Source organism: Tachysurus vachellii, chromosome 4 (genome assembly GCF_030014155.1).
Source record: "Tachysurus vachellii isolate PV-2020 chromosome 4, HZAU_Pvac_v1, whole genome shotgun sequence".
Classification (NCBI taxonomy): Eukaryota; Metazoa; Chordata; class Actinopteri; order Siluriformes; family Bagridae; genus Tachysurus; species Tachysurus vachellii.
The window spans coordinates 12,304,005-12,376,093 of NC_083463.1; the positions used below are offsets into that span (position 1 = coordinate 12,304,005).

The following is a 72,089-nucleotide window of genomic DNA, read 5'->3' on the forward strand; positions in this document are numbered from 1 at the left end:
CTGGAAAATTCTGAACCCATGCCCAAACACACAGGAAGTCATTTGATCTATTTCTGGTCTCAGGAGGGACAGAGGGGTGGAGGTGAGTCTTCTTGAGTGGCATATCCTGTGCTTTTCTACTCTTTTATTGTGTACAGAGTGACAGCTGGTATGATACTAATGCATCCAAATGCCCAACACACACATAGTGCCCCTACATCCATTAAGCTGCCAGCACTGGGACAGTCGTATGGACTGCCTGAGAGATGAGAAACAGACAGTTTAACAGGTTTTATTATCTGCAGACTTTTTGTATTTTCCTGTTGTCAATTTACTTGTTCTTCTTTAAGATGGCATTGGTACATATGGTATTTGGAGCTATTCTCTCTCTCTCTCTCTCTCTCTCTCTCTCTCTCTCTCTCTCTCTCTCTAAACTAACCTTAATTCCAATTCCAAGTTCTCAGTTATGACTAATTTGATACATGTGCATTGTTACAAAATGTCACAAAAATGCATTAGTGGCTTTTAGAGTAAACCAGAGGAAATGAGTCATGTCTCAGCTTTCTTTGACTTGAGGCAAGTTTGTACTAAGAAAGAAGAGTAACACACACAGCGTATTTAAATAAGCTGTACGGCGGATTAAAAAATTCCACCCCCCTGTGTGTATATTATTATATATTTTTTTAAAATAATCTAATAATAATAATTTGTCTTAAAGTTGATATTTCACATTACAGGTGTAAAACGATCTCACGTGATTGATCTTGCTTATTTTGTTGTAATTCATTTAATTTAATGTACAATAGCAATGCTAATGGTGGTGGATGGATTTACAGCGACTCAGTGCCTGTATAACTCAGGATGTATAACTCAGCTACAGAGTGATCAGTTTGTTCTGCTGGGTATTATATACACTTGACCTTGATGCCTTCCTGATTCTACAGTAGCTATACTTTGCTTTTCTAACAGTATAGAGTGAGGAATGTGTGCCAATTCAGCCATTTATATATGTCTCTGTATTTTGGAATTCATTGTTTTGAGATGAAATAACAGCGTCCTTGTCCTGTCGGCAGCCATCTTTGATTTGCCTCATTCCACAGCCTTCTGTTTTCAGCAATGTGAGGAAAAAAGAAACCTGACAGGGACATAAATTCTTTCTGAGCAGGATCTCTGACTCTCTCTCTCTCTCTCTCTCTCTCTCTCTCTCTCTCTCAGTCACACACAAACACACTGTTTCATTCATTCCCTTTCTATCTATCACACATAATTTTCCAGTCTGTCTTTTTCTCAAATATCTAAAATATCCTTTCATTCTCTCTCTCGTGCTTCTCCCGCTTTCTCTCTTGCTCTCTCAAAGTATGAAAGTATATAAAAAGTAAAAAGGTTCAAATCCCCTGTAAAGATGTTACTTTGTCGTTTATTAATGTTTATCATTATAATTTTCATTCTGTGGATGTAAATGTCTATGTATTGTCTGTCTGTCTGTCTGTCTGCTGATTGGAGTGTTGAATGTATTTTATTAACAATCATTAAGTTCAAATCATTTGAAGAGATTCTCACTTTTATTTGAACAGTGGTGTGTGTCATAGTTTTATCCCTTAGCCAAACAATCTGATAGACAATGTTAGCTCTCCAGAGTAAATATAAACTAATATTACTCTTTACCATTCAACCATTGCTGATATAAACATACACACTGCCTCTCTCTCTCTCACACACACACATACTCACACACAAACTCATTTGGTCTCATACTTTCTTTTTTCCACTCAGCTTTTTCCAAATGTGGACAGCAAAAGCATTAATCACAGCCACAGTTCCAGACCAACAAGTAAACGCTTTCCAGCTACCGGACAGGCCCCAGTGCCCTCTGCTCCGTCCTTAATGAAAGCTTTATCTTGTTTAACAAGCATAGAAAAAAACCTTCTCCTCAGATCAATCAGCCTCCCTTTCCTCTCTGAAAGCTCCCATAGCTCACAATGCTCAAAGGAAACATTCTGTAGTACTGTTGGGAAAAGTAGTCCTCATTCTCAATCAGCCCCCGTATCCCCTTCCTAAAAAGGTCCGTGCTGAATTCTGGCCTTGTCCTACTGACTCTGTGGTCAACAGCCGGGGTTAGAGGCCATTTTCCCATGCTATCCGAAAAAAGTCAGCATGAAAGAGACACACCGCATCGAGAGAAGAAAGGACATCAGAATTGGCCCTGTTGTCAGCAAGCACCAGCCTGATCCCAATTTGCCTTTCTCCGACTGATCCGTCAGCGAGCTCTGATCAAAAAGGGATCCTGAATCTCCCGGCATTCCTTCAATCCAGGAGATGAGTGTCCCTTGCTGTCCCTTTGCCACCACTTCCTGTCAGCCTGATTTGAAACAAAGACCCACTCATTCCTGCTCCTTCCTTAGAACCTGTGCTAAAATGCAACACAGATGAGCTTATCTTCTCGCTTGTAATTCATTTTGACATATTTAAGAAAGTATAAATGAGCTTAATTAGTTTGGACCGAAGGAGGACTTTGTCATAGTGCAATTACTGTCCCTTTGAAATGATGTCACTGGACCAAAAAAAATATTTCTATCTTTTGTGATAAACAGAATATGTTTATTGAGATTGAGATCAAAATGAGAATCAGATTTAAAAACGGTTTAAACTCTGATTAGCAAAATGTTCATGTAAGCAAAATCTAGCACAAGACTCTATATCGTAAACACTACATGTGAGGGCAGTGAAGGATGAGCCAGCAGGAGAAAGAGTTACCATAAAGATGCTGTCATTTGTAGAAGAATGTATGTACTGTACTGTAAGTGTGTTGGTGTAGTCTAAACCAAGTCATTTCTCTGGGCTCTACATACATAAAAACATGTGGTTCAGCACTAAGCATGAAAACAATCGCCTGCATTCATGAGTGTTTCTCCATTTATTTCTTCTGGCAGGCTGTTTACTGATGTTTTACGGAAAGTGGGGTTTTCAAAGGGAAAACGAGCAATCATCATGTTAATGAGTTTTCAATATGGGGTGAAATACTGTATATTTTAATAGAGCAGATGTGTCTGTGTCCTACAATTAGAGGCATATTTACAGCAGAGATCTGGGGTTTGAATCTCCTAGAAATATTTTACAAGAAGTTCAAAATGCTTGTTTGTGGGAGGTTAAGTTAACACACATGCAAAGCAACTGGTTGCACGTGTGCAGAAAACGTGTCAGTTTTGGACAGTAATTGAGCTATAATGATAAAGACATTGTTATGATTCCATATTTGTCTGCACCAAATGGTAAATAAACATATACCATACTTTGTTTTATCACACTTTATTGGCCACCAGCTGCTTTGGTGAGAAACAGAATTAACCAATCGGAAACCTGCATTTTCTCCATTTCTTAACGCTAAAGGTCAGAACTTTGAGCTCACTGATAATGAGGTATCAGATAATAGAGCTTTTTATAGATAATAGAGTTCAACAGAGCTGGATTTCAGAAAGGAAATGCAAGTTTCCTTAATAACAAAAATCGAATTTTAAACTTTTTTAAGTTTCTGGCAACGTTATTCTCGATAATAGATCGTAGATTATACTTTAAATGATGAAATGTTTATTTATTTCCTCACTGAAACCCCCTTATAACATCCATAACATTCATTCAACTTTATTTTTACAGCATGGACATTGTCAAAAAAGCAGAGATACAGAAATTGATTTACTTAATTAGCTGATAATTATGAAATGATTAAATATGAACATTATTACATGATTAATATTAAGATTATAACATATTAAATAATACAACAATGATATATAAGTGATAAATGAATGCTGAAGTATTATGTGCTTTGAAATCATATGGTTTGACACATATGGATAAAATAAAGACCCAAGCAGGGACTGAGGGAGTGGAGACAATATCTGCACTGTATAGATTTGCTTGCATTACTTATTTAAAGTTTTTGGTTATGCGCATTTATGTATGTTATGCAGTTCCATCCTGAATTAGATCAGTTCCTGCTGTCTGGCACAGAGCATTATGGGTAGTAAGGCTTTCAGGGGCAACTGCAGACATAAAGGCAACATACTGTATACCCAGCCTGATCTTATCAGCAACACACTAAAGGTCTATATTAATGTCATATGTCCTGTACCTCATATTCCTTATTTTTTTTCCAAACTTTTGTGCTACTCACCCTAGTTCAACCACACATTATATTCCTATCTGACCATTGTTGTGTACCACAAATTTGGTCATAGTTTCCTGTACTAGATTCCATCTGTTCCTGGGTCCTTATTTGTTAATAGCTTCCTGTCCTTGTGAACACAATCCCTCTTGTGATTGGTTGGAATCTCTTTTCACCAATACCAGTCCAGTCTATTAAGAAACCTCTGTTTCCTTTGTGCTTTTATTCACCATAATCTTTTATTTTCATTAATCTCTTCATTTTCTCCTCTTTGCTGTGGCAACCAGTTTCACTGTCTCCTGCCCTGTTCCATCTGCTGGGTTTTTCAGGTCAGGTTCAAGCCATGACCTGGTTCTTATCTCTGTTCCTGGGCTGGTCTCTGTGTCTGTACTCTGAACTGTCACAGCTTCTTGTTTCATCTCTGATTACAGCCTGAGTTCTGTCTCTGTCTCTGTCCCACTCCCAACCTACCTCTGTCTAGAGAAAACAAAATGTTTACAAACAGTTTATATCCCTGATTCAGTCTGGATTTAGGCTTCAGGCTTTTCTGAGGCATGGGTTCATATCCCCTACTGTGATGGTGTTTTTGTGTAGTTCTGGCTCAGTGGTAAAGTCTTTGGGTTTCTGATGAGAAGTTTGGGGGTTTGAGTATCAGTCCTGCAAACTGCCACTGTTGGGCCCTTGAGCAAGGCCCTTAACCCCTCATTGCTCTTAGGATACTGTATCATGGCTGATGCTGGTCTCTGACCTCAATTTACCAACAAGCTGGGATGTGAAAGTATTTTAGTGCTGTAGCATATATTTGACAAATAAATGCTTCTTTTTATTTTGGGCCATGCTTAAAGAGAACCCTGTCACAGGTCTCCCTTTCTGAAGTGCAGTACTCACAAGAGTGGCCCGGACGTCCTGTTCTGCCTCCTAGTCACCTACTGGGAGTTGTTCGGCAAGGGTAGACTAGAGGAATTAAGGGCTTGACCTCCATGGCTTACCATATTTCGTATTCCAGTTTGACCTTTGCCAGTTCTATGGAAATTTCTTCACTGGTTGCATTTTATATGTGATATGCTCTAGTAATGAATGGATGGTATTTTCTGAGGGATGTACAATGATGATTTCCTGTGTGCTTTCTACATTTAGTGAATGAAAACCTAAATATATACAGTATGTTTCTCTAAAACTCTGAGAGGCTCTGTGTATCAGTCACTCTGTACCGCCAGCTATCAACCCTGCAGCAGAACCTAAAGTGCAGGAAGAGCAGTAATTCACATGGATCTATTCATCCCTTACAATGACAAGGTGGAATTTACTTATTTCTCATGTGATGTTTGGTGCTCACAATCAAACGGTTCCCCTCAATTCAGTTCCTTAGGGAAATTGCTATGAATGCTGATGGCTTTGTGGAACTCTTGCGTAATCAAGATAACGTTATATCAATGTTTGCATTATGTGCTGTACTTAGAGTACAGTGAAACTCAATTATATTAAATATGCAGACTGAAATCAGCACACATATGGAAAGACTAATATATGTAGTCTAAAAGGCAAAATATAGGGTCTGTTGAATAATCCAGATTACAAAGGACAGGCTTTCACTGCACTAATGCAACAGATAAGATCTCCATTTCCTGCAATCAGAGGCTCTTACTCTGCATAAGCCATTATAAAATGGTACTTACAGTCCTATTTTCACTCTCTTATCCTATTAGATATACAAGTCCTATTTATTTCCATTACCTCATTGTGCACCGGAAAAAGCCCTCATAGAAATTGGACCAAGCCATTTTGAACAGAAAAGATGATGAGCGATATTAAGTTTGAACTCACTGAGCATAATTGAAATGTAACAATCACAATTTGTCATTATGACATAAGATTAGGTGAAGCACCTCAATTAGATGTTCTCTGCATTTCAGTTCTTTCTGTTTTGCTCATTGTGTCTCATTTCAGACTGGAAACACTACAAAGCAAAGAGGAGGCAATACTTCCTGTAGATTTCCTGTATCTGGCTAAATAGTTTACAGGCACCAAATTGTTTGTCCAATGGATGCATGTGTACCTGTTCGTATGCATTCAAACTGTGAAGGTGTCTCACAAAACCCTGATGTCATGGAACTATAAAGCCACATATATCACTTAAAATATCAGTGTATGAAAATCAATGGATCTACATTTAAAAGTGATCAGATGATAAGGCTGATATCACTCCTTGATATTACATTTGCAAATACTTAGTACTGTAATTGCAAAAAGACATTTTAAACTTAGGAAAAGTGTTTGTCACAAGAAACTATGTTCATATCCAAGTTAAATAACTAAAAACATAATAACACCTGCACAAGATATACAGCAACTAGAACACACAGTTGGTCCTGTCCTAGCCAGCGCTAACTACACTTTACCTTGAAATATATAATCAATACAAATGGTATTATTCATGCATTAATGTGTGAATCCATTTAATATCTCCTGCTTGAAACACCCTTTTCCATTAGCCATTCATTAATATGAATGAACACATTCACCACTATGAACTCTTTTTAATATTCCACAAGTCAAATGGCTAAACCATATGTCATTAATGACTGAATGATTAAATCATTTCATAAATCATATGAATTTTCTGAAAATTATGAGAAAAAAAGGTTCTGTCATTATTTTTTTTTTCCAAGTTTAAGTTTTTGATATTGGCAATGCTTTGAATGTTGCTTTTTTAAGTTTAATTATAGAATGAAATTTCACTTTATTTCGATATTGTCACTTTACATCCATACAGTTCCATGTATTTCCTTAATCATTATTTTTAACAGTTGTGCTCAAAAGTTCTCATACTCTAAAAGAAATTGTGAACGGCTACATTTATTTGGAAAATATGATGGATAATGCAAAATATTTTTTTCTTATTCAAGGATAGTGATCACGTGAATTCATTAATTATCACATAGTTGTTTGACTCCTTTGTAAAACCTAATGATAACTGAAATCACCTCAACAACCCTGATCAAATGTTTAAATATCCTTAAATGTTTGGCCACATTATAAATAAACAGGTTGAGACACAGTGGTTTAAATGGTTATTAAAGGGAAGTTTCCACACCTGCGACTCGTTGTAAATAGTTCAAACTTTGATAAAGAGGTGGAAAATAAGGAGGTTCTGTTCATACTAAGTCACGGTCAGGTAGACCAAGAAAGATTTCACCCTCTACTGCCAGAAGAATTGTCCATGATGCAAAGAAAAACCCACAAACATCTTCAAGAGAAATATAGGCTGCTCTGGAAAAAAAGTGGTGATCTGCATGGTCGAGTTGCCAGGAGAAAGCCTTTACTGCGCCCATGCCACAAAACAACAGCACCTAGACAAGCCTCATAGGTTCTGGAGCAGAGTCATTTGGAGTGATGAGATCAAAATTAAACTTTATAGTCACAACCATTAACACTATGTTTGGAGAGGAGTCAACAAGGCCTACGGTGAAAAGTACACCATCCTCACTGTAAAGCATGTTGGTGGATCTGTGTGAGCTCCAGTGGCACAGGGAAGTTAGTAATAATTGATGGCAAGATGAATGCAGCATGTTATCAGAAAATACTGGCAGACAATTTGCATTCTACACCATGAAAGCTGCACATGAGACGCACTTGGATGCTCCAGCATGACAATGATCCAAAGCACAAGGCAAGGTTGGCATTTTGTGACCCTCCAATGGCTACAGCAGAAAAAGGTAAAGGTTCTGGAGGCCATCATAGTCTCCTGACCTCAATATCATTGAGCCACTTTGGGGAGATCTCAAACATGCAGTTTGTGCAAGACAACCAAAAAATTGAGAGGAACTGGAGGCATTTTGCAAAGAAGAATGGATACTACCTGAGAGACTTGAGGACCTCATGCACAATTATTACAAAAGACTGCATGTCATCACTGATGCTAAAGGGGATAATGCACTATATTAAGAACTAAAGGTATGCAAACTTTTGAACAGGGATTATTTCATTGTAAATCATTCTGTTATGCCTTACATATTAACTTGAGTCCTATAAAAATAAAATAAATTTGTTCTCACTCATGTTTTCTTTAAAAAATGGTATGTATCTCACAAATTCTCCCAAGATATGCAAACTGTTTAGTATTACAACTGTATATTATACTTATCTTAAAAGTTAATTTAATATTTGAATCTATTTTTTATAACAATAGATTTTTTTAATATAACAAGAACAGCCATAAAAAAAATTATGCAAAAATACAGTATATAAAAAAACTCACTCTCTCACTCATTTTCTACCGCTTATCCGAACTACCTCGGGTCACGGGGAGCCTGTGCCTATCTCAGGCGTCATTGGGCATCAAGGCAGGATACACCCTGGACGGAGTGCCAACCCATCACAGGGCACACACACACACTCTCATTCACTCACACAATCACACACTACGGACAATTTTCCAGAGATGCCAATCAACCTACCATGCATGTCTTTGGACCGGGGGAGGAAACCGGAGTACCCGGAGGAAACCCCCGAGGCACGGGGAGAACATGCAAACTCCACACACACAAGGCGGAGGCTGGAATCGAACCCCCAACCCTGGAGGTGTGAGGTGAACGTGCTAACCACTAAGCCACCGTGCCCCCCTTATATAAAAAACTGAATGTCCTTAATATTCTCATTCCAACATTTTGTGTACTTGCCAACTTTATAATTATATACTTAAACTAAGCCTGTTACTTTCAACTCTTTATCTCAATTCGGCCATTATCTCCAAAAAATAAACCTCTGATTTTAAGCATGTTTCATTAATTCATTAATAAATGTTTCATTTTTTAGGAGTAACAAGGGCTAAACTGCATTACAGATGTGGTATCATCCTTAAATCTAATGCAATCTGTTCATTTATTTATTAAAGTGACTCTGATATGTCTTATAAATAAATCAGTGGCTGATGCATGGATGTCCAGTTTTTTTTTAATATCACAGGTTAAGTCAGTGGTGCTTTACAGAAGAAATAGGATGGCTGATTGAAAGATTTGGGGTGTCTGGCCATGAGTGGCAGAGCTGCACAAAATCAAGATCCAAAAAGGTCTGTAGACTCCCCTGATCATCCGAATGACCGTGAAGAGCACCCATATCCATTCATGTTTAGTATTATGTCAGAAAAGCAAAATTCATCTGAGTAAAAATGGCTCAGTGTTTGTATTCTACTTGATTCTAATTATTTTTTTTAATAAAATATATTATATATTACATCAGGTTGCAAGCCCAGAATACACCACTTCAATTTACCCAACAGATTTTATAATAATTTCTTGACATGAGACTAGCAGTGTATCTGCATTTCATGGATTTAAGTTGCTCTTGTTCAAATCTGACTGTAGATCTGCTTTTAATATACATAAGGTTCATATTATTAGAGATTTATGCCATTCTACGTTACAGCAATTGCCATACGCTGCCATTTGTAAATGCTGCTTATGAGTTCAAACTTGTTTACCATCAAGCCATTGACGCTTTCCATATCTGATAGCAGTCTGACTGTCAGTAATTAACTGCACATTAATCAGAGAGTGCATCATCTGCAGGCAAATTAAAAATGCAAATGAAATATGAAGCAAATATCAAAACATGTTAGACTGGCGATGACAAATGATCTGCAACTTTCCCCTCCATTATTTCTCCTCCTTTACATGTTTTAAATAAGCATTGTCTTGCTAACTCACCTAGAGTAATTTGTTAACCTGACAACTCCCATATATCTTGCAAACATTTACCTGAGTGCGCTGTGGATCAAGTCTGCATCTTTTTTCCCTCTTTTTTTGTTTACAATCTGTCTTTGTGGGTAATTTAAATATACCCATGGATTTGACTTAGCAAATCAGAGCAAGCACATTCATCATATGTGTGACCCATACATACACACATTTAGCTCTTCTATTGTGCAGTGCTAATGCATCAGTCTATATTGATTATATCTGCAATTGCTCTTCTCTTGTTGATTCCAGCTTGCCCAGCCTGGCAGAACAGAGGCCCCTCTTTGAATTGGCCTTCAAATGTTTTTCCCCCCTCTCTTTTTTTTTACTTAATGGCATTGAAAATTTGAGCTTCTCTTTACTAAAGCTTTAAAATTGTACTTGAGTGTTAATCAAATAGTTTGTATAAAAATGGTTTATGAAAATTAGCCATACACAAAATATTACACATATATTTCACTTGGTTAAATGTAATGAATAAATCCTGTCATTTTTGCTTTCAGAAATTTGCTCCATAAGGCTACCGGATTTCTATAAATGGCAAAAAATGGAAGGCTAACCAAATATTTATCTCAGATCCAGATACACTGGAAATCTGCCTTAAATCATCAACATGATTTAGGACACAGTATTCAGTTGTATTTGTATAGCACTTTTTACTATAGACTATAGACAATATATATTGTCACAAATCAGCTTTAGAGAAATATACAGAAATGCACATTCAAAATATAAATTAGAAATTTGAAATTGATCTATAATGAGTTACCAGAGGTGATTCTGGCAAGGGAAAACTCCGTAAGACGATATAATGAATAAACCTGAAGGATACAGAATCAAAAGGGAATCTCATTTGGGTGACACCAGGTAGTTGGATTATGAATAATTTCCCTTGTGTAACTGTCTGGTGCAATTGTGGAAGAAGGAAATTCTACTTTTAACATGAAGTCCATCTTGTACCTGTCCAAAGTCCAAAGTCCAAAGCCATCGTCAAGTTTTTTAGCGAGCATCTTTAAGTGATGAGAACTCCAATGAGAAGTAGGACCATGCACTGAGCTTCATTCCAACACTTTGTTTGCTGTCTGTGTGGAGTTTCTCTCCATGCATGTTCTCCCCATGTTCTTGTGGATTTTTGCTTTGTTCTCTGCTTTCCATCCACCACTAAACATGCTGCAAGGTGTATTCTCACTCACTCACTCATTTTCTACCGCTTATCCGAACTACCTCGGGACATGGGGAGCCTGATCTCAGGCGTCATCGGGCATCAAGGCAGGATACACCCTGGACGGAGTGCCAACCCATCGCAGGCCACACACACACTCTCATTCACTCACGCACTCACACACTACGGACAATTTTCCAGAGATGCCAATCAACCTACCATGCATGTCTTTGGGGAGGAAACCGGAGGAGGAAACCGGAAACCGGGGGAGGAAACCGGAGTACCCGGAGGAAACCCCCGAGGCACGGGGAGAACATGCAAACTCCACACACACAAGGCGGAGGTGGGAATCGAACCCCCAACCCTGGAGGTGTGAGGCGAATGTGCTAACCACTAAGCCACCGTGCCCCCCAAGGTGTATTGATGACTCTAAATTACCCATTGTGAATGAGTCTGATCATTTGTGTTTGAGAGACTAATGTTTTGTTCAGGGTGTATCCCAACTCTCAATGTTACTAGGACAGGCACTAAAACAACCATACACCATCTTGGACCAGGATAAAATATTTACTGAAGATTGATTAAATTCTATAAGGGCATGTAACGCCCACTAAGGCATGCTTGTGGCTTCAAGCATTTTAAAGAACATTGCTATAGCATCCATATGATATATGACTAGACAAAGAGTGTTATGTAATGTCACATAAAGGAAATTGGGATGAATAAATCATGTGAGTGTTAAGTAGAAAGGAACTGAAATATAAGTAGTTGCAAATAGCAACACACCTTGTGCAAACCACTTGCACATGGCTAAGTGTAGTCTCGTTGCTTGACAGATGTGCATACGGGTCTCATTTTTCATCCGGTGGAAGATTAGTTATTACTGTAGGTTGAATGCTGAGGGTTATGTGAGCAAAGAGCTCAAAATTCAGGTTGCGGCTATGCTGTTGGTGGGCCGTGCCAGCCAGTGGTGCCTTACGGAAATAAATAGGATAACTGATTGAAAGATTGGGGCGTCTGGCCATGAGTGGCAAAGCTGCCCCAAAGTCAGGCATGCAAAAAGGTTTTCAGACTCCCCTGATCATCCAAAATGACCATGAAGAGCACCCATATCCATTCAAGCCTAGAGAGAGAGAACACTTATCTCTGGGCAATTACCCTCCCACATGCACACAATGAATAAAATGAAAGATAGCCCAACGATCCGAGGTCTGGAAAATTGTAGATAAGAGTCAGGGGATCAGATAGTACTAGCACAGATAGATCAATTGGCAAATAAGTAAGATATATTAGATGTGTAATATCCAACTAAGTTTGAGGCTATATAAAATGAACAACCTTTCCTCTCCCTCTATAAAGTCTGTGTATAATTATGCTCTAGAACCACCACGGGAACCATCAGCACCATTCCTTAGTGTTTTATACACGTGATCAGGACAGCAGAAACTATTCTCCCTCTTCAGCCTTTTCATTACTGTTACTTTACCATCTCGTCTGCGGTTTCTAATGGCCAGTTGTGGAATTCAGCGGAACTTAACTCTCTATTACTGAGCGTTGTTACTGACTGTAGGTCTCACATAAAAACAGTGGAAGTAGCTGGGCTCAAATAAGAAACTGGTGTGACCTGAGTGTTCAGTTTCAGGAAGGGCTTAATTAGAATCATGGGAAAATTCCCCCAAGAGATGAAAAGAGGCTCAATTGTTTCTCCCGTCTGTTGTGGTGTTGCTTTTGTTATGTTCATATTGTTTTGTCTCATTATTTCCAGAGCCAGTCTAAACGGTGATAATGGTAGTGGGTGTCCACTGAGAGGAATAGCAGTTCAGTTCAAAATATCACCCGCTCAGCTTGAAAAGGGCAACAAAAACACATCCAATTGATTGACTCTAGGTTTTTAACTTTTTTGAAGAAAGAGATGAGCTGGATATTATATGCGAAAGAGCTCCTGGGAAAAGACTGATACTCGTTTGATGCAGTATTGTTGTCTATGCAGCATGTGTAGAACTGCTAGAAAAATGGTGTTTGTCTCAGTCAATGATCTCTGGATCCTTATTCAAATCATTAGTGAGGCATTTAGATGAACCATGATTAGATCATGATTAGACCAAAGCCCAATGTATATATTTACTCCCACAGCATGACATTAAAGCTCAATATTATTTGTTTGGCCATTCAATCTTCTTCCTTTTCTACTTGACCTTTAGACTTCAAATTAGTTATATTTGATTCTTGTAATTAGTTTTGGAAGTTTGTGTCTATCGATGAAGCAATATTAAATATACTATAATAAACAATAAAAATTAAATCTGTTTTTTTGTTTCCAAGCCCAATCTGTCAAATGTAATTTATTACTTTATACTGATGATATATTGCAATCTCTAAATAGAATATATCATAATATATTTTCAATATATTTCATTTCTCTATGGTTGCCTAGGCAGCTGCTGTGGCATATATGAGATGGCGGCTCCTCCGTCTGCAGCAGAAGGGGGGCTTTCTCCATGGGAAGTTCCTGCAAACAGAGCGCACCCACTTTTTAAACCCCATTTATCTTGTTAATGTGCCCCACTGATTACCTGATTGCACTGGATGACTGTGGAGAAATCTGATTGCGTGAAATTATACAGAGCAGAAACTTTTGATTGGGAGGAATGGCTCTGGGATGCTCATTGCCACCGTTTGACGGGGGCCCCATAAAATTTGGCCTCATTGATTCCAAATCAGCAAAGTGCCACGTGTAATTGTAATCAGAGCCAGTGTTCAGTGTTGCTGAGCAGCTCTATTTTAAAACCTAACTTCCTTGCTGTGCAAACTTTTGAGCTTTAAAGGCATAGCAGTTGCATTACACTTCCTGTTAATTGCATGTCTCTGGATGAGCTGAGGTCTGAGGTGAGATCTTCACTTTTGCTTCATGTGAGAAGATGAAGAACTAAAAGCAGCTGCCTGCACAATGCCCTCTCATTAGTAGTCAATCAGACATACACTTGAAGCGCAATTACCAATGGCCTAATCAGAGCAGTGCACTGGTCAAGTGCTTTTAATGGAGATTCATTTGCAATTTTTTTTACAAATAAACTTCAATATATTTTAATAAATTAGTCACAAATCTTTCAGTGTTATTGAGTCTAATGTCTATGACCAAATTTAGTTTGTATAATGCATTACATCATCAGACTTTTAAAGCATGATTCCTAATGCTAGCAGCTTTGTAAAACACGTAACAGTAATGTTTAGGAGTATATATACAGTACACAGGTATTTGATAGTTCATGCAAAAATTATGGAAATCAGTAACTGTGGTACAAACTTTACATTTCACATTCATTTTTAACCCAGATAAACCCTTATAATACTAAGTTGGTTTAATTCTTTTTTAAGAGTCTCTTTATTGGACATATTTGAGAATCATAATCCAAATCTGTGAGCAGATGGAAATCCATTATGAAGGTTCATGCAGTAGTGACCATGAACGCTGAAAACGCTGAAGATGTAGAAGAGCTAAGAAAGTAGAACTAACAGTTCTAAATATCAAATATTTTAAGTATAAAACATGAATGACTTTGCAAACTAAGAATACTAACAGAATGTAAAATACATAACAGACCATGTACATACAAATCCCGAGAAACAGACAGTTCCACAAATTCCTCTTTATGAGATATCCATGGTTCTTTCTAAAATATAGCATTTCTGTATTCTTCACTTGCATGGTCCTTTCTATTGGACAATAAGGGAAACTAGAACTGTTTAGGCCCGAGGAAGAGGAGCTTTGCTATTCTTGGGCAAGAATGGTGGCCATTGATTTTCATGTGTTAATTCATTTAAATAAACATAATCATCAGCGGAGCACACAAAATCCTTTACAGCGTGCAGTGTAGCAGTGACGATTGTGTGCTTGGAGCTCTGTCATGTGTCCCTTTGCAATCTATAGCAGCCAGGCATCCTACTCACTTCATTAATTACCTTTCTATTGATCATACACTGTGCGCTTTTGTTTTTCAGCTCACTGCATTCAGTGACTTTCTCTTGCTGTAGTAATTCCACTACAGGGAATGCATTATTCCAGTGGACATGTTTATTTGCAAAAGGCTGATCTGACTGACATCTCATCATGTTTAACCCATTTAACATTTAAAGTTTACAAGCAGTAAATGCACCAGTGATGATGAGCTTTTTGTACTGAAATTCTGTCCCAAGGATAGAAATCGAGTGTTTTATATGTATATATTCTACACATAACATTCTGGGTCCAGTTGTACCTTCATTTCTTTTGATTACAAAACACAAATATGCCTTATCTCTGACCTGTGAAATTCTAATTAAGGAATAAAACACGATGAGATATGTGGTTATACAGTAAGTAAATAACAAATAACAGCAAAGCTGGAATGGTGCGATGCCAAATGAGGTAAATATGTGAAGCCTCACACAAAGCAGTGTTTGATTACATCCCCCAACATGTGTGTGTGTGTGTATATATATATATATATATATATATATATATATATATATATATATATATATATATATATATATATATAAACATAATATATATATTTAAACTTTATATATAGATCTCTAGATGCCTCAGGATCCTCATGTGGTTGGCCTCATCTCAGTATTGCAGACTCTCCTGTATTGGAAAACTCACTGACCGTTACAAAGCACTGACAGTGGTGACTCCTTCCATTAATGTTAAATTACATTTGTGTAAATAATATTTATTTTTGGTTTAATGTTATTGGCATGGTGTGATGTACAATGAGGTAAATATGTGAAGCCTCACACAAAGCAGTGGTGTATAGAGCATTAATATAAACTTAGTCAGAGCTGCTATAAAAATTAATCAACACCTTTTGAACATTTGCATTTGAGAAATGTACAATATTTCAGTATTATTTATTTTTTACTGGACAAAACTACAAATAAACAAGTAAATAATATTTATTCTTCAAAAACAATCTTACTTGAATTGAACTATTTGAAAGTGCTATTCTCAGGTCACTTCTCCCCTGTGTCCATATGATGGTGTGTATTAGGATGTCAAAGGCAACAACAGGATCCTAGCGGTATATGAAACCAGGATTTTCTTTATGAGGAAACCTTCAGTCCAACTGAACTGCTGAACTTTCAGCCACCTGCGACAACTTCTAATAAAACCATCATGGATGAGGGAAACTTTGGCAGGGGAAGGAAAAGGAGGAGGGGGAGAAAAAGTTAACACAGATGTCCAAATAAGAGTGTGAATGATTCATTCTGCCGAGATTAGCGTCCGTCTCCAGAGGCAACTTTCCCAAGACTCTGGAACTCAGAGTCTTTCATTTCGGCGCGCGGGATTGTCATCAGAAATTGATTTTCTCTCTGAAAGACAAATTGAATCACATATGAAATACAACAGGACGGACAAGAAAGCGTCTGTCTTAGCATTCTTTCCGCCCTCTCCATCCCTCATTCCCATTACTGCTAGCCTCCCCGTGCCTCTCTCGTGTTAGTTTCCATGCATCCCCCTCTCGTCTCTTGTATCTGAGTGATCTGAAGTGTTCAAACTCAAATTAAGATCTGTGGCAAGATACACGCTTAAGACCGGTTCCCATAGCTACCTCTCTCACTGTGTTGTGATTGCATTATAATCCGTCAGTAATCAAATCTAAATGAAACAGGGATGATAAGGCAGCTATTTTCTCTCTCTGTGTGTGTGTCTGTGTGTGTGTGTGAAAGAGAGAGGTAGAGAGAGAGAGAATACACTTGTGTGTGTATGTGTGTGATGCCATTTTCACTCTTCCCTGATTTTTTATTACCTTCCAATCAGCTCAGGCTCCCAGCAGTCTTTTTCATTACTTTGAGCCATTGTTTTGGACAAACACAGTTGTAATGAGCTGTAAGAAGAGGAGATTAGCCTGGTCAAATGACACGGTCTGATTGAAAAGATTTCAAACACACACACACACACACACACACACACACACACACACACACACACACAGTGCAGTGCTGCGCAGTATGACTAGACCCAGCTTCATCCTCCTCCTCAGCACCTCTCCAATCTTCTAGCTCATTAAACATTTAATGTTTGCTGGAAATTACAGGGCTATAAACCAGGAGAAACCTGATAAATAAATATTTGGATGACCTTTATTTAATAGTGTTTGGCACACTGTAATTTGCTTTTGTCAAAGTTTAAATAAGGTAAAAAAAAAAAAACTCTTCTTGTCCTTTTGTTACCTGATACCTGATTGCAAATAACCATCGTAGCTTGAAACGAGTTCATATTCAGTGTTAAGTGTCCATCGAGAATAGAATAGGGCAGGATTAGATGGCACTTTATATCATGGCTGTGAGGTGTTTGCCATCTTCGTGGGCTTTGTGGCCTGTTAGGAGGATCAGGTTTATATGCTCATCCTTGGCCTTGATTGAGTTGCTGTGTAACTAAAGCCTGTTAGCGCTCAGACCACATTGTTTATCATGAACTCACTTATCCAAACAGGTCAGGTCATTAGTCTCAAACTTTTTCCTCTCAGAGTGATATCAAATTCTGAAATATTAAAACTGCTGTTTGTTTATTTTATTTTATTTTATTTTATTTTCAGGGGTTACAGACATAAAGCCCTGCATTAGCTGTGAATACATCTTCATTATAACATCCCAAACACAGCAAATGCTAATGACTTTAGTATGAGGATAATAAAAACATTTACAAACTGAATAGTCTTAACAGTCGTAACTCTAACCCTTAATATGTTATTCAGTGTTTATTCATGTTGTTATACCTGGTCGTGAACATTTCAAATGAATTGTTATTGTCTCTCCTGTTCATCTGGAAGCTCTCTTTAGTCCTTATTTTACACAAAAAACATTTAGATAAATTTACATTTTATTTTTTCAAACACACACTTTACATTATTAATTTATGGTTTTAATCACATATTCTAAATGATATCATTTGTCATATATTAATATTTTCATGATTTTTTTCCCCATGTAGTCACGAGCTATCATGTAGGGAATGTACATATGTCAAAACAAATTTTGTTAAAAACAAAAGTTAATTACTGGCAGCTGTGGTTCCTATCAGTGAGTAAAATATGTTGTCTTAATGTTCTTGTAATGAACAGCTAGATTCTGTGCGATTTTCTGTAATCCTGTAATGGTTTGGCACAGTGCAGATAGGGACTTACTATCTGTCTGGAAGTTCAGGAATTCCATGGTGCTATCACTCAGAGAGCTTATCTGTGAATCATTCAGTCTGCTGAATTAGAATTATCAATTTCCTGTGTTTGTGGACTCACGGTATCTAGAATGAATTATTTAGTATGACGAGTGTAATGATGCCAAGATCGGTGGTGAGAAAGCGAGAACGAGTGTTTTATGTGCGAGAGGTGAAAGTAAGAAAAAATGCTCGAATATAATCCATTAGTTTGGTGTGCTAGTGTTGTTTTCTACAAAGGAACAGAATCATTACTTATATTTTCTACACAGAAACTTTTTGAGATCTCTAGTCTACTTTTGGAGAAATGTCACAGGCCACTTCTTGCAAATTCTTGGCCTGATTTGTGTTCCCAGTCTCCCCCTTAGTTGGATGTGTTAATCCAAAGATTGACAGCCTCTCTCCGACCCATGCCCATAGAAACAATGTTTTTTTGATCAGATTCGCTGACTGACTCCAAGATGCTTTGCTGTGATTAAAGTCACTCGTGTCAGCAAGTCCGATGATCTGTCGAGTCCACTGATTGTATGAGACAGGCACAAAGAGAGTCACACAACTGAACACACCCTCCAGCAGTCACAGGACAAACAAGGACTGTGTGTGAGGGGCGCCGAACATCTCTCATCCTTCTGAAATGATCTTCTCTGCCCTTAGCCACTGAGCAACAGCCGCAGCGACGCTCAGAGCAAACCCCCTCTCCTGACCGGACAATACTTCTCTTTCATTCCATCCTCATTTGATGAGCATTAAAGAGCTGAGGAAGTCATATTTTCTCATCCTTTCCTGCTGTCGACACTCTTGGTGACAGGACGAGGGGAGGAAAGGACAAGAGGAGATGAGAGGAGGTAGTCAGCATGGAGTCTCTCAGGCTGAAGTCCTTAGGCCTTGTTAATAAAAAGACTTAAGCTGGTACAAACATTCTCATATCTTAGACTAAGCTGATTTTGGTGAATGTGTACACGTTGCTTTATTGGAACTGCATTCGGTATCTCTTCACATGTTGCAAAGGAAAAAGAGACTGTGCTGTTTGTCTTGCAGACATTTATGTTATGTGAGGCAAACACACTCATTTCTATAACACATGGAGCACAGACTTTATTTATATGGTGCCATAAATCATAGGTCTAGAATGAATTACGATCGCTCGTCTGCGGATAAGTGTCTTTAAAATGAATAGTATTGTAAAGTCATTGACATTTGATACTGAAGCGCGCCTGGTGATACAGATGTGCACTGATCCACAATCATTTCAATTTTCTTCCTGTCAATAATCCACAGAGAATATCACTTTTTTTTGTCTGTCAATGCTTTTCTCTGTTCAAAAGCTGTCTGACACTTTTGCTCTGTTTTCTGGGGCAGCCAAGCACCCTGGAAGGTGTCAGGCTGAATAAAACAGATAAAAGCAGTCCTTGAATGAAGTGGGTCCACAGCCAAGTGAAATATGCCCCCAATTACTGCGATGGGTGTACAGGCCTAATAATGTGTGCGTCGCTGCAAGATGCCGTTGCTCTGTAATGGAGCCGGGCTAATTTGCTTTGACTGATGAATTTTAGTCTCCTGTTGTGCTGGGTTGAATAATTATGAATTTTTTTTCACAAGACGTAGTGACTCATTAAGGATTGGTATGCTTTCATTAGAGCGATGTTGTTTCAGAGGCTGCACCTTTTCTGATCAACATAATTAGAGGGGGCTCAGCAGTGTGCGTGTGTGTATGTTTGTTCGTGCGTGCGTGCATGCATGTGCGTGTGTGTGTGTGTGTGTGTGTGTGTGTGTGTGTGTGTGTGTGTGTGCATATAACTTCACACCAAACAGCTGTACAGTTGGAACACTGCGTTACATTTCATAACAACTGTTTTTGTGCAATCTGGATCTACCTGTTCATTGTCAAAGTGTGGCCCTGTGATATAGATGCTTCTTACTTACATTATATCATGCTTTCTTTCATTCTTCATTTCATACATTCTAAAAACTAGAAACATTTTTTGTCAAAAGATAATAAAGCTAGACATTGCAAGATATTGTTTTTCAATAGATAGATCGATAGATAGATCGATAGATAGATAGATAGATAGATAGATAGATAGATAGATAGATAGATAGATAGATAGATAGATTATTCATTATATGTATTATTTATCTCTTCATTACTTGTTAAAGTGATAGCAGTGATAGTATATTTGTTTTCAGGTTGTATTCTGAAGTCTGTTGTTTTCTGACAGCTAATAGATAATAATAAAAGTATTTAGAGACAAACAGGAAACAAACGAAAATAGGGAAAAACCATTATATTCTAAATTAATTACACATAAACAACAGATCCAGACATTCATTTAAGCAGGCAATTAACAGCTACCAGACAGAGTTTGCACAATTTTTCCATGCCGTCTGACCCTTGTACCAAACAGTGATTCTAATGCCATGCATGCTGAACACGGCATGCCACAAATTATTCATGTTATTTAAAATAAGGTCTCATTGTCCATCAGTGTACACTGCTGATCATGCAAATTACACCAACATGATGTCACATGCAAATGAAGAAGAGTTTATAAATACAGAATTCATATTTAATTTTAGGAAGGTTAAGGTTAGGTACCTATTCATATTCAGTACAGTTTTTTTATGTTTATACCAATAATTATCCATGACAGGATATTTTCTGTGAATTAATATCATCATTAACAATGAGACCAAAGACTCACTTTACTAGATAGTATATATTTACAACAGATCTTATAATATAAAGTAGAATTCGACGGTATTATAAATCACTGACATTTCGTGAACATATTTATTTTTGTGTCTGTGTCTGTATAGATTTCCTCTGGGTTCACCGGTTTCCTCCCAGCTCTTAAAAACATACCACTAGATGGATTTATTATGTGAAATCATCCCTAGTTGTGAAAATGAGTGTGTGCATGATGCTATGAGTGACTGGGGTCTAACTGAGGGTGTATTCCTGTCCCACACCCAATGTTGCTGAGATCAGGATAAACGTCTTACTGAAGATGAGTGAATCTATTTATTTATCATATTAACAAATGATCGTAATAAAATCTGGTGAATTGATGCCTCACATGCCCCAGGGGATCCTGCCACCCCAGTGGAAAACACCGAATATGAATATTTTCAGTGTAGCTTAACAAATTAATCTGCGGTGTTGTGAGTAGCCAATTATCCAACTGCATGCATGAAAACACAGTTTTATCATTGTTTACAACAATCTAATTACAAACAAGCTTTTTCCCCCCAAATAAATGGACTGCGAGGGTAACGTATGAGAGAGTCTAATTGTGCTTTAATGACATACATAATGTATAATTGCACACAAGGATGCAGAGCACAATTCTTGATGAAGTCTCTCCAAAATGTTTACCTTTGCCAAGGCGCCTGATCCATTCTGTTACTTCATCTGTTTTTCAAGTCGGCTGCGCTATTTATAAGGCCGTTATCTATTAGTATTTAATTAAGCTCACTTATTTGCTCTCAGCTGACACCAGATTGATCAAAGCGATCGATAACAGCCTATTACAGAAATGACTTCGGTATTTTTTTCAGCCTGCTGAGCTGAGAAACAACTGATCCATCTTGTCGTTAAATGTTTTTGTGTCACACTGCACATCGAGATGTTGTAAGAAAAGCTGTTTTACCTGCAAGGAGCAGCTCCCGGATTTGCTCGGCGTATAATTGAAAGCAAAAGAAAACAAGGTTAACAGCAAGTGATCTGGAAGCATGTTCTATAATAGATAAATTTATGGCTGGAAAATCTTTTAAAGCCATCGTTCTCAGGTTCGTGGATGCTTTTCTTTTCTGTAGCGCCGTTTCGAGTTTTCTCGGCTAGACACCATAATTGATGTAGAAATCACAATACATATCATTTAGTGTTGCATGTAGTCCATTTGCAGCTTTGTGTCACAGAGTGTGTCTTTAAATATGCTCTGAATACAAAATTATATTGTGATTCATTTAGAAAAGGTTCTATACTATAGAAAGACATTCTGCCACTATGAGGTATAAAGCCTAAATTATTTAGAGCATAACGTTATTAAACTAGCAGAAGAGCAGTATATTTTGGTCGTTTGAACTTTCTCTTAGCAATTTCTCTACTAGTTTCAAAACTAAGGACACAAACTTCATTTTGATGTCACTTCTCTTGAGTATCAGTACAGCTTGATGTGTTTTACTTCGGGTCAGTTGAATCATTTAAACTGTATTATTGCACATTGTGACACTTTTTTCCCCCATCTGCTCTGTTGGAAGAGTCACTATCATACAGGGAATCAAACGATGTGTGTGTGTGTGTGTGTGTGTGTGTATGTGTGTGTGTCAGTGGGACTGGGAAGGGGGTTGTTCTATTTTCCCTGGGGATCTCCACAACACCCTCTCTTCCTTCTTTACCCGGTGAATATCATATTTCAAAAAGAAAGAGTAATTTTTCCTTCCCCAACTATGAAAAGCTCATTAAAAACTGCCAAAGAACAAAGAATGCTTTTCCTTCGAGGCACCCATTCAGAGTCGTCTCCTAATTTCCCTCTAGTTTTAATAGTTGAGATAAATTAATTATTGTTCTTGCAGGAGAGAATGGGGCCTAATCCTGGGTGGAATAGAGTTACCTTTCCAGCAGGGAAATCAAAAAGAGCTCGGCAATCAAATAGGACTGGGCACAATTAAACCATTAAGACGTGCTGCAGGAGACTCTTTACACACTGTATGTCTTACTAATGAAGCCAGAAGCAACTCATAATTATGTGGTTTTGTTCCTGAACTGATTAAGTGCCCACTGAAACTGAAACTCATCACTGAATGTCACCAAACTTTCTCACTTCCTGCAGCAGTGAAACATTTCTCTAAGAGAACAGATCAGGTGGAAACAGGGCCATCACCGATAGAGTGTATCCATGGTTTTGTGTTTTTTCCCTTCATTAAAAGGTTGCATCTAAGCAACTTCACCTCAGTTCTTTTCAGATGTCTGCTCCTTTTTTCTTTGCACAACATGAGTAATAACTTGCAGTGATATATGAGTGGTTGCTTCAGCAGATTTATTTTTGCGCTGGTGAGTGTGTAGCGTGTGCTAGAACAATAAGCAGATCCTCTCTTTTCAAGGTAGAACAAAGAAAGTGGGAAACTAAATGGTCCTTAAAATAGCAACATTTCTACATGACAAATAGTTTTCTGATCCATATCCGACGTAACTTTAACCCGATTTTACTTCTAACAATTCTTATTTTAATGCCAGTTATATGCTTTATGACTGGAGATTATGGTTGGGACTTTATGACTGGAGATGAGTTTTGCTTGGTTAGGACTAAATGTTATAGATCAGACTGATTTTACTGGCAAGGTCACACATGATTTGAAATACCTCACAATAAATATGAGGTAAAGTTTTACTATAATTTTATTTATAGTGTTTTTCAATGCAGGTTAAGTTACATTAGATTACGTATTTGATTCTCTTTGTTGTAATACAAAGTCCATTTGAATTTATTTAATTTTAATTATGTTTGACTGGTGATGGTGAAACACAAAACTTTGTGCAACAAACTTTTTATCCATCTCTCCATCCATTATCTGTACAGTTTATCCTGCACAGGGTCACAGGAGAAAAAGCGGGGGACAAAGCAGGGGACATAATGGACAGATTTCCAAATAATTGCAGGGCACACACACACACACACACCCACACACCATAAGGAAACCCCTGAAGCACTGGGCAGATGCTTGAATCGAACTCCCAACACCTAAGCGCAGACATGATAACATCTAAGCCTTCATGCTCCTCCTGATTACAATCACATTACTCATTACTAGTTATGATGTACCTTAAGTTTCTAAAAATCAGAGTTATGTTCAAATGCTGCAATTGGCTCAGGACGGTTACTGCTCAGTGGTTAAGGTTCTGCCACTGCTGGACCCTTGAGCAAGATCTAGGGCATCAAGTCATCAATGACCCTGTGATCTGACCCCAGCTTCTTAACAAACTGGATATATAAAGGAAAAAATGTCATTGTACTGAAATGTATGTGACAAAGGCTTCTTCAGACTTGTTTCTACATTTCCAGTACATAGTACATTTAATGCGTGTCCTGTGTTCCTCTAACAAGCACTAACATTCATAAAGAGGTTATAAATTATGCTAATTCACACATATGCATTAGGAAAACAGATTAAAATGTGTATTGCATAGAAGCCCAGGTGCAGGACTAGGAAACTGGCTAGTTACCTACTTTACCATCTGTAATTCCTTGTGTGGACAGATGATGGTGCCACTGTGTAAGAACATGTGTGTGAAAACTTCAAGCTGTATACACATTCTGTCAAAAATGGGGCCACACTGAGCAGAAAGATTTTTTTGAAGTCACCTCAGCCGGAGAAAGAAGAAAATCAGTGCTTACATATTTAGGTTTAGGCAATTTAGGGACACCTATAACCATGACAAGTTTTTTTTGTGGGTCATATGTCACATACTGTAGGTATAAGCAGCAATATTCACACTTCACACAGCAAAACTGAGAAAGTTCCAGAAAAATTTTTGTAGTCTCTGTTGAAACCCATATCCTCACACTAGTATGAATAGGCCAGTATTCAAGAAGGCCATAAGGCTAAAACCATGTTACATAGGAGCAAAGCAAACCGTACAAATGTTTTTTATTTAGACAAGTAGTGTAGAATTAGGTCTATAAATGTTTAGTGAAACGGTTGGGCTTCAGTCGTTTTTTGAAGACACACAGTGACTCAGCTCTTCAGACAGCCAAGAGTGTAAGGCTTTCATTTTGGTTTTTTGTGGCCTTTTGGATAGACTAGTGTCTCATACAGGGTGTGTCTTTACCATGTGCCCAGAATTCCAGCTCTGGATCCACCACAACCATGATCAGGACAAAGTGGCTCCTTAAATGAATGAATGAATGAATGAAATCAGACTAAAATATACTGGGGTGGTGTCATAGCAGACAGATTCAGATGAATTAGTCTCCATTCCATGTAGACGTGTAGATCTGATTCAGCTGGTTTGTGTGGACCAGAACTGGGCCTTCGCTTATTTACTCAGACATGACAGTTAAAAAAAATAAATTCTATAGCATTTTTATCTCAAACACAGAGAACGTTCAGCAGTACTAAGATTATACGCTTTCTATATAAAGAAGTAAGAGCAGGATTGCATGACTGATGAGGATGTCTACTCATTTGTCTATTTTTAATCACATGTCTTGGTTACTTATAATTTAGTTTAGTTATAATGTAAAGTTTGGCACTGTTCTGTGGTGCATTTGGACCAACACAAACCGTGTTTTGGTCGGAAAATTGGGAATCCAACCTGGCAGTTCTGTGTAGCAATTTGTTTTAAACCTTTATTAAACCTCACTTTGGCAGAATAATGAAAGAAAGCTTTTCACACACTGGCTATTTCTTCTGCGTTTTGGATATAAAACAAAGGACTGGTAATAATTATATAACACAGTAAAATAAATATAGAAATCATTTTAAAATAAAGTAAAATATAATAAAATCAACACTCCAAAATAAATTATTTCTCAACTGCCATTTATTATTATTTTTTTTCTACTGCCTTCACTTGCAGATTCTGAGAGCCAACTTCACCGCGTTCTGATTGGCCCAATTTGTTATTTCGCTCGAAGAAATGTGCACGCTGTGATTGGCTGCTGTGGATTGCCGTCATAATGAGAGGTGGATCGCGTTGGCTTCGTGTTGCCAGAGTGTTTATTTTAAACCGTTCAAAAATAAAAAGAAATCAGCATTAAAACTCATGAACAAAATTCACTATTTTTTTTGTTAGCTATGTTGACTAAGTTATTACATTTTAAAATTCTACTGAATGTCATAAAGGGGAAATTAGGTGTAATTTAACAGTGTTTGGTAAGAGATGATAGTACCAATCTGGCAACCACAGTTTAGGCTCGCCTTCTCTTTTTTCCCCCCTCTCCTGTCAGTGACACATGTAGAGCAAAAGCGCAGCCGGAGCGCTGAGTAGGACAGAAGAGCTGGAGAGGACGGACAGTGCGAGACACACAGAGACACAGAGAGAGAAAGCTGGAGAGGACGGACAGTGCGAGACACACAGAGACACAGAGAGAGAGCTGGAGAGGACGGACAGTGCGAGACACACAGAGAGCTGGAGAGGACGGACAGTGAGAGACACACAGAGACACAGAGAGAGCTTGAGAGGACGGACAGTGCGAAACGCACAGAGACACACAGAGGCGCACAGAAACATTCAGAGACGCACAGAGACACACTGAGACGCACAGAGAGCTGGAGAGGACGGACAGTGCGAGACACACAGCTTCGCGCGAAATGATCGAATCTTTCCTGGATCGCTTTTAACGACAACACGGACATTTAATCAACGTTAAAGGCAAGAACGCAAGAGTAAAAGGTGACGGCACCAGTGGAAATATAATCTGAAAACTCCATTCGGTTCTCTGTGTGCGCGCCGGAGCGCGCGCGTCGGCGTGCGTAATTTTTGCACAGAAAAGCTGACTGCACAACATTGGACTTTAATACCGGACTTTTTCTTTCCCAGGGTTCTCTGAGATTATTACTATTAGTAGTAGTATTATTATTAGTATTATTATTAGTAGTAGTATAAAACGCACACGTCGCTGTAATACTATCGGAATCTCCGCGCGCGACGGAAACATCCGCCTTTTGTATTTGAGAGAGATTAAGAAAGGTGAGTTTGGCGATTTTCAGTGGCCTCTCAGACACCATTGTCCTGACTCTCCTGACTCTGAGTAATGTAACAGGATACATTAGTGAGGATTAAACAGAAGAAGGTCACAGATGACTGCTTCATGTCCACTGATTAGAGTAAATTACACTTAACTTGGCTTTGCTCTCTAATGACACAACACAGATTATGTAAACACTTCATTCCTGTATGTGCTTGTGATTTAGTTTGAGCATATAAACATGTTAGTATTGTGTACTATTTGGTTTGAGTGGGCTGCATGTAAAGGCTAGTTTATTAATCAGATCTATATGCCTCATGTGTTTAACACAACTTTGTGCCTATAGTGAGATTACAGCTGCTTTTAGTTACATTTCCCCTCCTTTCTCCTCAAAGCCGGAAGCCGGAATGAAACTTAACTGTGGTCTGATCTGCTTTATCTTCCTCTCCTACTTCCCATTCATCTGCTCTTACATGTGATCATCATTGAGATGCTGCTAAAGGGAGCCTTCACTAATGGGCTTTAGACTGAATCTCTCTCTCTCTCTCTCTCTCTCTCTCTCTCTCTCTCTCTCTCTCTCTCTCTCTCTCTCTCTCATTACCTTTCAGTAAATAGTTGCTCTCAGACTGGAGAATGAAATCTGAGATTATAAAGTGAATGGAAATTGCGCCTATTAGTTAGAAAGGAGATGAAGGAAAAGAAGCGCGCTCGTCGGGTGCAGAACCAATGCGCAGGCGCGAAACGCTGAGCGAGCGCGATCGCCTCTGATAGGGGATTAATGGACTTTAACAAACTGTACGCCTTTGTCTGCTGCAATGTTTATTGATTCCACTCTCATTTTGTAAACAAACAAACAAAGAAACAAACAATGCCTACAGGCCTTAATAACCTCTCAGTGTTGAATTCATTCTTCAAGTGTTTAGTGAGTATCTGCACTGTTAATTTGTGTCTATATGGACTTGTATACACACTCCAGGTATTAATACAACACACTTTTGTTTTCTTGTGTACTAAAACAGAACCCAGTGTAATATGTGCACTTGTGAATGGCTCATGCAACTTTAATAACGGCCATGATCTGCTCAGGCTCCATTCGCAATAACATTCTCTTAGCCAGAGAGAAAACATTGACCCGGCATGAAGAATGGCTCAGCTCAGGGTAATGTGCTATTTAAAAGCAATTTGAGGAGCTCGACAAAAGCCATGCAGCGCCTCTTTAATTGTTCCAGCAGCACCAATGTTATCAGGCGAGCAGACATTCATCACCAAACAGCCGACCTCAGCATTTAGATAAGGATCAAGGGCAGATTAGTGCTTCAAACGAGGTTGAGATATGGACCTGCATTATGACATCCAAAAAGGTCCTTATAATCCAAATGATCCGGTTTATGGTGAAAAGTAAACTGGTGGAAATTAGGGCATAAGATAATAAGACCAGAACCTTTTTTGTTGTTGGTTTTCATTGTGACGTATTCTGAGTTATGAGTTCCTCACTACCACTAAAAAGTTTATTCCTCTAATCATCGACGGCTGATTATGGACCCTCTGCTGAGTAGCGGCACACCTGCAGTGTAAATAAAAAGCCCCCCGAGATGAGCTTTAACGTGTTTGTTTGTGTTTTAGAAAAGACCATGGTGAACCCAGGAGGCAGTGCTCAGTCCGCACCAGTTGGAGGTGGTACCATGTCGTGGAAGCGATGTGCGGGATGTGGAGGGAAGATCGCCGACCGATTCCTCCTCTACGCCATGGACAGCTACTGGCACAGCCGCTGCCTCAAATGCTCGTGCTGCCAAGCCCAGCTCGGAGAGATCGGCACCTCATGCTACACCAAAAGTGGCATGATCCTGTGCAGAAATGACTACATCAGGTCAGATCTGACTCTGTGTGTGTATACGGGTGTGGGATGTGTTGCCGTACATGTCGGGACACCCAGAACTTCGCATGGAGATGTTTGAAATGAATGCATGACGGGGTGTGTATTGTTTCGTCTGATGAAGAGTAGCAAATGTTTGCATGTAGGCAGCATATAAGATATTATATTGCAGTCTAATGGACTGAGTGCCTCTTAATGTAAGTGCGTCAAGTCTGTTTGCGAAATAACGTTTGTAATGTAACGACGAGAAGGAGTGCAGGACATTATGGGAAAAAGTCGTAAGGTGTTGGGCGTCCCAGGGAGAGCTGTGGATTTTCCATTGAAAACATGTGTCTCGGATTCTGCCACAGCGGTGCTCGTTAAACCGTTGCGGGTAAAGTCCTCTCGCTGAAAGAGGTCAAGCAATTGACATGCTGGCTGAGCCTGAGACGAAAGGGATTCTTTCTGCGGGGCTTGTTTTTCATCATAGAAAGAAGGGTACCACAGCAGCACTTTCTTTACAAGACACGAGAAAACTCAAGTGCTAGGGGGAGTTTGACGTGTGCAGGAATTTTAAAGGGGCTTTTTGTCCCGTGTTCGTGAACCAGAAGAAGACAATTTAATTAGTGAAAAAGGGCCTTTTTAAATATTTACATAAGGCCGTCTGACACTTGGAGTGAAGGCTAGGTCACTGTAGTCTCACTCACCTGGTGTTGCCTGATTTGACAGGGCAATCATTCAACAGTTTGACCTCAGCAAGGGCAAGCGAAGTGCACTTGAACTCGGAAAGTTTAGACTTTCTGATTTCTGGAAACGTTTGTAGAATTGTTTAGATTTGGAAAAGTAAGTCTTATATCTAAGTGATTATAAGGTTATTTCTATAATGAAACATCTCCTTAGCATGCAGAGTTTTTTTCTTGAAACTGAAGATCAGTTTTCTTTTTATTCCGATTTGGACGTTTCCTGCATCGCATGAGCACAAACCTCGTATTTTGATTGTTAACTTATCATCTCTGATGGCTGGTGATCTTCCAGACTGCCATTGAAAGAGAAAGACAGAGAGGGAGAGAAAGAGAGAGAGAGAGAGTGTCTTTGGCAATCTAGTCATTAGCGAGTGTTTACCTTGGCTCGTGATGTGAGTCGGATCAAGTGCAGCTTTCCTGAGAAAGGCTAGGCTGTGACGAGCAGGTGTGCACTAGGGCAAAAAAAGTGAGAGGACAAGTGCAAACGGCGAGAGCCTCCACTCTTTCCACTGCACCTGATCTGGAGGGATCGAGTGCTAGCCGACCCTGGCCTCCAGCCCTAATTAAAAAGAACAGGGAGGGGAAAAAGTGCCTGCACCTTTCTCTTTGTAATTAGTGTGCAGCTCACACAGGCCTGTGATGATCTGAGGAGAGATAAGAGGAAAGGACAAGAGAGTGGGTGAGGGAGAGAAAGAGAGAGAGAGAGAGAGAGAAAAACATCTGACAGCGAATGCACACAATTAAAAGCTTTAATTAGAGTCCCCCTCCATTTTCCTTTAGTCCTGATGGGTTTTATCTAATGAGATCTAGTCCCTGGCTCCGATCCGCTCCCAATGACGTGTCCGAAATGAACGAGAGCCGCATCGCAAACAAAACATTTAATTAACCAAATTGGCTTTTGAGAAAGAGAGAGAGAGAGAGAGAGAGAGGTAAAGGGGGGATTATTACGAAGGCCAGTCCCCTCTGGGAGGGAGGGGGATTTAAAGGGGCCTGTCTTATTTTTGTAATGGATTATTAAATTGGCCTTGCAGTGTAAATAATGGAGTTATATATCCCGACTGACTTATATTAATACCGCCTACGCAGAAACACTCAGCCAATTGATTGGGACACTGTGAGTGAAAATGCATCACATTTCCTCTAATGGGAGATGAGGTGAATGGCCTGGCATGATGGCCATCTAATTTCAGTCAGGCAGATGAAACAAACGGGCGCCATCGCTACACATTTTACCCACTCAGTCAGGAGACTGTTAAATGGAAAGTTTACTTTGGGTTTTATTTTTCATAACCTGGAACCAAAAGAGTTCATATTATCCACAACATTCAATACAGTTCATACAGGAATATGGATGGAAGGTTGTGCAAAGTTGTGCAGTTTAAAGTAATAACAAAATGACAGACTCAGTGCTTAACGATTGAAGCCAAAATGTTGGCGATTTGCAATATACACAATAACGTTAGCATTTTTCAGTTGCTCATTGAGTCAAATCGTGATCTAAACATGACGGCACTTCTTAAAGTCTGTGTCTGTGTGTCTGGATGTGAGGGTTATTTGTACAGGCAACAGAGTGTAATGTGATGGAGGGGGAATTAATTTTGCTAGTGAATAATCACATGTCCGTAAGAGCTGGATAGCGGGAGAGGGGGCACTGTCTCTTTAATTGAATAGGCCTAGGTAATTAAATGGCACTTTTCCAATAGAACGTGCTAGGTAAATCTAATAGTTGGTAATTTAATATCACTTTGAAGTTAGCCTACTCAAGCACAGTGACAGCACATGAGCATGTGAACTATTAGGCTGTGAGAGAAAAAAAACCCTGGGATCTCAGAAATTAATTAAATCGCATGCAATTTAGTGGAAACGTTTATCTTGATTTGTCATAACAGAATTAATTCAAGGACTTCAATCCACCAGGGACTGGATCTGTTACTTTGAATTAACCAAGTGTAATTTGGCTACGTTTTTTTTTCCCATCTCCCTGCCTTTCCTTTCATTTTGTTTCCGTTCCGTTCCGTTCCGTTCCGTTCCTTCCCTTCCCTTCCCTTCCCTTCCCTTCCCTTCCCTTCACTTCCCTTGCCTTCACTTCCCTTCCTGTCTTTCTCGTTTTCTCTCTCCGCTCTCAGTCCCCCCACCATCTCCTCTTCTAATGTAGCCTTGCCATTATGCAAAGCCGAGCTTAAGTATCAGCCCGATGCTTTTAAGGTTCTTTGGCTGCTAATGTTGAGAGGCATTTTTATAATGGACTGTGATGCCGAAATCATTGTTGTACTACCTTACATCACTCTGCTCAAAAGGTTTTGCCTACGAGGCCAGCATTTGCCAGATGGCCCTAAATTGCTCCACTAGGTTGTAATTCACCTCACAGCCAGCGTCCAAATTAAATCCAGTAGACATCGTTTGATAGAGTGTAGACAGCTTCAAATATTTCTCTTAGGAAAGACAGACGTGGTCGGGACAGTCTGTTTTTATCCTTCTGCTCCTCAATGGAAAATGTTAATAAATCAACATTCTGTGATGTCTTGTTGACAAGACCGTCTTTTCGTTATGTGTGATTGATCGCCAAGGAGAATAGCCTGAGGAAAAAAGAAAAAAAAAGGAGAACGAGAACAACAACTGAGGCAGAGAACGGCTTCGGGTTCGGCGAGAAGGGTGTCGCTGCAATTAAAGAGTCCCCAGGCTTTAATTATACTGACCCAGGCTTGCTTTACCTTCTTCTTACTAACACTGCAGCTCAATGGTGAGAGAGAGAGAGACCATTAGAGGCCAAGGGCAGACTGATAGCGACTTAATTGAGCACCTAACGCCTTCAGGCCCTTAAATCAAATACTATCAGGAGCCAACCCCTGGTCAAATCATTAACCCACTACATATAGCTCACACTGATAAAATAAAATCCTGCTCTCTAGGTTTTCTCAGTTTTTCCTAAAGATGTCCACACATGGGAAATTAAAAAAAAAATCAACAACAACAACAAAAACAACAAACCTGTCCAAATAGGGCAAGACTGTAAACAGCGGGATGTGTGTTGAGTGCTGAAGGGTTGAGTGTGTGAAAAAGCCTTTCTGAGCTGAAGCACTATCAGAAGATTAAGGTAGATGTCATTTGGCAGTTGAGGAGAATGGCAGCATTTAAAGATATCCCTCTGACATTTTCCACGGCTCATCCGTTCAATTTACGCCGTCGAAGGCACGCCGTTGTCACAGGACTGGAGCTAATTACTTTTGAAATTGAGTTTTGATTGAGCCTCCCCAATCGATGCCACAGCAAAATTTGTTTCTCTGCTTGCCTATGAGCAGCTATCTGAGTGCCGATATTAAAGCGACACACGTTTATTTGTCACTAAAACATGCAGCTGCAAAACATGCAAAGTGTAGGGAGATTTTCAGAAACAGGAGAGTTGTGAAATCACGCTGCTTTTCTCACATTAGCAATGCGCATACTAAGTTTATAAGGAATTCAATTACAGTCAGGTGGCAAACCGAATCAGCGCTTATGCTGCATTTTTAATATCCATCAGGTTTTTTTTCTCATTAGCTCCTCAGAGTAAGTTTGGTGAGCTTTCCAGAGTTGTCCTTTTCTGTCTCTGCACCTCTTATGCCTCGCTCTCCCTCTAAACATCCCACTTCCCCTAGCTCGTCCTTTCCACATTTTCTATCTCGCCCTCACCCTCCCTCCCTCCCTCCCTCCCACCAGAGCTTGTCAGATGCTGTGGTCTTATTTGATTGCATAGGAAAAGTGCACTGATAGAGCAAACACCAGTGAGATATGATGACAAATGGGTCCAGATCCCAGTAAATTACTTTCGGCTCAAATCGAAATTTCATTCAGTTTGTTGCTCGGCGAGATGAAGTAATCTAAATTGTGGACTCTGAAGGCAGATAGAAGAGAAGCAGGAGCAAGCATTTCATTATCAAGAGGCTGAGAGAGAGAGGGAGAGAGGGTTAGGGATGAAAGAGATGAGCGCCAGCAAATCTAAAGTGTTGACACCGTGATTGAAAAGGTTAACCCATGCACATTATATATCAAGCCGAGCTAGCCGAGGGTTTCTAATGGAAACGGAGCACGCGCCGCTCTCCTAATGGCTAAAGCACTACGTCTCCCCCTAGATGTACAATCAAATGCTCTTAGGTCCTGATTGCTTATGTTCCAGGTTATTATAGGTAGTGAAAAAAATGAGTGCTGAAGGTAATACGTAGGCGAGTGGCAGCGCTACAAGCTTTTGGAGGACACGACAGGATTTTTTCATTTGGACTGCTGGCATTACAACCATTTTACATTTTCCAATATCAGAAAAATTGAAGATGCCATTTGTTTCCTCTGTGTGTGTGTGTGTGTGTGTGTGTGTGTGTGTTGCCAGTGCTGCAGGCACAGGATTTCAATGATATAAGCCTCACTGCAGGATTTTATTATAAAAGTCAAGTGTAAACAGGCATTCAAACAGACGTCGTGCATATTATTAATTCTGCTTTATACAATCCAGAATGCTCGAATAAAGCTCAGAACAATAAGAATGGTTTACATTCTAAAATAAAGACTTTCATTTCAGAACTGTTTGTTGGCCTGTTGAACTTTTTAGGTACTTTTTCTTTCATTTGTTATTATTAGTTATGTTGAGAGGCCCTTTGTCTCTCTCTCTTTCTCTTTCTTTTTCTCTCTCTCTCTCTCTCTCTCTCTCTCTCAAAGTCTCTCTCTCTTGCTCTCACTCTCATGCTTTCTCTCTCTCTCTCTCTCTCTCTCTCTCTCTCTCTCTCTCGCTCTCTTGCTCTCTTGCTCTCTGTGTTTAAAATCAGTAGCTATTGGCCATAGTTTTCTATGATTAAATGATTTGCCATCTGTCTCTGCACTGTTACTAACTTTTTTCTGTGTGTGTGTGTGTGTGTGTGTGTGTGTGTGTGTGTGTGTGTGTGTAGGTTATTTGGGAACAGCGGGGCATGCAGTGCTTGTGGCCAGTCCATCCCAGCCAGTGAACTGGTCATGAGGGCACAGGGCAACGTGTATCACCTCAAGGTAACCCAGCTCTCAGTCTTCACCCCCTGCATGCTGCAGATTATTACATGATCCACATGAACGAACCACTGACATTTGTAATCCGCTACAGTATTCATTTCCTAGAATATATAATTAATATAATTAAAAAAAACATTTTTTTTATAATAATTATTATTCCCTCATAGAACTAATTTGTGTATTTCTACCAATTAGGAATTGTGTTTGTAAATAAATAACTTGGGCACGAATTTTACACAGCGACCTTTCTTCCCTTTCAAAGTACTTAGATGTAAATGTCATTTGTGTGTCTGTGTGAAAGTTAAAGCAATGCATTTTGGGTAACGAGAGCCTGTTTCCCCAGTGTTTCACGTGTTCTACCTGCCGGAACCGGCTTGTCCCTGGAGATCGGTTCCACTACATCAACGGCAGCTTGTTCTGCGAACATGATAGACCCACAGCGCTCATGAACGGCCACTTGAGTTCACTGCAGACGAACCCACTACTTCCTGATCAGAAGGTAAACACCGGCTATACCACAAGTCTCATAAAAACAAACCGCACAGATTGGATTATGTTATGTCACGATTCGTCCAGGAAGCAGAGGACTTGGATATTGCATTGTTTTTCTCACAGCTGACAGAAAGCATATGATATTATAGTAGGTCATTACTACTGATTGAGGGATTGAGGGACAGGAATGACAGGAATGTACACAAGCTTCGACTGATGTGAAATGTAGCCAATCAAATTCAAGGACTCAAAGCTTTCATAAGTGCAATACTAGTGTAGACAATAAGACCTGGTAATAAAAAAGTCTCAAATAAAGACAGGCGATAAAATTAGTGCTTACAAAAAATATCCATCCAGTGCAAAATAAGACATAGAGGTGACAATCGCAAGTTTTTCAAGTATTCAAATATGTACACATGGATAGAAAAATATAATTGCAGCAGCAAATGTTAAATCTGCTGCAAGGTTGTTAAAGTGACAGTGCAGATTGTCCTGCGGTTGCCTGCGGAGCGTCAGTCGGTTTTAGGTTTTACAGCAAGTTTTCCGGAAATGTCTTGAGCTGATTTATTATTTATTATTATTATCCAAGGTTTCTCGTTAAGTTTTGTACTGGAGGCAAATGTTGCTAATATGGAAAGGTAATCTGTGTTCACTGCTTATCTAAAACATTGCCTCGGATCATGTCATGTATAAAACTGTATGAGACACTTATTTCTAAAAACATAGACAGAAACGTGTCATTAAAGCAACAATTAATAATATTAATATCAGCCGTCGGGAATCCTGAATCCTTTTTTATTCTTCAACCTGTACTTTTGGAAATTTTAGAAGTCTAAAATTAATCTAGTTCCCATTTTTATATTTTTAAAATGGACTAATTTTGTCATTTTGTCAGTAGGTTTATGAACAAGCTGTTTGTTAAGGAAGGATTGTGATGAGTTAGACAACGCTTCACAGTAGTTATACGCCTTCCTCTCTTCTTAGCTATATTAGCCACATTCATGACCATGGCACAAAAGCAAAGCAACAAATTTCATCCAACAAACACATCTTGGCTGATTGATCACACTTGGCTGAACCGTTCAATTAAAGCAACTATTTAATTTTCCTACAAGTTTATTATTTAAAAGCTTTTGTCTGTAAACACTGGATAAAAATCTCATTTTATTTAATCATTTTTTATGTACTTCTACTATTTTGCAGCCATTTTTTCGTTTTTTAGGTTTTTTAGTTGAAGTTAATATTTTCATTTTTAACATGTCCTTAAGTATTATGCTGTTATATTTTTTGGCACGTTGCCTGCATCTGACATCTGGTGCTCATTAAAAAGCTATAATTTGTAATTTAATTTGAAGAAATCTCTTCACTGCGGGTCGCAAACTTTTACAACAGCTTTCTTATCATTCACATTTCTTATTAATTCTTACTGGTGTGAGTGTGAGTCTTGTTCTGGAGTCTTGATCTTCTCACACCTGTCTCCGTCCCTGTCTCTTGTCATTCGTAAGGGATTTACATTCTTAACATATGCTCACTGCATATGGACCTGAATGCTGTGTGCCAGTAAGCCCGGTAGCTTAGCATGTATATTTATCTACAGTCACTGTGAGTAACTAAACGTCTGGTTGTTATCCGGAGAGGACGACACAGGAAGCGTGACAGCAGCAGAATTGCTTTTTAAAGGGGGAAAAATGACAGCGGATCTGAAAGCACTTTAAGTCGCTCGCCGAAAGCCCCTCAGGCCCAAGGTCAGGCCTGCAAGACAAGAGCAATTCAGTCTCGGTGAAAGCTAATTTGTCACAATTAATGTCAGCTCCATAAAATGAGAGGACTGCTAACGCAAGCTCGGTGTTGCTTAAGTGAGAGAAAGGAGGGGTGATGAGGGAACGGGAGGTGATGGGGTAAGTGTGTGTGTGTGAGAGAGAGACTGAGACAAGGAAAAAGTTTTCCTACCTGATTCTGCTGCCTCCATATTTCAGACTGATTATGTATTGATGACATTGATTCATTTGCGCTTTGCCTCAAGAGCTGCGATAGATATTAAATCCTATTGACTAAAGACAAATTGTAATTTTGCACAGCGGATGGATCGTCCTTGTTTCTGATGACACAGGTTTGAATTTTTAGCACTCACCAATGCCCATCAGCAGATCCTGACTTATTGCCTTGTGGTCAGAATATCACCTGGTCTGTGCTGCATGGATGTTTTACATCCACTGATTCAATATGTATCACATTTACTATCCCAAGGCCAAAGAACAACACTTTTCTCTGTACTAGGCAAAAAGTGCTGGAAACACGGGCACAAGCGGTTTTTTTTCTTTTGTGTACTTTGGTGTCCACGTAACTGAACTACCAAAACACACGTTGTTAGTCATAGAGATTGGTATTTGTGTTGTTATGGTTACAACACAAATTAAGTTCGATCAAATCCTACAAAAAAACTTTTTTGGGTGGACAAAAAAATCATTTTGAAAAAATAGAGAAAAATACAAAAAAGTACCCTCAGAAATAAAGAAAAAAATAAAACAGAGACGAGTGCAAATTAAAAATTATTGCTGAATATTTTCCAGAGCAGTCAATATATTTCATCCTAATAGATTTTTTTCTTTCACCAAAATCCAGTTCTGAAATAAATAAAAAAATAAACCCAGTTCTGTGAACTGTCAAATCTTATTCATTCATATTTACCAAATTATTAACAGTTAATTAAAAATGTATTACTGATCAAATTAACGAATAAACCGTTAAATGATTCTTCTTATTATTTTTAATTTCTTATTCGCTGTGACCCACCAGCTGCTGACACACTTCCAGCGCCTCTACATCAGTGTCTCCTGTACCGTTTTTCCGTTATTGCAAGTATTATTTGTAATCTCACTGTAATGACCTCGGTTTTCAGTCCTTCCAGGCAGCATGCTAAGCTAGTAATAAATAAAATGAGAGATTTATGTAATTCCTGCTCTGGCCTTTGGGACAGTGTGTAACCGCAGAGTTCATCGCCGTCTGACTGTATCAGCAGCAGCTTAGTGACACATAATGAGTATCGATACGTAGACGGGGCAGACGTGTGGGTGGGTGCGAGTCTGTGTGTGTGTTTCACCTCCCAGAAAGAGAAGGAAAGGAGGCAGAACTGAGAACAAGGGCAGCCTGAGGGGGCAGAAAGCCTAGAAAAATGAGTGCAGGAAAAAGACCAGTGAGGAAGAAGAGAGTGAGATGACAAGAGACGAAGAGGGCATGAAGGAAAGAGCTCCATTAAGCTCGCTATTCCGTCAGAAGGCTTTTAAGAGCTCGTCACTTTTACAAATCAGTGCTAAGAGGGCAGCGTGTCTCAAATTGAATGCCTTTGCATTATCTAGCTTAATTTGAAATGTCTGCTTAAGCCGTTGTTCCCTCTCTCACTCCTCTCGCTCGACGGCTGCAGCGGTAAATATGAGGCCTCATTGTTTATTTATGGCGCAACATCAATTGTAGTGAAAACAGCTGAATTATTAATGCTAAAATGCAATCTGAATATTGGCTGTGCTGCTTTAATTATAGCAAGGAGAGAAGTCTTAAATACACACAGGCACCTCTCGCTGCTCACTAGAGAGAGAGAGAGAGAGAGAGAGAGAGAGAGAGAGAGAAAAGTGCGACGTGTCCAAGTATCTTCAGCAGATGCTTGAGATGAATGATGCCGTAGAGTATTGAGTTATTATGGGCTTCAGCACAGCAATAGAGTTCTAGATAGCAGAGATACAATGAAGTGTGTAAGTCTAAGCTCTTCAATACTGCACTCGTCCACTCTGAAGGAACTTTGAGCCCCAAAGTGATCGCCTCAGCTCCTAAAAATTGTGTGAACTACGGCATGAAATCTATGCAGAAGCGCTGTAACAGGAGAGTCTGAGAGTAGTCTTGAGCCTCCTCTACTTCAGTGAATATGAGGTCCCGTCTGGCCGCCAATGTTTTTATTATTTGCGATTTCATGGCGACATAATTGGCGTCGTGCATGTCGGCAGCTCAGGACATTTGATGCTCATTTATTAAGTGGGCTTCCTGGCTTCTCCCTAATCTCTTTGTTCAGGACAGACAAATTACCTTTCTCATGCTGAGGCCGAGCCCGAGGGAGCCAAACCTTCCCTGCCTTCTCCTTAATTAGCCCCCCGAAAGTGTGTGTGTGTGTGTGTGCATGTCTGTGTGTGTGTCTGTGTGGGGGGGTTGCAATTACTAATAGACTGAAACCCTCCTAGTAACTTGAGGAAGGAAGGGAGAAGAAAATTGCCCCTCGAATGTTTGAAACAAAAGAGAGAGAGAGAGAGAGAGAGAGAAGAAAGAAGTTGGGCTCGACTGTCTGTGAAAGCAGAGCGCCGTTGCTTAGACGTGCCTCTAATTGTCCCTGTTGCTCTGCTCCGCAGAAGCCGTGCACCCTGGGGGCTGTGCTGAAGCGCTGCTCAAAACCGAGACAAAAAGAGACTAACTTCATAAAACGTTCTTTCGAGTTAATGCGGAGGAAATAGGGCAGCAGATGGTTTCCAAAGCCTCGCCGATCAATAAATTAAGCGGGTGCTTTAACAGAGCTGCCAGTACAGAACACCTCCTTCATTTGACACAGAATTGTGTAGAAAGATATTTTGGAGTATAACTGACTTTTAGGATCTGCTTCTTTCCTACATATTATTTATTTATTTATTTATTTATTTATTTATTTGCATATGTGATTGTTTGTCATTACCTTTGTTCCACTTTAGCTCTAAGAATTAAGATCTTTTTGTTAAGCTTTATTTGTTCTAAGCTGTTACCAAATTACACACAAACACACACACACACACACGCACAGAGAGAGAGAGAAATATATATATAATTTTTTTGTTCAAATGGAAGGAAATATCTTAATCTTTAATCATCCAGACAGTGAAATCTTCAACACAGATATGTTCAGGATTATGTGAAATCTTTGCAAAACTCAACTAACACAAAATGTTCAGTAAGTTTGCCTCTTAAAATAAGGTGCGGCTTTAGAAAAATAAAGAAACTGTTTAGAAGTGTAACGGGATGTGATTATGAAAATGTCAGTGCTCTATACACACTAAGTTTATGTTTGTTTGGAGCTCACAATATCACTCATAACCACACTGCTTCATAATGTAACAGAGGTTACGAAAATATCCTGAATATTTCAGCCAGGCTCTCCCACACTAACACCATCATCATCATCATGAACATGTGTTTGTAAGTGTTTGTAAGTGTGTGTGAGTGTGTGTGTGAATGTGTGTGTGTGTGTGTGAGAGAGAGTGCGTGAGAGACAGAGTGCGTGAGGGAGTGCGTGGGAGTGTGTGTGCATGCGAGTGTGTTAGAGAGTGTGCGTGAGAGAGTGTGTGTGAGAGAGAGTGCATGAGAGTGAGCATGTGAGAGTGTTAGTGTGTGAGAGAGAGTGTGTGTGAGAGAGAGCGCATGAGAGTGAGCATGTGAGAGTGTTAGTGTGTGTGTGAGAGTGTGTGTGAGAGAGAGCGCATGAGAGTGAGCATGTGAGAGTGTTAGTGTGTGAGAGAGAGAGTGTGTGTGAGAGAGCGCATGAGAGTGAGCATGTGAGAGTGTTAGTGTGTGTGTGAGAGTGTGTGTGAGAGAGAGCGCATGAGAGTGAGCATGTGAGAGTGTTAGTGTGTGAGAGAGAGAGTGTGTGTGAGAGAGCGCATGAGAGTGAGCATGTGAGAGTGTTAGTGTGTGTGTGTGAGTGTGTGTGAGTGTGTGCGTGAGAGTGTGTGTGAGAGAGAGTGCATGAGAGTGAGCATGTGAGAGTGTTAGTGTGTGTGAGAGAGTGTGTTATGATTGTGAACATAGGGCCCCAAAAGAATCTGAGACCATACCATTTTGAAAATGTGAAATCTTGAAGTTAAAAGCTGAAAGCTTGCTGTTTTTTGTTTGAACTAGAGCAGTAATATGGCTGTCTGGTTGTAATTTAGCCCATCTGCTACACACTGGCCTACTTTGGAATAATGGTTGCCCTGTTCTGTGTGAGACTAATACATATTATCATCTCTCTTTCTCTCTCTCAGGTGTGTTAAAAGGGAGGAGTTGCTCAAAGCGGGATGTGTGCCTTCATTCCAGCCCTCGCTCATTGTCACTGAAGATCTCTCAGTCCTGACCTGACCGCCGCCCCACCCTCCTTTCCTATTTCCTTCCGGAGTCTCAGTACTACCCCAGCTTCCCCTTACGACATCTCACAATTCCTGTCTATACCCAGTCCCCCTCCTCCGATTGTAGGCGGATTCCCAGCGTTGCAGCACTTCCAATGGAAATTTGAGGACTCCGTGACTTATGGGAGACCGATCAGACCCTGTGGGACTCAAAGACAGTGAAAAGGAGAGAGAGAAAGAGAGAGAGGGAGGCAGAGAGAGTAAAAAGAGAACTAGATCAAGCAGAAGGACATTTTGGATAAGCGAAAGAAAGAGAAAAGGAGAGTGTCAGACAAATGAAGCTAATCAGCTGCAGCTTTTCGAATCGCAGTTCTTACGTTTGTTTGATAATTAATAGAGGCAAAACAGACTGCGTTTTTTTTTTCCTTTTTACTTCTTTTTTCCCTCTTTACTTCCTTATCTATTCTCTTTTTCTTCAACACGCTATCTCCGCGTTCTATATTTTAAATGTTGTAAAGGGAATGTGTTTCGTTTTTTCGGGTGATTCAAGAATCTAAAAGACTGGGTTCAAAGAAGTATCTGTGGCTTTTTTGTGCAAATCGAATCATGAACACTCTTGGTGTATTTGTAAAACTATCACGTATGTATGCATGTAAATGTTTTTGTCCCAACGTGGCTGCCGTACATCCTCCACGTGACCCCGCCCCTTACCGGAACCAGAAACCATGGTAACGAAGCTCATAGCTGTCCACTTGTAAATGCTGAATGAGAGAGAAATCTATTTGTGATATTTTCAGAGACATTGGCTCTAGTATGGTGTATTTAATTAATAAAAAACTTAAGATTTAAAAGTACTTCTTTTATTTGACCATATTCATTTTTTTTATTTTTTTATTTCATTTTATCCACATACCAGCCACAAATTCTTCCCAACAGTTCAATCATGTCAGTTTTCCATGCTCTGTGGTGGAAATGTTTAATGAGGTGTGTATTTTGTGTATTTTATCCATTTATATAGCAGTAAGGTTGATCCGTGTAGGACACAATATAAGCACTAGTAATTGAGGTCTGAGGGTCATGCTCATGGGTTCAACAGTATTTCTTTAGCAGTCCTGGGATTTAAGCTCACGATTTTCTGATCGCTAGCTCTCTAGCTCTACAAATTCAATTTTTTTTTCCATCAGGACAACCGAATGCTTTGTATTATCGCAGCGATTTATCTCTGAGTTTCTCTCGAGAAAAGGGCTCATTAGCAAAACTATGCTTTTCCATTAACCTTCCTGAATGCAGTGCCATCTCGGAGCATCCATCCAACCCTCCATTGTGTCTCCGCAGCTTTTCTCCACAGTAATTATGAATGCACGATGATAGGGTGGCTAATTGGAAATGGATAAACATGTAGCCTTGGTCCTTCTTTTCAGTCGAACATGCTATTTAGTGCTGTGAACGCAGGGCCAAATGCCCCTTTGAAGATTCAATTACCGCTGGGAGAGAGAAAGGTGTTTCAGCGTAGTCTGAATGGACTATTTACAGAACAAATCGGCGTTTGAAGCCGTTGCGCGACCTAATGGGTATGAAGGGGATCTGATTAGCATAATACCCAGAAAGCCTGGTCAGTTCTGCCTCGCTCATTAGACAGGTGGATCTGAACAGCACGTGAACCACTTCTGATTGTGTATTTTGCATGTTTGATGTGGTTATAGCATAGCATGCTCACCTTATCAAAACCAGAACGCTGGTCTACAGATTTTGATTTAAGCGAAAAGAATTATTTTTTTCCCCAGTAATGAACATTTCGTTCAGCTCTCCCGCTTGCAGATTGAATTATGACCAGTTTCTGTTTACTACAGAAAGATTTAAAAGAGGTTACACTCCATGTTCTTTCAGAAATTTGCCATGTAGCATTTTCCCTGTTTTTCTTACCGTCAGATCCAGAATTATTGGCACAAGCAAAAATCTAAGACTAAATGAAAAACTATTTTTTTTCAAAAATTATTATTTACATCTTCAGTTAAAACCTTTTTTTAGGTTTTAACCTTCTCCCAAATAATCCACACATTTTCATCAACACGAGTTCAAATCCCAGCATCTGAGACCACCATTGCAAAATATATTTTTTGTCCTGCAATTGCTTGACTCTTGTCGATTTAGGTAAACGGTTTCATAATCTCAACCGATCTCCAGTCATGTTGTAACCTCCTGGCAGAGGTTAGGCTTTTATTCCTTAGTGGAATCAAAATACCAGCTATAAAACAGCTCCAAAAATATCACTGGTCTTAAATCATATTTTAAAGCCAATATAGAAGCGTCTCCTTTGGTGTAGTCCTTAATTTTCCACAGATAAATAGTCACTAGTGTTAATAGTGTCTGCAACCTAAAAGAATTTGGTGTGATATGACTTCCACATGATTGCAAACGCTATAGCTTTTATATATTTTGTTTATTGAGCACATGACAGACTTTTTCTATGGTCCATTTATACAGCTGGTCATTATGTGGACAATCAAATAAAATATAAAGATAATGAAATAAACAGTGTGTTGTAAGGTGTGCGTTGCAAAATTGGAATGTGTGAAGTGTACACAATTTAATTGTGTGGAAAGATTTGAAGGTTGAACAAAGTTTTAGTAACTGATAATCATAGTTTACAGAATCATGGCCCCAGTCAATTATTTTCAGTGTAATTTTATTTGTATAGCACTTTCAACAACTGACATTGTCTCAAAGCTGATTTACAGAATACAATAAATATAGAACAAAAAATTCAAGGTTTAATATTAGGCTTATAAAGATATTAGCCCATGTTTCGAATACATAAAGTACTGACAAAAAAGTGACGACGGATGAGAACGAGTTGAAAAGTCTACCATGAGCCTGTACATAGGTTCATTGGTTGGAAATATTTTGCTATTTTAAAGTCTTCGTTTGAGAGACCGTCACAGCAGGTGTAGCCGTTAGCAGTTGCATGAGGAAATGAAATCATGTTTGTTTTAACACACAGCCTGCTTCCTAAGTGCTTTAACAGTTTGCTATAGCTGCGAAGCTCATGAATTGCAACCCTTTTTCACACACTGAGTGGGAAGAGCTTTTTACTTTACAGACTGCAGAAATGTTGTCCAAAAAAAAACATAATTGTGTGTGTTTGTGTTGTGTATAAAGATTTAGGTAACTAACAATTGCTTTGTGAACCTCTGTAATATTACATTTAATGGATGCAGCATAGATTTCTAAATAATTTGCTGAGCAACAGGTGATACAGCAGACAACAACAGCTGGAGCTGGTACTGAAAAACAGTAATAATCATATGAGACATAATAATCGTTCTGATGATGAGGATTAGGAAAAAGATGAGGATAATTTAATCTGTTAAATACGTTAGATCTGGCCAAAAATGAAATAAAATATAATTAAATTCTGAGCCAGATACCTTTTTTAAATGAAAATGACATGTTGGTGCTACTTCAATTAATCAAATCCAGCTAAATGAACAAGGGCACTTGTGCTTGACATTATTCTAATGACACGAATTAAGAAGGGCTGTTTTAACTGTAATCAAAAGCCAAAGGATTTAAGATTTAAGGCTGCTTTTTTTCCAAACTGCAATGTTTGTTTAAGTTTAGTTTTATTGATCTGAAATGCAAAAACTCAGCACAACTCAGCTGTGGCCAGTGTAGCTTTTAGCGACTGTGTAATCTGTATAATAAAGTAGGACATTTGCCGTAACAGGTCATTCATTTACTCTGCTGATTATTAGTGAAATGCATATTTGATACTAATGGACACATTTCAGAAAATTACTTGTGAACATCGATCCTTATTTAAGATATAGCTTTGTTAGAGTTAATAGAGATTCAGTAATGGAGGCCAAACAAACAGAGGCTCTACTGTGGCATATCAGCTTAAATTTCTGTACCATTTCACTGTATTTTCACAAAGTGTATGTGTCAATGTAAGGTTTAAAATATTCAGACATTTTCTGGAACATTTCCTGAAATGGAAGTACATTTAAAGCTTCAAAGAGACAACCAAATAAAAAAGCAATTTTTCAATCTATCTTTTTATTTTTATTTTTTTAAATTTGTTTATGCTTCACAGCATCTCAATATACTGTATGTCCACAAGTATGTGAATACATAACCAAAAAAATCATTTGTTCAGCATCCTGTTGCAGAGTTTGTCATTTCTATGCTGTTCTAATAACCTCTGCTCTTCTGAGAAGGCTTTACGCTAGATTTTGGAGTGCAGCTACGGGGATTTGTGTTCATTCAGCCACAAGAGCATTAGTGAAGTAAGGTATTGTTGTCAGACGATGCGGGCTGGGGCACAGTCAACGTTTCAGTTCATCCCAGAGGTGTTCAGCGGGGTTGAGGTCAGGGCTCTGTGCAGGCCACTCGACTTCTTCAACATGAATCTTAGCAAAACATGTTGTTATGGAGCTCAGTTTGTGTGCAGGCTCACTGGTAGGCTGGATCAGGGTTTGGGCCTCTTAGTTCCAGTGAAGGGAAATTATAAAGCTACAGCATACACAGACATTCTATAAAAGTATGCTTCCATCTTTGTGGCAAGAGTTTGTTTTTATTATAGGAGTAACTGTTCTGATGTTCTAATGATGAAGCATTAGTAATGAGCATGAAGATAATTTAATGGTGCTCTCTGTTAAATGTATTGCATCTGGACAAAAGCCATCAATAGCGAATATAATACTGAATCATTCATTCATTCATTTATCTTCTACCGCTTATCCGAACTACCTCGGGTCACGGGGAGCCTGTGCCTATCTCAGGCGTCATCGGCCATCAAGGCAGGATACACCCTGGACGGAGTGCCAACCCATCGCAGGGCACACACACACTCTCTCATTCACTCACGCACTCACACACCAGGGACAATTTTTCCAGAGATGCCAATCAACCTACCATGCATGTCTTTAGACCGGGGGAGGAAACCGGAGTACCCGGAGGAAAACCCCCTAGGCACGGGGAGAGCATGCAAACTCCACACACACAAGGCGGAGGCGGGAATCAAACCCCCAACCCTGGAGGTGTGAGGCGAACGTGCTAACCACTAAGCCACCGTGTCCCCCATACTGAATCATATCCTATTTTATTTTAAATCTATATTTATATTACGGAAATTGGTGGTATATCTTTTAAACAAAGATCATTCGATAACACATTTATAAATTATACATTTTATTTATAATAAAAATGAAATGTAGCACAGAGTTTTCTTTTTACAAACTAAAGAATAATTACAACAGATCACGGAGGAATTTAGTTTTAGGTTTTAAAAGTGTGGAGAGAGAGAGAGAGAGAGAGAGAGAGAGAGAGAGAGAGAGAGAGAGAGAGAGAGAGAGAGAGAGAGAGAGAGACGATGGCAGACAAAGAGAGAGAGAGAGAGAGAGAGAGAGAGAGAGAGAGAGAGACGATGGCAGACAAAGAGAGAGAGAGAGAGAGAGAGAGAGAGAGAGAGAGAGAGAGAGACGATGGCAGACAAAGAGAGAGAGAGAGAGAGAGAGAGAGAGAGAGAGAGAGAGAGAGAGAGACAGAGAGACAGAGAGAGAGAGTCCCCTAGGAGCATTTATGAATGCCATGGCATGTTTGGGCCTGTTGCTTTGTGATATTTAAACAGATTATTGCCCTGCCTGCTACGAGGAATATAAATAAAGAGAGAACATGTAGAGTTATTAGAACCAAAGATAGAGTTGATCTTAAGTGTTTACTAAATGTGGAAGCCTCAGGACAGGTATAAGTGAGGTATGTATAAATATGCTGTTAATTTTTTCCTTAGAAAAAGAATTCAGCTTCCTTTACTGATTTAGTCTTTAAGATGAAACATTAAAGAATAAAGAATCCTTTATTGTATATATAATAATATAATAAAAAATTAAAATGAAAGATTCTTGATCTTTTTTCAGCTCCTTTGAATGAATTCTTGTTCGCCCAGGTGGCAGGGCGTTGTGTGAAAGTGTGTGTGTGTGGGTGTAAACACCGAGCACTTAACTCTGTCATTATGTAGGTCAACATTTCATCACTTTCAGTCTGTTCATCGGACAGGAATGTGGCACATTTCAGCCCCGTTTCAGAATTGCACTTAAAACCTGTACGCACGTCGGGAAGGTATGTCTCTTATGACAGCTGCAAGATGAGACCCCTTTATCCTTTTTTTTATTATTTCCTATATATCACTCTTCAAAAAGGACTTAAATGAATTCAGTTCATTCTAAGTCTAAACATGCCGGTTAAATAAGTATGTATAGACAATGAAAAAAGAGGCAAGAGAGGAGAAATTGAACTAAAACCAGGAATCCACGTAAGGAAAAAACCCCACCAATGGGAAACATGAACCTAAGAAAGACTGTTAGCCTTCACAGCAGGAGTCCAAGTCTCTCATTACTCAAAGAGCTTAATAGAATCATGTAAAGATGTCCTACATTCTTGCAAAAATGGCCTTTTCCCACAGTTACTAGCAACATTTTATCTCCTTTTTTTCAAACTGTACATGCATTTACCATTAAGCCCAGCAGTGCACATTTAAACACACACTCAGTCATTAATACTGCTACCGCACCACGCTATGTGCTCTTAAAACACTCTCTGGAAAAGCTTTTCTCCCCCCGTTTATTCCCATCATCATATTATATATATTAATAATTAACTCAAATTTTCAATAATTAAAGGCCCCGAGCATTGTCTTCTCTTTTACCTACTCTAATGATGCCTGAAACATGTGACCTCCTGCATGGCAGCAACATTGAATTAGCTAAATAATAAACGCTTGTGTTTAATCGAAGAGTTCTTTAACCAATTTATTCTACAGCTGAAAGAAAACCAAACTTGAATGACATGTTGGACCAAACATTATATTGGCTCGAATAAACCTGCTAGTAGACAGCTAGTTGTGTACATTAGACCTCACAGAAAGCGTTTAGGTGACTGCATCATTAAAATTTCATTAAATGTTATCTAACAGAAATTTTCCTGAACGTGATATGGGCTCTACTATAGCTGTTTAGTTAACATGAAATGATATTCTGTATTGAGCTAGATACTTACATAAGAGATTTAGTTTAATTAAATGGAATATTTATTATATATTTTGATTTTTATTTAATTCTAAAACTATAAATAATGAGATTAGATGTTAATTAATATTTAAAAAAAGAGATTAATATTTAAAAAAATGTGGACACAGAATAAAAAAATATATGATTATTTATAATATAATTAACATTTAAAAGTGGAGCAACTTTTATCTTTAACTTTTTTTACTTACTAACATTATAAGAGACAGCAGTCATTTACAGATAATTACAGTAAAACGTGGATCAGAACAATGACAAATTAATGCTAGCACAAATGTAATCCTGACCTTATGTACAGACAACAATACATTTTAATTAAATTATTAAAATAGTTAAATGTAGTTAAATAAAATGCTGAATGTGATTGATCGGAATACTCAGATATTTAATATTTTATTTATTTATTCAGGTGGTTAAGTATTTGTTTATTGTTATTTATTTATTTATTTATTTATTTATTTATTTATTTATTTATTTATTTATTTATTTATTTGGTTAGTTAGTTAGTTAGTTAGTTAGTTAGTTAGTTATTTCTAATTATCAAATTTATTTAAACTGATGAAATACATACAAACATGAACTCATAGCATAGAATTCATCTAAGCCGAGATCCAAGCTCAGTACATATTAAGGTCATGACCTGTGTGTGTGTTCACAGTAGCTCCTGTGCCAGGAAGCAAGCCTGGGGAAATGGAGAAAGCATTCATCCTTCCATTATGGTGTGAAATCTGGTTAGTAATTGTTCTGTTTCAACAGCCTTCTCCGTGGCATGTGCAAACAAACTAGAAATAGCACCTGGGCGGAGGTGCTCAGTTACTTAGCATGGTGTTCGATAACATGAAGAGGGACATGCAAATATTGGTAAGGCAATTAAGGCCAGTCCTGTTTGCTCTAAAGTAAAGGGGTAACCCAATCCTAGGCCATTATGAGTGTACAGCTAACGCAGTTGTGAGTGGCACCAGAAAGCCAGCGCTTCTTCCATCTAAAAGGGTTAGCTAGCGACGGCTAGAAGGCTCACTTTTCGCCAACGGCCATCTTCGCCCGTCGTGTAAATGCACTTGTAATGTGATGAGATTGAAAACACCACCCATCTCTGTTTCTCTCTCCCATTCTCCCTTCGTTCACTCCTCCTTTTCTCCTGGGAGCTACAATGGACTTCTGGAAGGGAGGCGTTTACGGGATACTTCATTCTTTTTTCGCCAAACAAAAAGAGGAAGACTCAGCCCCATTAGTAACTCTACTCCCATTTACTCTGAGCTCACCTGGGTGTACGAGCCTAAATACACACACACATACACATGCACACAAACACTCAGCTAGGTTTTATCTTTCTAAGTGCAAAAGCATTAAAACAAAAGGTTAATGGTGTCATCTGAAAATAACTCACTTTGGCGATGTGCATCACCTTCCATTAGTGCTACATACATTGCTGCTGATAATAATTGTTAAATTAACATTAAAGATAATTACATATACGCTATATTTAGGCTGAGACATATGTATGGGCACAACACACCTTCTCACACTGTCAAGACAAATCAATGTTCAAGAATAAAAATTCAATTTCAAGCCAAAGATCTAAGAGTAGTCTATTGAAGGCTGACCACATATACGTCACATGTTCTCTTAAAGATCGCTTCGACTCGCTTTCCTTTTACCACCTCAGGGGGGCACTGATGAAAGAATAAAAAACATAACCAATCCATACCGAAGCCATATACTTTATAACTATTTCTGGTAGTAGGTTCTCATTGAAAGGGCTTTTTAAAAACATTTCTAAGCCTCTTCCCCCTTCCAAAGTGTGCATTGAGGGAATGCAGTAACAATAATAATCCATTAAGTCAGCCACAACTTGCGACAACATGGAGTGAGTGTCTCCTCTAAAGTGCTGGCTTGAAAGCATGCCTGAGTGTGGATGGACTCCTGCAGTGAGGCCAAACTCACAGAAAATACTGGCTAGAAAAAGCTCTTAAAAATGATACGCACGCATGCTGACTTACAGTAGGATGCTTTTAAGAATTAAAGTCTACATCCTTTTCAAACATATGTGATATGGGCGCTGTCTTCACTCTATTCACATGCGTTTATTCAAGTTTGTTGATGCTGGCACAGAGAGTTGCTGGTGTTTCAGGGACCCTCCTGACTGTGTGGCCCTCTAACAACACACTATACTTACGTCCTTAAATAAGCAATTCTTTACTCTAATCATTCTTAGGCAAACAAGCACCTTGACCTACCATCCTGAACCCAGCAATTCTACATGTACTGTCTGAAACCGAGCAATTCTATACCTACCATCCCAAACCCAGCAATTCTACATGTACTGTCTGAAACCAAGCAATTCTACACCTACCATTCCAAACCCAGCAACTCTACACCTATCACCTCAAACCCAGCAATTCTACTTCTACCTTTTCAAACCTAACAATTCTAATCCTACCATCCGAAACCTGACTATTCTATTACTACTGCCGAAAAAACCAAACAATTCTACACCTACTATCCCCAACCCTGCAATTCTAATCCTACCATCCCAAACCTGACAATTCTACTACTACTGCCCAAAGCCCAACAATTCCACTCTTATCATGCCAATCCTGACAGTTCTACCCCATTATCCCAAGCCTGACAATTATGCATTTTGGGTCAAACAATCACTCCTATAATACTATATCTGACACTTCTTTTTCTACCCTTCTAAAGCTGATGATTCTACTCCAGTTCTTACAATGCCAAGAAGATCTTACCCCTCAAATCCTAACGCAGACAATTCTACTCCAGCCATTCTGAGACCTGCAAGATCATATCGCTACTATCATAAACTTTATAGCTTATCTCCACCCATAGTGAGGCCCACAAGCTCCAAATCCCACCATTCTAAATGTATGTAAAGTGTAGCTGAATAAATCAAATGTCATAAATGTAAATTTACACCACCCATGCACTAGCTCCTGCACTAGCATTATAATCCAACAGTGCTTCTCTAGCCATTTTAAAGCCAACAAGCTACAACTATTTCCATCCTAAAATAAAAAATTCTACTCAAGCTATTCTACTCCATTCAATGTGAGGCTCACAATCTCCAAGTCCTACAATCTCAAAGTTGCAAATTCTGCTCCAGGCATTCTAAAGCCTGTAACGTTATAGTCTTGATATTCTGAGACCCACAAGTCCCTATTATTCCATTCTGGGGTCCATGAGTTGCTACTTTCATCATTCTGATGCCTACAAGGTCCTGCCTCATCCAGATCCTTCTCTTGCTATTCTAAATTAATACAGAATATAGTTTCACTTCTTTTATCCTGTGACCTACAAGATCCCACCAGAGCTCCTTCTCCCATCATCCCATCACTACTGACAATGACTAACCTATGTCCTTTAATTGAAATATTACCATCATAGCCATAACTTGAAGATTTGAATTCTTATGATATTCGTAACTTTCCTAGTGCTCATGAGAGAGGAAGGATTCCTTCAAGGTTTCATTCTCTACACCCGAACTTTTTTGCCATTGTTGCCCTTGGCACGCTCACTGGGAATAAATCAGTGATATCTGTAAAGCCACTTTGATTTAATCAGTATTGTCTCTAAAAAGAATTTCTCTAAAATAATTAGGATTTATTTCCTTTCTTATTATTTTGGTTATATTGTGTAATGGATCTGGTACATGAGTGGTAGAAGAGGGAATAGGGCATATTGGGCTGAGTATGTGCCAGTGATATCCAGGCTAAGATGCCCATTGTGAAGGCCTCAGCAGCAGGGCTGGCACTAATTTCGTTTACTCAGGATCACTCCATCATCTGCCTCCTACTGCTCTTGATGCCATGTGAGAGAGTGCCTGAGAAATTAGGACATCATGCAACTGCAAGAAACACATGACAGTTGAACAACTTTGTTCAGCTAATCCAACTGAAAGTCCAAACAAATTAGGAGCACTGCTGTGTTTTTCATTGGTCCTAGGTTTTGTAATCTTTTGGGATAAAATATGGGGATTCAATTCTTCATTGTGAACAAAATAGGTGAAATAAGCCATTTTAAATAGTGTTAACAAAGTGAAGTTTCATGAAAACTTCATAAAAGTGAGTGGGAATGTAGCAGTAATGCAGCAAGCGAGCATGATCTTGTCTGAGCTTGGAAAGGAATTGGAGAGGGCTGAACACTCCATAAGAACAGCAAAAGGTCACCAAATGCTTTCATTAATCAGCCAAACCAGGGCGAGACGTCGAGAGGAGAGCTCATTAAAAAATCTGCAAATCTCCTTCTCTGCGCTGGAGGAACTACATCAAGAGCAAGAAAAACCACCACTTCACCCTGGTTTGATTTTTATGTGATTTGCTTAATGATATAAGTTTTGAATAATATACTTCCTTTCCCCAGATGGATTGATCGGGTATTGTGTGCATTACAGCTCTTCATACAAAACTTTTATTACATCTCTTTTATTCAGTGGACGAATGGCGTATGAAAATGTTTAAAATAATATAGCAGACAGAATACACTATTATGAATGCTGTGAATAGAAAAATGATCAGTGACCTGCTCCGTTCAATTAGATGTAAGTTTGATGAACAAAAACAAAGAAGAAGAAAAAGCAGCAGTGAAAGAAAAGTTATCGTGTCACCTATTAATAAAATTTTTAAAATCAGTTCTTTAAGGTTCTCTATCTTTCAAGCACTCTTGCAAAGAGAATGTGTTGGCAATGACTAATGTTTCACATTGTTAAATATATCTATTAATGATTTTTCTGTGAGGCTTTGAAGCCAGGACCATTAGCGAGCTGTAAATCACAAAGTTGCCTGCTGTCTTCGGTAGAGAGGCAGTGTGAGTTCCCCTTATCTCCGCAATTACATCCAGGGGAGTGGATCTATCTGTTCATTCTCAGCCCATTCCACAGACGTACACATTTACTTTAGAACCATTACTTGTAGTCATTTTTCATTTGCTTTACTTGCCATGACTTCCACTCATACCAGAATGCGACCCTGCCTGAGTTCCTAAACCCTTAATGTTTTACTCAGAGATTAGTGATAAAAACACAATACAATACAGTGTACAATGCCCTAGCGTTTAAGCTATGATTACTGGATAAAGCTTTCATTTGCATTAGATTTTCTCTTAAATATTTTTCCTAAACATTTCTCCACAACAACCTAGATGTAGGGCCAGTATATATTTCAAACATAAAGCTATTAATAAAATACATTATGCAAAAAGCAAGTGGTAATAAGTACCTAAAGGGTCATAACTAATGCACGAGGGTTTGAGTATATGTCTGTTTTTTTTTAGGTGTGCTAGATACTAGTCACAAATGAGTCAGTGAAACTATGCGATTGAAGTTGGCTATTCTGCAATAGATTTTTCCACATATCATTCTTCCATGAGAAGAGGAGTCTTCTATAAGCTAAATGAAAACCATTAGTAATGCACTTCTAAGTGTTAAAGTGCTAGGGTAGAGGTCATGGGGTGAGAGGGTTGGGTTTGGACTAAAATTCTGAAAATTCCTGCAGGAACAGAAGTACAGACATATGTATAACAGTGGCTCCAGTAGTCATGCTGACTTCTAATTACAGAGCAAGACAAGATTATGTTTCTTCAATTAAATTCATTTATGTCCAGTAAGCACTGCACCCTGAATGAAACACTAGTCTACAACACCATGCACGTGCACACACACACTAACACTTGGGGGCAATTTAGTGTCTTCCTGCATGGTTTTAGGAAAGCAGGCAGTAAGCCAGAGAACCCATAGGAAACCCAAACAAACTTATGAACATGCCAGGCTCATGTCAAGCTCATGCCAAGCTTATAGACACCCGATCTCAGAATCAAACCATGGACCCTGGAGCTGCACCACCATGCCACCTCGATTTAAATTCTCCTAGATAAATAATTTCTAAGTACATTCTTGGACAGATGTTCTTGCTCACTCAGTTCAGCCTTATCTTGGCATGACTATCAGTGCATATTAGCTGCTGCTTTTAATTCTGTGAGGTGGCTGTGTGGATGATGGATGGGAAAGCCTTATATGTGCTAAAGGAAGAATATGCTATTAGGCAGAAAACAGAACCTTAACCAATGACCCTTTTTCTGGCATTTCATCCCTCTATCTACCATTGACCTTTACATATAATTAAGCAAGTAGTTCAAGCAGCTCCAAATGGACCCCAAAGAGCTTTCACTTTTTACCAATGGTTCATCCTGCTTAGTTCTCCAATTTATATTTTTATGTTCCTGTGTCTGTGCAAGTTTATGTTCAGTACTCCTGCACTGGAGTACAGATTTGTTTTCCAGCACCCAATATATCATATGTTTCTCTCGGTTGTTAGCAAAGCAAATAAATATGTATGGAAATAGACAGCTCTTCCCATACCGATGGCAGGTGTGTGCACAGATGGAGTGTAAATAAGTAATGGAGAGAATGAGGCAGCATTTAGTGCATTATTTCAGACTTACAAACGCCTTTAAAACTTTAACACTTTTCTCTCCGGATGCTTTGCTTTTGTCCTGCCTGAACACTGGACATAATAAAACTTTATTTTTTTCAGAATCTGCAAGTCTCTTTATTTAAATTTTTGACCACACATGTTTATAGACCACATAGGCAATTATCAGTGTCTCCTGCTATGCTATAACTCTTGCTATGTTATGATTTGTTATTATCTGCATTACAGCTTGGCATGTTTTTTGGAAATTGGGAGGAACCAAGGAGAAATCCAAATAGAGAGGGACACAAATCAAGACCACCACTGTCACGTCAAAGACAAGGTCTAGCCAAGAATGGGTCAAGACCATTTTTAAGGGTTTAGAGGTCAAGTCAAAACCCAAATACCAAAACCTGAGTCTAAATGAATCAAGACTGAGACAAAGAAAAACAACAGTCATTAGTCACTTGGTGTCATTAGGCAATATTTTCTCAAAATTTAATTACTTCTTCTCAACCTTTGTGTATGCAAGAAGAAAAGAAAACATGACATTTTATTTGCCCAAGATCAAGTCAAGTCACAAGTACAAGTATGATTTTTATGTTAGTTAAAGAAAGTGAGCAGTTTCCTGCTGGGGAAAATGTACATTGTTCTGCCTTTAGTAAAAATATAAAATGGGCCCTTTTATGTTAAACAGAACATGAGGCTTAATGAGCACCATCATAAATAAATGCATGGATCTAATTAACCTCTGTGCCGTAGCGGTGCAGGGAGATATGCAGGAGGTGGAGGAGGAGGAGTGGAATTAGCAACCAGCCCAAGACGAACGCTCCATGTCTGGGTTTCTGTGGTGATTCTGGCCCACGGTACAAAAAAGTGGCCTTTGAGCAGATGCCCCTCCTGGTGTCAACTAGCTGGGGCCTCAGTATTGGCCTTCTGTTAGTTAATCTATTAAGCCCTTTCTCAGTGGGGCATGCGGGGCAGATAGAGCACAGGGAGAGACTTGAAGCTGCTTCAAAACTGGGATTAACACAATGGGCTCTTCAAGAATATCTTGTCATCATGTGCCCTTTCGCAGAATTATTTTAAGGTACATATGACCTGATTGTCAAGCATTATTATGTACTAGGAACATGATAGATTTAATGAAAATATAGCAATATAGCATTGAGTTTAGTCGGTTTATTTATGTCAGATAGTTTTTGCATACAGGCAATGTGATGTACTCCATCTAATGGTGTTCTAATCTAATATATGCTTTATATGATATTATTTTGTACCTGTTTACACACAGCCTGAGGTATTCAGTGATTTATGCTAGTGTCTCTGGCACCTCTGACACAAACATTATCCTTTCTGAACATGCTTCTTGTTCAAATGGCAACAAAACCACATAAAATCTGCACTTACAGGCTCTCACTGAAACAGTGGCCTTAAGTATTTTTATGGCTGACTTTTTAGCTTTTCTGTACGATAGTTAAAATGAATATACACGACCCAGAGGGCTACATCCACATCCAACAACTGTTTGCGTCTCATTCGAAAAATAATATTTCATCAATATTTTTATCAACAAGGCAAATCAGTGTGTTCTTACTGGCTGTTAGAACACATAACACTGAAAATGGAGTGTATTAACTGTGTCAATGTCATATCTTAGTTACCATGACAATAATTGACTGTGTGCTAAAAGCATATGTTTAATACTGAATACACTCTTCAACACCAATCATTTGAAGCCACTTTTACATAGTATGGCTTTGCTGCTACTGTATGTACAAATATCGCACATTCTTAAAACTTAGAGCCACGGTCTTAAAAGCCATAATATTTCCTTCTCATTAGTGCCTTTGCAACTTAGGAATAACTGTCAATATCAGATTTTTGTATTAAAATCACAGTATGTAAATACTGCTCATGTGGGACGCTCACCTAAAAGCTACCAATTGGAGGGTGTTTTAAGATTCCACAAAACTTGCAGAAAACTCACTGAATAGTGACAGGTCTGCAAGTGGCGATGGGGAAATGTAAAAGGTGGAAGATTCTAATAAACAGAACAACATTTTTTTTATGTGACCCTGTTTTCTGCTGATTGATAATGTAAGCAGAACATAGTGATTTTCTTTAATTACAAGTCTATCCTTAGAGGAGCTTCATCATATAATCTGACAGGGAGAACATGTTCTGGCACATCTGTTATGAGATTCAAAGACAATTTTATTGGGATTATCTCAACAAGAAGCAATCTTAAAATACTCAGAACAGCATATAATCAAAACATCAAAATTACAATCTCAAAATTCTCCAAATTGTGAGAACCTACCTGTGAGAACCTACCTATGAGAACCTACCTGTGAGAAACAAAGGGCAAGACCTCAATAATTGGGCAGCTATCGCACAACACACATTTTACTAGAGTTGATATTAGGTGTGTCTATGAGTTTTATATGTATAAGATTATCTGGTTTACCCTCTAAATGCACTTTTCATTAGGATCTCATTTATCAGGATATGAGAGCTTATGAACTACTAAGACCTTAAATATAAGGTGATATGTGGAACCTGCATTTAATACTAAAATACTTTAAAATAGCTCTTAGTAATATCTCATTTTAATTTGATTAAAATATGAATATAATGAATATAATCCAAAGCCAAGTGGACTGTATTTTGGTTGAGAATCATTTGTATCTTTTATATATCATTTTATGGTCCATAAAGAGGAAGAGCAGAGCGTGTTTGTATGCTTAAGCAGTAAGACAGGGGAAATCACAGGACATGGATATGAATGAGGCAGGAAATACATTAGCAACTAACATTACCTCTTTTAGCCATTAGCCTGGGTGGGAGTCAGACCCGCTGAGGTCACCTGGCAATCAAGGTCACCTTTTCCAGATGAAATTATGAAGTGGTTTCCCTTTAATCGAATGAGACGCAACACACACTTCCCATGTCTCATAGCAACAGGCTTTATTTATAGCCCCCAAACCCAAATGACCAGTTGGTTTAATTTAATAGCAGGCAATGGGATTATACACAGAAACAAATTACCTAAGTGGGCAGACTGTGGCTACCAAAATCTTTAACCATAATGGAGACCACTGACATGATGTCTGGATGTGTTATTTCATTAGGCCACTCCGCCCCTGCATATGTCAGTGGACAGGACGTGTGTGTGTGTGTGTGTGTGTGTGTGTGTGTGTGTGTGTTGCCAATCGCAGGACGGCACACAGCTGCTGCTTTTGAGCTGGCTTTGTGGAATGAACTGACACACACACAGCTCCTCCCTGATCCTCCATCAGACCTAAACAAGGTGTGAGCAGCAAACCTGGTGTGTGAGCGAAGACTAGCCTGCACCTTGGCTCTTTAAGGCTGTGCTGTTAGAATTCTGTAATCTGTGAAAAAAAAACAAAAGAAAAAGTGAAATGAAGCTTCCTATTTCCTAGTTAAATTCCCATTTAGATACATAAAATACATAAAATAATGTAATCTTTTCATTAACATGTCCAGTTTATTAGGAACACCCGTATTATTAATATCTACAGATCTTTTCTTTGTTCTCTCAGTGAGACTCTGCCTTCAGATTCCTGTTCTTGCTTGACATGACTGAAACCTGATATGGCCTTCTGTTGTTGTAGCCGATCTGCCTCAAGGTTTGCTGTGCATTCACAGTTGTAGTAGGTGAGTAAAATAGTTGACTTCCTGACTGTCCATTCTGTTCTGACCTCTCTCAACAACAAGGTGTTACCACCATGGAACTGCTGCTCCATGGATATTTCATCATCAATCTGCATAATCTTGAGAGTCCTTTGCGTTTGAAAATCCCTGGAACCTATACATTGATTGATCAATGTTATCCTTCATTCTAATGTTTGAGCATAAACTGTAATGAGTGCAAAGTTGGAATCTAATGTCACATATAACATACTATTGGACATCAAGGCAAAAGACAGAAATCACAGGAGAGCCTTGTTTTTGGAAGTCCATGACACACTGTATAAATTTACATGAGTGAATTTAATAAAGTTTAATCTCAAAGCTGTGTGTATGTCACTACATTTGCAATAGATCACAGGCTGGGAGGACTGCAAGGCCGGAGGGTGAGAGAGAGAGAGAGAGAGAGAGAGAGATGGAGAAAGATGGAAAGGGGCTTCTCTCACTTCACTGAACCCTCTGTACCATTTAATCAGACTGAACTCTGGACCAGCACACACAGTTTTACAGAATGCTAATAGATGAAGCTCTAAATTTAAAAGAGTTGTGCTTATGACATGTTGTTTTTATCAAGGAACGCAATTATGCTTCGTCCTTAATATCTCTGAGTCTGTTGGAGTGCCACGCAGCTTGCCAGCTGCAATCAGAAATAACTGTCCCTTCAACTTAATGAAAAACAAGTAGTAGGCCATAAACTTGTAGTCTTCGTCTATCCAATCACAATGTCTTGAGTAATTAAAATGATTAGCTTAATTAGCTTAATTAACTAAATTTGACTACAGGACATGGCCATATGGCAGAGCAAAACAAAGATGGGAACTAATTAAAGTTAAAATAATGCAGGTTTTAATTAACTCAACCCTCAGGCATCAACATTTTCAAATTTATCCAAGCTGATAATTAAAAAGTCCTCTTTGCCCAAGCAACATTTCTTCTCAGAGCTAATTAAATCTGGAAATGAATTAGTGGCACGACGCTCCAAATATTAATTCCTGCTAGAAGATGACTTCACTTTCTAATGAAATTAATTAGGTGCACTGGACTCTCAATCAGACCCAGGCTGTGTCCGTGAGCACAGACCTCATGTAATCTAGCACTGGGCTGGAGGCCCTGGGGCAGAAATTTACAATTGTAATGAAGACTCTTCAGCTGTGTGCCTCTCTTAATATACCAAATGAACATGCAGATCCATTTGTGCCAAGGGCATCTTCATCCTAACCTCTTACCCTAGGAGAAAGCCAGTTAAAATATATATACAGCATTGTAACCATTTTCCCCTCCATCTCCTTATGTGTAAGGTTTATTAAACACCTTGCTCGAGATTACAGACACACTGGTGTTTGAAGATCAATGGTCTGAACGTCTCTGGTGTGTGAATGTGTGTTTTATTAGTGCTAATGGCTGATTGGGGGAGAAAGCTTCAAGCTGTAGGTCGATACGCCTTTTTTTGTGTGTGTATTTTTGCTCATCTGTTTTATCCACTTCCTCTCCACCACTGCCTCGTGGGTAATTTATATAGTCAGTCCTATCTGTAAAATAAACTTCATTAGCTAATTCTATGTCACGTAGTTCTCTTGGACTCTTTATTGAAGCCATCACATTTCAGATGTCTCCTTTTGGAAGGGCATCGTCTAATGCAAATGCTTGTAGACCAGCAGCCATTACATGATGACTTCTCAAGCTATCTTATGACAAGCAGTGTCTCAGCAGTTAAAGGCTCTGGGCTACTAAGTGCAAGGTTGTAAGTTCAAATCCTGGCACTGCCAAGCTGGGCCCAAGCACAGCCCATAACCTTCAACTGTAACATGCTGATAAAAGTATCTTCCAAATGAGTAAGTGTGCTACAGTAGTTTTTTGCACCTCTTTTGTTTCCAGAGACTTCAGTTTTGCATAGATAGCATCTTGAAATACAATATAGATCTATTCCAGAGAACCTGAGATTATCTCCTTTCTGGATCTTAGACAGAGGACAAAGTATGCTTCTCTCAGACATTCTTTTGAATCCATCACCATTCAGAGCGTTTTATTACATTTACCATCAGTTGAACTGTGAATGAATTGGACGAAACAATGCCACATGCACACCCAGCTGCAGAGCAAACAGATAAATGACAAGGCAGTATTTACTCAAGATTGTGTTTGATGTATTGAAGGCCTCTGTGTGCTCATCTAAGCCTTATGGCTAATAATTGTCCATGTTCCTGGCCAATTGTAAACCGTCTCGTCCCAGTTCACTGCTATCCATCAATGTGGCAGGCATACAACTGCTGCGAGTGACACAAAGAGCACAGCCCAACTAATGTGGTTTGTCAAAGGAATCAGGTTTGGTCTAATTGAGAACTGCTGCATTGTCCTGTGAAATGTTACTTAGTTACTGAATACTGTATTTCAATACGGAAAGTGGAGCTTATTTTACGATCCCATTAACCATTTCAGAAAACATAAACTCTGGGATTTCGGATGCATGTTTTACAGAGGGATCTGTTGACAATCCTTTTACTGCATGCTTGTTTATGGATCGTCTTCTTCCAGAAAATGTTCAGAATTGAAATAATTGTGTTCATAGCACTGCTCAATGCCTCTCAGTCAACAGCGACATCAAACCACAATTTGAAAAGCTCAGTCTTTTTGATTTTGTCGCCATCTCAATTATTAATGCTCGCTGGTGCCGTACGATTCCGATATGTAAATAGTTTCTGATCTTGTTACATTGTGCACTGATAATATGACAACTCTTAGAGGGTTGATGGTCAAGCTGAGCACAGTGAACTAAAGAAAAAAAGACCATCCACAGCTAAGTTATTGGGCTTTTTATTTAACCAGCACCCACACTGAGAAATTAGAGAATATCAAATTAAAGGTATAGATGGCACAACTACCAAGAGCGTCTCGCACAGATGGAATACTCATCTCAGTCAGGCTGGGTTTGATATGCCTTAGAGCCGAGTGCCAAGCTTGTTAGGGCTCACATCAAAGCCACATCAACGTGCCCAACAGCCACACATGCCATCGAGGTCCCAGTGAAGCTCTTTCATGTAGCTACCCTCACTTAAACACCATTAAAATGGGAAGCATAATGTGTTTTGCTTCTTGTTTCATTATTTAAGAGTCCCTCCTGATCTAAAAAAAAAAAAGAAAGACGTTTTTGCTACCTCAGAGGCGAGTAAACGAGCACTTCAGTTTTCTGAGCTTTTGGTTTGTTTCTAGTTTCAGCTAAAGTAATTAGTAGGGTCAGATAGCTCTGAATATCAACACGATGCTTTGTGTGACACAGGAACTTTTAAAGGAACGACCAAACGCTCTTTGGATCTGTTACAAATCACCATGTCCACTAGTTTGAACTGAAGTTTAGATGATTTGCATGAAGCCCAGCAAGGCACAAAAGCTAATCAGAAAGAATGTGAGGATGAGTGAAGCTGCCTGCAGTGCAAGAGCAGAGGCAACTCACACATTAATGTGATAAGAGTAAGAAATATAGATTAGAGGCATCCAAGCCTGGCTCATTCGATCAAATATTTAGCTTGGCTTAAGTTCAACAGGCCCAAAAAAACATCTTAAGAAATCTTGGACTCAATATTATGGCCAATTGATCTCTGCTTGAGCAGATACAGGCTGTGTCGAAGCTCTGATCTGCTAAAGTATTAAAGTCTGTTTGCTATCTAGTTCTATATGATCAGGTAGCGTATGTTGCTGTCGCCTTTTTCTCCAGCAATACCGAACACAGTCTGCTAGTGCTGAACTTGAAAAGGGCATTTTAAATATCTCAGGGATGTCCTCCGCTGAAGCCTTCTTGAATTTCTAAGTGATGCTCTCAAGCACGGAAGAGCTACAGTGTTCACTGACCCCAAAGATCCATGTGCGCTTTAATAAGAGCAGCTGGAAGAAAGACAACGTCGGACAGAGTACCCTCATCACATTTACCTGAAGGGAGATGAGAAGAAAGAGAGAGAGAGAGAGAGAGAGAGAGAGAGAGAGAGAGAGAGAGAGAGAGAGAGAGTGAGAGCGTCTCTAGGGAGTCTCTCCACTCTTTCTTCTGTGTAAATGAGTTTTAGAATTTGTCTTTGCCCACCCCTTTGGTGATAAAGTTCAGCATGTGACAGGGTTAAAACCCCTATCAGTTGATTCTGACCACATAGCCCCCTAATTACTGCAGGGAGGGAACAAGGAGGAGAGAGGGGAGAGAAAAAAAAACAAAACACATAAAATTCTGTCTTGAAGCAGAAGATAAGTTCTTATCTTAATCTACTGACTCCACTAGCTTCATTTGTCAGGCTGGGGAGAAAAAACAGATTTCTCCTTGCCAGTGTTAATAGGAACATCTTTCAAGTGTTGAAGCAGGGAAGGAGGAAAGAGGAGGAGGGGGGTTTGGTATGATCATTCGGTGACAACGCCAACATGAGCTGCGTTCCTCACAAGTGGTATTCCTGCTAAGAGCCACTAATTAGCGCCTTATCACCCGCCAAATGGCGGCATGCTGCACACCGAGCCGCCCAGTTCGAGTATTTATAGTGTGGTTCCTCTGCCTTAGTGGCCCGAGGCCTCTTCTCTAGCCTAATGAGAGGTAAAGCCATGAGCACACTGTACAAATATTTCATGGCACTGCTAGCCCTGAGAAACAGGAAAGTCCCCCACTTTGAAAGAAAACAAGTTTTTGAGTTTTAATGCCGATGCAGATGGCCAAGCTGATACAGGTACAAATACATGCACAGTGATTTGAAATGTAAATATATTTTAACCACACAGTAAAAAAGTACACACACACACACACACACACAGAGGTTTTTCTTTGTTTTTGCCATGCTGATCTCAGCATTTTAACAGATAGCAGGTTTTTTTTTTTTACTTCATGATTCGCTTTATTGCGCAGCCAATTAACATTGCACTAAAAACATACTTACTTCTGGCACATATCCTCCTTCCTAGCGGTTGCATCATTAAAAGTAAATAATGCAACATTACAACTCTGCTCACACCCTGGAGGCACGACACACAAATGTTACACTGTCTGTCGATCTTCTGTGCATCCTCATGAACCCCCGCCATCTCCACCCCACATCTCCACCCCTTCCCATCCCAATGCTTTACAAGCAGAACTGACTAACAGCACACACCCACTCTCATGTCTTATGTCATGTTCCCAATGAGATGTCGCACATAGGTGACATGATGAGGCAAGCTGTGTTTTAGAAAAGTAGAGACAAGATCAGTGCCATAGCTCAACTCCAGAAATAGTGCAAAAGAAGAAGAAAATGATCATCACGATGACGAACTGTAATTTCCGCCATGCCCAAGATGTGAAAAACTCTGTCAAACGTGTGAACGAAAGTCTCCAAAGATTAATTTGAAGTGCTTACTGAATTGTGATTCCTTTAATTAATTACAGAATTAACCTCCCTGTTAAAACATTCCTAGTGGAATCCAGCAACTGGCAATATTTTTTTATGCTGGAAACAAAAGAATTACACATCTCTCCTGACTTTCACACAACTCTAAATTTGCGTGGTGTCGGCACACAATTGCTCATGTCATGTGAAATTTGTCTCACTAGAACACTGTGTTACTTGAAGATGATTTCTGTGTTTGGGCACGACAACCTGACAGAAAATCGTTGACATTTCCAGAACAGTAATGATGGAAGTGGAATTAAGTGTGCGTGTTGAAAGCTACATCATGGCACTTGGAGGTACTTTTAACATATAAATTGCTGTTCGTCCATTCACTCGCTTGGCAAATCCATCAACCCTAGCTGCAAAATGACACAGAGTTCGTCAGGCACCCGAGCACCACTATTTTTTTTAAAGGAATTTTTTAAAGAATATATCCAGCAGATGCAGCATTCCTACACTGACGTCGGCCCTGACGACTTCAGCAGTGATATAACAGCTTGTGTGAAATTTCTTTAGCCGACACGAGCGTAAAAGCTTTTCTTCGGTGGCCTACACCCTCTATGTTTCACTGTCAGTGGGAATGCAGGGGAAAGAGCTGCAGGAACAAAGACACCTCACTTCAGCTAATGTGTTTCGAAAGGTCAGGTGAGGTCCATGCTGGAGAGACATTTAGCTCCAGTCCTTCACATAAACACTTTTTCGTTTTACGTGGTTTTACAGTAACACAAAAGATTCGGCCTTCATTCAAAAATACAAAAATGACGTTTAAAATATGACATCCTTTCTATCCGGGCAATTAGTTAAATATGAAGATGTGCATCTGTGAATTCTGAAGCTTAGTCAAAAATCAATATCAATATTTCTTGGTTGTATAAGTATAAATGTTTTAAACAGTCCTTATCTTCATCTCTTAAGCTTTTCTTTACAAAGACTTTATATAGAACTATTTAATGCTAAAAGCCACGTTTTATTCTCTGCATACAGAAAATATACATTTTATTTGGCTGATCACTATTTCTGTGATAATATACTCTGAGATCAGCTGTAGGATCTTTGGAGTAGCATGACTACCATAAAAACACTAAAGTATCGGCTTATATAATTGACAAATGCAAAAAAGGTAACAAATCTGCAATGTTATTGTAGTCTTTAACATTTTAGGTGCAAGAAATTGTGTCTAAAAAGAATAAAACACCTTAGGGTATAATGTTAAGTGGACTCAACTTAGATGTGAAATAGACTTAGCCAAGCTGAGGTTTCGACTAAAAGCACCTCCTGAAGAGTGTTATTACTCTTGTACTACAGGATTTTGGCAGCAATTTCTATTCAAGTCCTTGTGTATTCTGTTACTATAGAAGCAATAACCAATTAGAATGAGTTCCTGAATATAAACCTTGCAGTAATCAAAATCTGAGCTGCTGTTACAGAAAATTAATCAAAAATCAGAAGTGAGATCTGTGGTATAATCCATGCATATACAGTATGTCCCAAGTTTCTGCTTTAGAAGACAAAAAGGACAGTTTCTTTTAGCACACAAGAAAACAAACAAACAAACAAGCAAAAGACTCACACAAACACATCCACATAGTGATACACACACTGTTTAAAATGGAAGAGAGGACACACACGAGGACAGGCGTCTTATTACCAGCTCGCTGCTTCTCCACAGCCCAGCCTTTCTGTCTTGCATGATGTACGTAATACTTTGGTATCTTCTCCCAGCAGAGCTGCGATTGTTCTGATATTTTATGAACATGTCCTCAATCATAAATCATGAGCAGAAGCTCCAGCCGGTTCTCGCTCCTCCACGTATCAGCACATCAGATTACAGGTGAAAGACGAAGCTGAAGAAGAGGTCACTTACGCATGGCACACACACAAATATCTTATGCTTTGTTGGATCTTGAAATGACTGAATTTGGACTTTCAGGTTTCTATTATAACAAGAGGACAGACAGTGAAGGAATCATCAGTTCGAATACGACACTCTGTATTATTTTACACCACCCTATTACGTCAAACCAAGCACTGTTGTTGTTGGTGGTGTTGCATTATTGCTCCGGTAAACTCAATTCCCAGATCATGCAGATCGCAGCAGCAGGACCATGTTTCTGTCTTGGCATTATTTGGGAGCCGGAGTTTGACAGGTGATCAGGTGAGTCTGGCCATAAGTAGTCCAACACGGTTTTATGTCATGACAAATCAGTACAGCGCGCCAGACTGTCAGTCTGTATCTCAAAGACCTCTGATGCTATGCATAATTTCTGTAAATCAAGGTCAGACACATGTCTCTTTCGGTGTAGTGGCAGTGCTGTTATGTCACTGTCTATCAGGAAGCCTTATACATACTAAGCATAATTTATTTAATCAATCCACAGCGGTCTTTACAGCAACATGTTTGGATATTTGCACGTCACCTAGTAATACTGCATTTGTCAGGAGAATGGTTACTAATGATCTTTTAGCTTGTTGAACAGGAATATATTTGTTCCAGGAATAACTTGTATTAATATATAATATCTGGTGGTACTAAATAAATAAATGGCATGAGTAATTTATTATTATTATTTTATTTTATTTTTTGCTTTTATTTATTGAAGTCATGAATCTTACCACAGTGATGACTTATGAATATATGTATACAGATATATATTGTTATTTAAACCACCCTACCTTTTATTATTTTGATCCATTTTCTTTTCCGCTTATACTACACAGGGTCTTGGGGAGCATGAAGCCTGTCCTAGGGGACACGAGGCATAAGGCAGGGGACACTGTGGACAGGAAACCAGTCCATCACTAGGTGCAATTACTCACAAAGTCACACTAGTTTGAGAGGCAAATCAGCCTACAGTACATGGCTTTGAAACATGGGGGGAGGAAACTGCTGTACCGGGAGGAAACCCCTGAAGCACAGGCAGAACATGCAAACTCAAAGCACACAGCGTGGTGGTGGGAATCGAACCCCTATCCCTGGAGGTGTGATTCAAATATGCTAAACTAGTGTGCTCTGTTATCTATCTTTTATCTATCTTCTCTCTTTAGTATAGTGCACGGGAAATACTTTTTGTTTGAGGTTTTTCACTAACAATACGTAATAACACTTTACACCCTGTAGTTGATTATTTTCCAGTAACAGCATGTCTTGAAATTTTTTATTCCTCCTTTACATGTACCAAGAAATCTTATTTTTTACTCATTACAAAAACAACATAACATCCTTTTGAACACACCCTTTGTTTTCTCTCTCTTACAGTTTGATATGAGAAAAATTTGCAGCTTGTCATTTCACAAAGACAGAGCGTCTCCAATTTTGGAAAACAACGTTAGAGCTTCACACCTGGGTGTTACCACGCGGAGATTCCTCTGAGAAATCTCCAGCAATGATAACATAATCAATATGAATGAGCGCATTCATTTAAACCTTGCTTCTGGACGTAGTGAGCTGCTGTTATAGAAAGTTAATGGACCACTTCTGACCAATCAGATTTAAGAATTCAACAGGGGTGAGTTATACATTGAAAAAAAAAAAGAAAAAGAAAAAGAAATTAGAAATGAAGAAATGTGTTTCAAAACTTTTGTCTGGCAGTGAATCTACAAATATAGACTTACAGAACAGTGTGAACTCTTCACTGACCTCACTGCACTCATGACATTCGCTGTTATTTGTTTGGCAAATATTTTAAAGATTTAATTAGAGATGGCTCATGTTCTAAAGAAACAAATTATAACATACAAGCTAACTGTGCCCATGCATTTTTTATGAAAACGTTTTTGTATAAAACACTTCTGCTTTGAATAAAAACTGCTCTGGTGATATTTAAAATGGTAACGCCAAAATAAACAGCTAGTTCTTTCCCATGTTTATATATTCTAATCATCTGTTTTAGCTGGAACTGGAGTTTGGCTATATATAGAGTCGGGACTGATGTCATATTAATACCTGCGGCATTAACAGCATGATGTGATTTTAATCATTTAGGACACAAGGCTTGGCGCTGAGCAATCTACACTGTTCAGAGTGGATGGGCTTCTTTATAAGGCAAGAAAATAGATCTAAATATTTTGCATTTTAGAGAACTTTCATCAGGCATTAACAGAGGATTATAAACATGAATATCATGGTGAAGAAGTCCTTGGGAGTGTTCTCAGTCTATAAAACTACTCTTTTGTACTTCACAGATTCTTCATTAATATAGATTTGTCCTTCAACAAAGTTTGCTAAGCATAATAATAGGTAGCAACTAATAAGATGAGTTACACAAGCAGATTGTGACTAATCACATGATTTGCATGGGAACATTACACATCGTGTGCTTGGGATGTTTCAAACATTTTTACATGTAGACATTTGAAATTCGATGCATGTGCTTTTATTTTTTCATGTCTAATATATGATCGGTTCATTTACATTGACAGGTTTAAGTTTTCATGTAGGACAATGGTTTTATTTATTTGTCACATATTAATCACGTGATGTCACTCGCATTTAGTTCATTTCTCAAAAAACGTGCGATCAGGTGAAATGTTTCCAGAAAGAACATGTACATAATAATAAATAATACGTAAAGACTTTTTAGGGCTTCATGTATGTATATATCTATATAAATCTTTTAAATCTTATATAAATATATATATTTCATCTTAGACCATATTGCATAGTTTTCTATATTTACCGTAAATGAAGTCAGGATACATGCACTCAGATCTCTGTGTGTGAGTTACAGATCAAAAGTCCCCTACGGTACCAAGTACTGGACATTTGGCACGAGCGTCTGTACTTCCAGACCTGCCGTAGTGCTTCAGAGTCATGCTCTGTTCCACCTGCAGTTAAATCTCAGCATGATGCTTTCACCTAGAGAAACCTACACGTCAAAGAATGAGACATCTGTTTATCTCCTGGAACACATGAACACTCTGTTCTATTAGCACTGGAACACACTAAAATGACCCTATATGTTGTCTTTGTTTATCTATAATATTTATGCTTTTACAGCAAGCATTTAATGCATGAGTAAATGAGAGTGTGTGTGTGCCCTGCGATGGGTTGGCACTCCATGCAGGGTGTATCCTGCCTTGATGCCCGATGACGCCTGAGATAGGCACAGGCTCCCCGTGACCCGAGGTAGTTCGGATAAGTGGTAGAAAATGAATGAATGAATGAATGAATGAATGAATATTATCCTAAGCTTAGATTTCTGTTGGTGAAGAGCTTTGCATGTTCTCTATGTGTCTGTGTAGATTTCATTCAGGTTCTTCTACCTTTCTAAATCATTGTGCATTGTGCCATGTGTTAGACTGGCAATCCATCCATAGTGTATTCAAGCATCACACTGGGACAGGCTCTGACCATGATAAAATGTTTAGTGTAGATGAATGATAAGCAGTATTATACAAATAACAAGCAAATACCATATAAAAGTACATTGATGCAGTCATGTGGCAGCAGCACAATGCTAGTCATACAGACACAGGTCAAGAGAGTAATGCTCAATAGTTAATGTTCTCATCAAATAAAAAAAAAATGACTCTGACTGTGGCATGGATGTTGGTGCTGGAGGGCCTGGTTTGAGTCATTCCGAAACTGCTGATCTCCTTGGACTTTTACACACAACAGTCTGTAAAGAATAAAATATATATATCTGGTAAGTGGGAGTTCTGCAGGAGGATGATGCCTGGGAAGGAATGAGAATGACCAGACAGAAAGACTACTGTAACTCAACCACTCTTTACAACTATGGTGAGCAGAAAAGCAGTTCAGAATGTACAACAGAACAAACCTAGAGGTGACCACATTATATATATTAAACTCTTGGAGAAGCATTTCCTTCAAATTCATGCCTCATCGCTGATGTCTTACACACCATGAAATATATAGAATACTTAACTATATATCATTTAAAATAAGTAACAATCATTTAGCAGTTATTATTAGTCCAATCTAAAACCTCAGATTTTAAATACAAAGAGAAAATATTTGAAATGAAATTGTAGGTTTTTTTTTTTTAATCTAAATATAACCCAAGAGAGACAGAGCGAAGTGTGTGAGAGCAACACATAATGCATTCTGAGTGCTGTGAACACGGCCACTTCTGCTCAATAGTGTACTTATGTTCTATAGATTTTACTGTAGCTGCGGTCCCTGTAGGCCATGAGTAATGTGACATGAAGAGCCCAAAACTAGACTTTGGAGTAAACAGTTCAGCATGAATGAGAGCCTTGTTAAGTTCATGTTAGGTGTGTCATTGAGCCTGAAGTAAGAGTTTAAAATGGCAGTGGGGTTTGTTTATTCCACACAAGCAACCATCACTTTAATGCATAATGTCTTACATCAGTACAGAAAAATCAGGGCATATTAAGAATTTGTGGAGAAAAATGAACAAACAAACAAACAAAAAGAAAAAAGCCAACCAGTGAGAGTTTGTTAAAAGTATAGCGTATTAAAATATACCTTATAATGACTCATTCACAATGTTGTGGGATGCTTTTTTGTAGTGTCGTTATCTATTGCTGTGTTTTACTTCAGCTTTTCTTATCATACCATACCATTGTAATTGCTTTAATGACAAAGCATGACATGCATGTGAGGTAACTGAGAAAGAGAGAGAGAGAGTGTGTGTGTATATGAGAGAGAGCGAGAGAGAGAGAGACAGAGAGAGAGAGAGAGAGAGGTGAAGGGTAGAGAGGACAGAAACAAGAGCTGTTCTGTTTCTTGTAAGATTGCCATCTGTGGGTTAACAGCTAGTTATGATGTCTGTGTCTGGCTACGCCAAAGCAGATTACTTATCTGAACTGCTGTTAAGAGATGAGAGCATTTTTGTTCTGTTTCCAGGAAGGAAGTCAAGAGTCTGGTCTTCATGTAAATTGAAAAACACTTTTGGCTTCTCGATCAGGCTACCTCATCAGTAATGGAGTCGAATGGCACAGTGGGCCATCCTACAGAGCGAGTGGACACCTACAAGTTACCCACAACAAGTTTAATGATACATGTTCAGCTTTTAATTATACCCTCTGGTCTAATGAATTAAACTCTTACATTGTTTCTACACACTGTGCTCATTAAGACAGCCAAGACAAACTGCAAATCACTTACCACCCACCACCTGCCCTTACCTCCTTATCTAGTCCCAGCTGAGATAGCACATGAGAAACACACTTCCCTTGTCTAACAATTCATCCTCGATGGGTTTTTATACTGTCATGTAAATGCTATCCACCATTTTTTTACTCAGCAGCCTGGAGGTTGACTTACGTACAGTTTTCTGAGTGGTAATATAACAAACTTAACTTGGAAAGATTTAGTATTCAAATTACGCTTAGAATAGCAGTGAGGATTCAACCAAGAGCTAATGGTGAAAGTCAAGGAGGGCATTTTAAAATAGGATCAGAATACAGCCTTGGTCTTTGCTGCTATATTTGAATGTACTGATTATCTCGAACGGAACTCTAATCTAAAACTAAAGACCAAATTTATCCAAACTCAAACTCGAGTCAACTTCAGAAAAAACTAAAGGTATTTCCTATATTTACACCAACACCTCACACCACAAGCATGATTCTGCATGACTTGGCACAAGCCTTTCTATTAGTGCCGTGGCTGCAGTTCGGGCATGTGACCTTTTCGGGTGGCATTTGTGCCAGCGCCGTGTCGGCGGGCATGGACGTCAGCAAGGCCGCAGTCTGCTGTGCCATGTGGAGCCCCAGATGTAGCAGACAGAGTAATCCACACTCACACACTCATAAAAGTGCCCATCTGGCCCCATGTGCACACACTAAGCCTAGAGAACACACTCTCCGTGCTGGCATGGACTCACCGGAGACTTGCACTCTATATCAGGAGACTCTTACTCTTCCTCTGATGCTCACTGCTGCTGTTTTTGTTGTGGCATTACCCAACCTCAGCGGCCAACTGGCACTTGATCCACACCCACACACGCACAATCACTATGGAAAGACAGTGAGCCACAGTGCAGGATATCATAGAGGTCTGGCACAGGAGGAAGCCCACTGAGACAGGAAGTGCCACTGAGATACCAAATAAAAAGGATCCATTTATATCACAGCTGCTGTGAGTGCACACAGATAAAGTCAAGGGCTCGCTGACTGCCCTCGGGCCGCTCTCCCTGCCCCCTTATCGTTCTGCTGAAGGATGGTATTACTCGAGTCTGAAATGAAACAAAACACAAAGAAATATATCCTCTGTCCTCTTTTAGCCATGTGCCAATTAAACAACTGACTCGGCTTGCTGATGTATAAACCTTTCCGTGCACGGGTATTTACTTTAAAGTGTTGATGAATAGTTTCACTCAGTTTTGTGCATGAGCAAGTCTCTGTGAAACAAAACA

At 39.0% G+C, this 72,089-nt stretch overlaps 2 protein-coding genes across 3 annotated transcripts in view; one reads left to right on the forward strand and one right to left on the reverse strand.

Moving 5' to 3' along the window:
• Positions 1-26,221: 26,221 nt before the first annotated feature.
• Positions 26,222-41,990, forward strand: lmo4b (LIM domain only 4b). Of its 2 annotated transcripts, XM_060867784.1 has the most exons (6): positions 26,222-26,931; positions 28,553-28,796; positions 34,438-34,534; positions 34,878-35,033; positions 39,418-39,496; positions 41,056-41,990. In XM_060867784.1, the coding sequence occupies exons 2-6, from the start codon at positions 28,561-28,563 to the stop codon at positions 41,142-41,144; spliced, it is 657 nt and encodes a 218-aa protein (XP_060723767.1). In that variant the 5' UTR covers positions 26,222-26,931; positions 28,553-28,560; the 3' UTR covers positions 41,145-41,990. The 2 variants fall into 2 exon arrangements, with proteins under 2 accessions (XP_060723767.1, XP_060723766.1); XM_060867783.1 differs by lacking the exon at positions 39,418-39,496.
• A 15,638-nt stretch (positions 41,991-57,628) lies between these two features.
• LOC132844394 (uncharacterized) overlaps positions 57,629-72,089 on the reverse strand; it is a 124,230-nt gene continuing 109,769 nt past the window's right edge. Inside the window, exon 5 of the mRNA XM_060867786.1 lies at positions 57,629-58,038. Within this exon, the coding sequence (XP_060723769.1) occupies positions 57,990-58,038 (49 nt within the window). The 3' untranslated portion in view covers positions 57,629-57,989. The remainder of the gene's footprint in view (positions 58,039-72,089) is intronic.

Bases quoted from the DNA above. Each gene is read 5' to 3' on its own strand.
- lmo4b (XM_060867784.1), top strand. From the start codon at position 28,561: ATGGTGAACCCAGGAGGCAGTGCTCAGTCCGCACCAGTTGGAGGTGGT. The intron at 35,034-39,417 runs GTAAACACCGGC...TCTGCTCCGCAG, and splicing joins CACTACTTCCTGATCAGAAG to AAGCCGTGCACCCTGGGGGC. The intron at 39,497-41,055 runs TCGAGTTAATGC...TCTCTCTCTCAG, and splicing joins TAACTTCATAAAACGTTCTT to GTGTGTTAAAAGGGAGGAGT.